Source organism: Camellia sinensis, chromosome 5 (genome assembly GCF_055761805.1).
Source record: "Camellia sinensis isolate YWXY chromosome 5, ASM5576180v1, whole genome shotgun sequence".
In the NCBI taxonomy this organism is placed as follows: domain Eukaryota; kingdom Viridiplantae; phylum Streptophyta; class Magnoliopsida; order Ericales; family Theaceae; genus Camellia; species Camellia sinensis.
Window position 1 is genome coordinate 149,547,046 of NC_138965.1, and position 72,089 is coordinate 149,619,134.

Genomic DNA, 72,089 nt, shown 5'->3' on the forward strand with positions numbered 1-72,089 from the left:
AGATAAAAGCTATAATAGTCTAAACCTCTCATGTGCTTAATATATATAAATAAATATATATAATGATATTTGAATAATTCAAACAGATGGGTCGCAAAATGGATACAGATGTTGGGTTATAATCCGATCCAAGACCAATCTTAAACACATGTACAAGTTAATCTCAATAAAGCACAACTCTGCCCAAGCTTAAAACTATGTCCAAGTCCAAATCCAAGACAAAACTCAACACATACACAAGAACAAGCATAAGCTTAGGCCCAATCCAAACTAAGACTAAGTTTAAATCTAAGTCCAACTTTTTGGATGTCTACTTTATGAAACAATTCTCATTTACAATCTAATAGTTTCTGAGAGGGGAGATTTGCGCCGTTAGTACGGCCGAGCAGAGATTGGACGGGTCTGTTTTGCTCAGTCTAAAGGATCGGCTGACCAGGCGTGAACTAAGCCTAGCCGAGCTGCGACTAGCAAACATTCGGCGGTGCACGCAGCTAAGTAGCGAGACCGGGCTACGGATAGCTCGGGCTAAACTGTGGACAAGGGAGGGATGGCGCGTCTCTGACCGGTGAGCCGAGATAGGAAGATTCAAGATAACCTCGGATGAAGGTAGAACGGACGGGGGTCGGCATGCCTCGCGACCGGTATGCCACGATAAACCGGTCAATACTTGCCCGGCCCATAAGCATCATCCCGCCGCCCCTTTTCCAAGGGGCAGTCCGGTGGGGCATAGTGCGGTTGAGTGCCTGTAGTGATAGTTCTTCGTGGGAGATAGGCCGGTCGTGGTACTGTAGTCAGGTGTGCCACCTGGGCCAATGGCACGAGAGAAGGGACATTTGCTCCACACATGCCTCAATACCGTTAGACAGTTCTGCATGTACTGGTGGGAGGACTAAGCCTTTACACGCGTAAGGTGGTGAGAGGCGAGCACTGCCACCTGTCTTGGGAAGGACAGCAGAGGTAGTGCGCGCATAATCTTGAGGCTGCATGGCCAGCCTTAAAAGAGGAAGGAAGACGAACGTTAGAGGTATGCAACTTCTTCCCCAAAGAGAACACTCTCTCTCTCAGTATTCTTCTTCTCCCTCAAGTGGACTGACTTGATCGTCGGAGGGTCTATCCGGCACACCACCGCCGGGCAGCTTACCGTTTCTGTGTTGCCAGGTAGACGTCGTCAAGAGAAGTTTAGAGTACAAGGACTACGGAAAGCAGAGGATATTTCGCCCCCGTACAGTTTCGGCTCACTATTTCTGTATTGTAATCTTCTCACTTAATGTTGTGTTTGGTTCGGGGATTTGAAAAAAGATTTGAAAAGAAAAATGAAAAAATATTTGAAATGTAAATAAAATATATCTACATTTCATTTAATTTTATACACTTTTTCCTTTTTCCTTTCCAAATCCTTCTCTAAATCTTCCAACCAAACACAGCGTAAGAGAATACAAATCTATTAAGACTCACCTCAACTAGCCATTAAGGGGTTGTTTGAGATGACTTAAATAAGTGCACTTTTTGTCTTTTTACGAAAAAATATGCAAAAAAATAGAGAGGTGATGTGATAAAAAAAAGATAAAAAGATAAAAAGATGAATTATTTTGTGTATGCCAAACTTGACCTAAGTCTCACTTTAATCTCAAATTAAAGTTTCCGAAAAATACAATTCCATCGTCTTTAGTCCCTCAAGGAGGAGCTAGAGCAATTCGGTTAGGATGTTTGTTTGCTTCCTCCTTGGGCATTTCGAATATCTAGATGGAAAGTGATAAGAACTGAGTGTTTCAGAAGGTGTTCCTCCTTGGGATAGTCTTGCAATTCTCCATGACATCCGCTGCCATAGATCCAGGAGCAGGATTGAGCTTAGTTGGATTCCTAGAAATGCTAATCATATTGCTCATTGGCTAGCTTCTTGTAATGTGAAGGGTAAGCTTCCCCTTGATTGGGTGAGGAATCCTGCGTCGGAGTTTTTGGCCCTTTTAGTTTTTGTTTCTCCTCTGTAAGCCTTTCCGGCTTTTCTTAGTTCAAAAAATAAAATAAAATAAAGAAGTATGGTTAAAATTTAATTGCTGTACTGTGGGTCTATATCAGAATGAGTTTGAATGAATTCACAAATTGATATTTTTGGATAAAATTTTAGAGAATATAGTATTAATTAAAATTTCTAATTGTAGCTGTCAAACTGACATTAATTAGCTTTTCTGCTGGAAAATCTTAAATAAATTATATGGGAAAGAATTTTCATAGCAAAATGTTTGAGGGTCACAATTTTTGTAGCCATAATGGCTCAAAACTGTCAAAATGACGTCGTTTTGGCAGTTTTGAGTCATTGTGGCCACAAAAATTGTGACCCTCTAGCATTGTTGATTTTCATATATAGTTGTATTTTGAAATGTATCTATATATACAGCTGTACCTAACTATTTTTGTGGTGTTGTGGTAGTATTACCCTGTTTAGAGAGTTTAAACTTGTGTTTTGGACAAAAATTCTATCAGCAAAATAAAATTTTATTTTCTCCAAATTTGTGTATACATTGAGATAAAGAAGATTGCCAGCTTAAAGATACATGTTGAAGATTGACCTCCACACTATTTTTCTCACCTCCCTTTGTTTAAAAAACCATTATAGTGACTTATGTATTTTTGATTTCTTTCCTAATTTCCTTCCTCTAGACATTTCTTTCTTTCTTGTTCTCCGATAGATATACCAAAAAGATAGTTTCAGTGCGCGGAACTTTAATCATTGGGGGGCTGGTCTGGGGTTGAAGGTTGGCCTCCACAATATTTTCCTCTCCACCTTTTGTTTGAAAAATAATTACGCTGACTACGTATTTGTGACCCTTCTTTCCTTCTTCCTGACCATTCTTTCCTTCTTATTTTCGGTTGCATTGCAGGTTGATATAAAAAAAGCAAATCAGCGCATGAAGCTCTTGCCATTGCAACATCTAGGATTGTAAACAAATATCTCTAGGCATAACTTCTCTCCTTCCTCGCGACCCATCTGTCCTTATTGTTCTCTCATTATAGGCAGATATAAAAAAAGAGCATTCCCAATGCACGAGATTTCTGCCATTAAAGAATATAGGGTTGCAGATAGATATCTCCACAACCTCGTTGAGATGATTTAACTCATTGTGATACTTTTGCACCTCCTTTTTTCTTTATTGATGTAATTCGCTCTGTACTTGGTACTTGTTTATTCCATCAATAAGGTTCTTTTTTTACCAATCAAAAGAAAAAAAAAAAAAATAGATATCTCCAAAACTAAACATATTTTTGTGACTTGTTTCTTCCTACATACCCTTCTTCCCTCCTTGTTCTTTAATAATTTAAAAACAATCTCAGTGCACGATACTCTTGCTATTCTGGGATTTGAGGTTGGAGGTAGATATCTCTAGGGCAAAACAAACGATGGCGAATAGCAAAGGCGAGGTCATTGTGCCTTTTAATTTCTCCAACTTCAATTCACTATATACATGTGAATATTTTGGTTCATCAGTGAGCTCCAAGGGTTTGTTTAGAAGAGATGATCCATTGTTGCACCCTCTTCCAATTCTTACGCTACAACTTGGTGCTGTTATTATAACCTCATCAATCTTTCAAATCCTGTTGAAGCCTTTCAAACAACCTAGATTTGTCTCACACATGTTGGTAAGCTCTTCAATATCAATTTTGCATTTTCTTGTTTTTGGAAGGAGTAATGTTGTAAAAATAGAAAATTATAGTATACAAATGAATACAAAATCATGTGACAAGCAAGTCATGATTTGATTACTTTAAGCACAAAAAATTCATCGAAGTGATTTAAAATTTTAAAAAAATTGCCTCGTCATTTTAATTGAAAGTTTTATGTAAATTTTTTTTTTTCTATAAACTTGATGATACCAACATTCCCCCTAGCACCTCGGTGTAGGTGAGGCTCTGGCTATGATACCATGTGAGATGTGCAGCCTAATCTCTACTGAAAGGATGTCTTTTGTGGCCTAACTTTGCAGTTAGCCTCACGAGCTTGTCCTTTGGGCTCCAACCCAAAGGGTGTCTCTACAATAGAGGTGTATAGCACCGTTTTATGAGTCTGTTAGAAATATCATCGCAACCTATGCGTAATAGCTGCAAAAGGTGATAGAGGTGGCACGAGTGGTGCAACATATTTATCGGCACTTTTTATCGTTTACGTGAATAAACTTAACAAACAACATACACAAATATAGAAAGCAAAAAAAAAAAAAAAAAAAAAAAAAAAACAAAATACACAAATATAAGATTTACTATAACTAGGAAATAATTCAATTCATTATTATGAATATGATAAATCCTATCTATACATGTGTTGTTTATTGTGTTAATCCACGTATGAAATAAAACAAGCCAATCAAATTCGTCAAGTAATACATCAGGTAATACACAATAGTCCCGTTTCTCAATCAACTAACAAAATGAAATGTTTAACAAGCTCTAGAGTTAATTAATTAATTAGAAATACTATGTGCCTAGAATTTTTATCCATATAAAAATGTTCATTGTATATTTAAATTTTACATTGTATGCGCACATTAAAATTTTTTTTTAAAAAAATCTGATTAACATAATTCAAATTTTGATTTTTTTTGTTTTTTTGACTAATTCATTGTCCATGTTGCTAACTAAATGTTGTGTTTGTAACTTCCATGTCCACTAGGCTGGAATTATCTTAGGACCTTCAATCTTCCAATACTTGAACAATGGAATTTTCTACTCCAAGCTGTTCAACGGAAAACAATCCATAATCGCCGACGTCCTCGAGCTTGTTAGCTTCTCCTACTTCGGATTCCTAATCGGGGTCCGTACCGACATCTCCCTCATCACCTCCACCGGAAAACTCAGTTGGATCGTCGGCATTGCCACCTCCATCCTCCCCGTCGCCCTCGCTGTCCCCACCGCCCACGGCCTCTCCAAATCCTACCCCTCCATCGGCCCCAGCCTCAACACTATCTCCGTCCTCGGGGGCACCACCTCCTTCCATGTCACCTCCATCCTCCTCGAGGATCTCCACCTCCTCAATTCTGAAATCGGCCGCCTCGCTCTCTCTTGCTCTCTCATCAGCAACCTTTGTGGTATGCTCATCAAATCCCTAAGCTCCTTGGCAAGCCAAGCTCAGTTCATGCACACCGGAGCTCTATCTCTTTTCCAAGTCGAGATTGGCAGGTAGATACGTACACATAAATAAAACATAAAATAAATAAATAAAAAAAAATATATATATATATATATATATATATATATATATATATATATATTATTGTAAGGGTGGCCCACTCAATACATATTTTTTGTGTTCTATTTATATACACTTAAAATTTATCAAAAAAAGAAAAAAAAAGAAAAAAAAGAAGAGATTCTTTATTATTTAATTCACTAGAATAAAAGTGAAATTGAATGCTGGTTCTATTTAAAAAAATTATTTTCAGATTTGGTTCATTAAAAAAATTATAAAAATTTAAATTGAAAATAGAATTATCATTTACTATCACAAGTGAATAGTCGAATTATAGGAAAATTGAGAAATGATCCATAAACATAACGTAACACCTATGATCTATGACAATATTCAATTTCTTATATAAAAAATTGAATGTTACCATAAATCATATTTATATGAAACGTAACGTGACGCTAATATAAACTAACATTTTCACATTCAATTTAAAAAAATAAAAACTCATAAAGTTTGCGAAATGTAATGTGACACGTTACGTTACGTTACGTTTATGTAAGTGTTACGTTACGTTTATATAGGTGTCACGTTACGTTAGGTTTATATAGGTGTCACGTTACGTTACGTTTATGTAAGTGTCACTTCACGTTACGTTTATGTGGGATCCTGTGGAATACATTCCTATCTAAATAGGACTTGAGACTCTATAAAAAGTTATACAGGACTTATCTTAGTAAAAGTGTCTGAAAAAGGACTTATAAATAAGTCTTCCTAAAAGAATATATATATATATATATATATTATTGTAAGGGTGGCCCACTCAATATCTAGAATGATTTTTAATCACATATTTTTTTGTGTTCTATTTATATACACTTAAAATTTATCAAAAAAAAAAAAAAGAAAAAAAAGAAGAGATTCTTTATTATTTGATTCATTAGAATAAAAGTGAAATTGAATGCTGGTTCTATTTAAAAAAATTATTTTCAGATTTGGTTCATTAAAAAAATTATAAAAATTTAAATTGAAAATAGAATTATCATTTACTATCACAAGTGAATAGTCGAATTATAGGAAAACTGAGAAATGATCCATTCATTTCATTTAACTTTCATTTTAGTGATGAATCAAACATTACTTAAAAATAGCTCCTTTTAGTCTTTTACTTTATTAAAGATCTGAAGACATTGGTTTAAAAAGACAGTTCAAAATCAATTACACTACTTGACTTTAAAAATAAAATAAAAAAATACAACTGCCTAATCACTTTACCAACAAAAATAGCTATATATATATATATATAAAAGCCTATTAAATCATAAAATTGAGTTATCATCATCATATTGCTAAACTTATATTATGCAGATAATTATTTTAATATTATATCTAGTTATTTTTTATTTGAAAATAAATAAATAAAAAATTACAACAATATTAGAAAATTTATAAAATTATCTAGTTTGATGAAAATTATTCTCTGTTAATTTGCTCCCTCAAATCAAAATCTTAATTAAGCTCTTGATGCAGGTTTCTTGTTATATTGATCATCATATTTATTCTTCGTCCCGTCATGTTTTACATGATGAAAAAAATCCCAGAAGGTTCTACCATAAAAGAATCACACCTGGCCGTTATCACTATAATGCTTTTTGGGACCATGCTCACTTCCGAAACCCTAGGGTTGCAAGCCTACTTCGGAGGAATGGTTCTAGGGTTTGCGGTCCCATCAGGGCCGCCCCTGGGGTCGGGTTTGGCGAAAAAGTTGAATCTTATTATGTTCGCATTAATGTTACCGGCATATATTATTGATACAGGTAGGCATGTGAATGTGATGCTTGTCCATAAAATGAACTATGGTCCGGTGGAGTTGGTGGTCCACCTCGGATACATGGGGAAATTCATTGCTGCCGTTGTACCGGCACGACATTTTGGGATGCCTTTTGCGGATGCTTTCTCGTTAGGGTTTATACTGACCTCGCAGGGGTTCTTTGATATTATGCTTTTTAAAAGAGCATTGAGGTTTTCGGTAATCTAATTTTTCACTTTCTTCTTGTTACCATTAATGTTACTACACTGTTACGCTCATTGAAATTTTTATTAACTGAAATTACTAATATGAGAGAATTTTCGCATCATTTTCTTTCATATAGAGTAATTTTCAGTGGGAAAAAATTTCGATGTTCATGTACGTCTACTTTGTCCATAGAAGAATTGAAAAAGTAAAAACGCAGGTCCAGTTGGGCTTTTGACTGCATTAAGGATCCTCTAGAGTGAAATTTCCCTAAAGTTTTCTAGAGTGCTACGTTGTGTGGTTGAGATTTACTGGCAAGTCACATAAAAAAAAATTGATGTGACTTGCCAGTAAATCTCAACCACACAACGTAGCACTCTAGGAAACTTTAAGGAAAAAAGGATCCTTGCTCGTTTGACTGGATCAGTCAAGTCTAGCTTTCTAGGCCCACAACCAAGCCAGCAAATGTGATCCAAACAATTCATATCTTTCGCGCACCAGTTTAGAGCTATTAGTACTCCTTTTTTTAGTGATCTCACTCATTTTTCATATACATATTATTCATAAAAAATTTAGATTGATTGAATAATTATAACTATATAAAAATGTAAAAGTATGATTTTAAAAATTTACTGTCACCTTTACCACTTAATAATGCATTTTGAACCATGATTTTAAATAACAGTATCACAATACATATCGATATTGATTATGATCTAATTATATTAGAGATATCAACTGATATATATAAAAAATTGGATATCACAGTGGCGAATTTTTTAAATAAGTACTATTCACATAACAATATAAAAGTTGTACATAAAATCTATAGAATGATATAAGAAGTTTTGATTTTGACTTATCAAAGTGGCTTATATTTTCAAAAACATCACTGTCACATTATTTTTATAATTTTTTTTTTTTTTTGGGTATAAATGTCATTCTCTTTTTTAAAATCATTATATATATAAAAAAAGGGCTATATAATAGCCGAACAGACAGTACTGACAGCAAACCGGTCACATTGGTTGTAAATCCACTATGTACGGATACATATCGACAACCAGTTACTACACATAATTTTCATTCTAACTTGTATAGAATATATCAGTATCAGAAGAACAAAAATCAAAATTCTAATTGGTAATTTAGATTTCTGATCTTTTAACATTGCAGTTGTTAGATGAAGGACTCTACTCCATCCTCACCATCACAGCGGTCTTCTACGCAGCTGTCATCACTCCCATAATCAGCATCCTCTATAATCCATCAAAGAGATATGCAAACTACAGAAGAAGAACAATCCAGCATTCCCGGGGTGACACCGAGGTTCGAATCCTGGTCTCCATCCATGAAGAAGAAACCATATTCAGCCTCATGAATCTCTTAAAAGCCTCTCATTCAACCCGAGCAAGACCCCTAGGAGTCTACATTCTAGACCTAATGGAGCTCGCTGGCCGCGAACACCCTCTCCTCATCAACCACCAGTTCCACAAGCGCAACCGCAGTTCCAATGCCACTAGAACTGATCGCATCATCAACGCCTTCCGCCACCACGAGCACCTCCGCCAAGGATTGGTCAAATTCCAGTTCTTCACTGCCATAACACCTTACGACACCATGCACGACGATATATGCGTTATGGCACTGGAGAGAAGCACGTCCCTTTTAGTCATCACTTTTCAAAATTCAGATAGCAGTAAAGTTCGGTCAGTCAAAAAAAATGTCCTTGATAAGGCCCCTTGCTCCGTTGGAATCCTTGTCAATAAAAAAATATTTACCTACTTTGTGAACGAGTCCCTCCAGGAGGACACGTTTCTAGTGTGCGTGATCTTCACCGGAGGGCCTGACTCGCGGGAGGCGCTAGCGTATGGGATGCGCATGGCGGAGAACCCGCGAACTAAGGTCAATGTGATCCAATTCGTCGGAGAGGATGAGTTTATTGCTGATCTAATGGATGCCAAACTTGACCTAAAAATGATGAATGAGTTCAGGAGTGTTTACAAAGACAGTAGAAGGGTTGAGTTTAGGAATGTGACTGTGCAAGACGGAGCCGAGACTTCTAGGGTTTTGTTGTCTTTGGATGACAAGTATAACTTCATATTGGTTGGAAGGAGAGTGAACAAAGAATCTTCAGTGGTTTCTGGGCTCACTGAGTGGAATAATTATATTGAGGAGTTGGGGATCATTGGAGATATACTTGCATCTTCTGATATGAAGAGCAATGCTTCTGTGTTGGTGTTGCAACAACAGTCCACTGTTGAGGATATGATGAAGAAATTTGGATGAGTTGTTATATCATGTTTGGGGATAAAGCATTTGGGTGTCACCATCAATGGCTAACTAGGTATGTAGAAAGCCTATCTGCATGAGATTTGTTTAATTTCCATCAAGATTCTCCATCTCTAAATTTTTGTCTTTCTGTTCTAATGAACCCTCAATTATTTGATTTTGTAAAAATTTTGGAACTTGTGAATCTCAAAACATGATCTAATAGTTGGGGTGCATTGGGGCAGAGAAATTTAGAGAAATCTGTGCCATGTAAAATGATTATAACCAAGTATTAGTAGGACAATAAAGTAATCAATTTGAGTTGAGCCAAATATAAATATATATGTAAAATGGCCAAGGATCATCAGTCTCTAAATCTATATGTCCTTCTATTCAAATAAACTCTCAATTATTTAATTATGTGAATCTCGAAACATGATCCAATTATTGAGAGTGTATTAGAACAAAGAGATTTGGAGATTGAAAATTCCATGTTATGTAAAATGGTTGTACCTATGAGCAAGGCATATTATACACAAATTGAGTAGAGTCAGGAATTTAGTTTGGTTTGAAAATCTTAACAATTTTCAATATGTGTTTGAGTTTGGACTTGTCTAACTTTTCAGTTGCTCATGAATCAAACATTGAGTTTCTTTTTTATATATAAATTTAACGAGTCGAGTTCAAGCTTAACTAAAAAATTTGTTAGTTTCAAAATATGTCAAAATTATTTTGTTTACATAATGAGCCAAACACCAGCCAAAAGTCTAACTAGTTTGATTCGTTTCACAGCCCTAATTATTGGTGGAACCATTTTTGGTTTCCTTGAAGGAACAAATTAAATTTGATTTACAAGTTTCGGTGTTTGTTTTCAGGTTGTTCCATTTGGAGCTTTCATAGGCATGGAAATCCACAAGTCTCTGCAACAAAGTTAGCTAACAAGCAGATCCAAACAAGAGAAGCTAGCAATTTCATGTCTGTAATAGTTATGTTACATCAGAGCAACTTTGTTTTGCAACAGTGAAAAAACTTGCAACAATTGCTTGAGAAGGTCTTACATTGCTACCATTCGTCTGTTATCATGTACGATGATGTCACTGTTACACTCAATATTTGTTCCTAACTAGAAGGGCAATTTAGTCTATGAAATTATCATAGAGCAACTTTCCAATGGTCATTGATTGGGCTTCACTATATACATCCCAGTTTTGGTGGCTTGTATGTCTATTTATTTTCATTGTGTGCAGAATAATAGAATGGAAAAATAATTTACGAACAAAATTTTTATACAAAAAAATTCAGTGAAAATAATGAGACAGTGGTGTTTTTAAGATTATGAACCAAAAATCATCCCTACTGTCATTAAATAAGAGCACCCCTGAAAATCTCGAACAATAGTCCATAATCATTTTGTGAAACCTGTTTAAACATGAAGAACCTACTAACCTTGACCTATGGAGTAGAAAAATGATTCACAAATAAAAAAATTGAGTTATGATAAACAAACATATAATTCATTTAAAATTTTTGTTCGGAATAATATGACTTAATATAGGCCTTTCACTTTAAAACAAAATACCCGTTTTGTTTACAAAAATGATTACAAGAAATTGGATATTTTGTAATGGCACTTTTCCATTGCAAAAGGTGACAATGCTGTCGGCAAAAAAAAAAAAAGTCCCAAAAAATAAGTTTGGCCCTAAAAGCACTTGCTCGACCATATCTAGTCCTTGAGCAACATCTGAAAAAATAATATAACGTCAAATATGCTTCAATAAACAGTAGAATTAATTCAATAGAAATACACGTCGCAAACACGCCGTGCAACACATTTCAAAGGGGTGATGATTTCTTATTACACTGCAAATTGGCATGGCAATTATGGGCAGAAGTTCTTAAATGGTTGGATTTGTATTGGGTGTGTTCGCCATCGTTGTCCTTAATGGAATGGTGGTTTGGGAACTCTTTGAAAAAGTTCAATAAGTTGTTTTGGAGAACATCCGTTTGGTGGTGTTATGGAACACTATTCAAGGAATGAATGGATTTTCAAAAACTTCGGTAAAAATCTGGATAAGTTGGTTGATTTGGTTAAAATTAGGATTGCTTGGTGGTTAAAGCTTTCAACTCGATTTCAGCCTATTTAGTTGACAATTTTATGAGATGTTTTGATGGATTGAGAAGACTGAGTTTCAGTTAATGTTGTTCAAGATTGTGTTACTCACGGTGGGTCTTCTTTGATGGATATGGGGGTCCTGCTCTCTGTTTTGTAGTTTGGTGCATCCGGTTTGTTTTGGATTTTGCGGAGGCTTAGGCCTCGTTTGGCAAGAGGCTATTTTAGTTAATTAGTCAAAAAGTTACTAAATTAGTCAAAAAGTCAACAATCCATACTAAAAAGTCAAAGATTCTCTTTTCTATCTACTTTTTACACATCTTTTCGTAATTAACCAAAAAGTCATTCCAAACATACAAGTTTTTTTTACCTACCTTTTTAGCCAAATAGCCAAAAAGTTACTAAATTAGCCTGTTCCCAAACGAGGCCTTAGTCTTGTTCCAAACAATTTAGGGGTTGTTTGGGGTGTCCTAAATAAGTGTACTTTTTTACCTTTTTGGACTAAAAAATTGAGGTTTAAAATATGGATGTTTGGGTTAACTTTTTGACTTTTTTATAGAAAAATGTGTAATAAAAAATTGTAAAAATTGATTTGTAGGGAAAAATTCGAATTAGGAGTTGTGCAGCCGTAATTGTTGACTTTTGGTGAATAGTATAAACTTTTTAACTTTTTGAATAATTTTTTAACTTTTTGACTTTTTTACAAGTTCACAAACTTGACCTTAATAATAAGGGATTATTATGCTTAAGTCAACTAATGGTAAATTTATTATAGTCAACTCCATTAGATGAACAAATTTCTTAGAAAGTCTGTTGAGATAAGATTTATGCATATTCAATATAGCTTTATCCCCATCCATTTGTAACAGCCTTATCATTTCGTTGTATCTATCCACATTATGATCGCTTAATCTGCTGTGTACAAGAAAGCACGGATATGGATACGGATACGAAATATGAATACGATATGATATGGTGATACGATAAAATTTGAAAAACTAAGATATGGGTACGGCGGTGATACATTTGTAAAAAATATTATTTTAACAATTTTTAATAATGCAGTATGCATAAAAATAAAACTTAAAGTAAAAGACAACTTGATAAAGAAGAAAGATTCCTACAAAACTGAAAGTCTTCAAGGTCAATAGTTTCAACTTGTTCCCCTTCATCAGTGAATATCACAAGACCTTAGCTAAAGCTAAAGCTAAAGCCAAAGCCAAAAAACCATTCTTAAATAAAAATTTCAGCAAATATACTTTTTTAAGTCATCAATGATAGCCTAGGAAGCACGGATGGTGATATGGGGATGTGGATATGGCGATATGTCAAAATTTGAAAAAGTATGATACGAGTACAGCGGGGATACATTCATAATTTTTTTTTTATTTTTTTTTATAATTTTAATAATGTAATATGCATGAAAATAAAACTTAAAGTAAATTAATAAATAAAGAGAGGGATTCCTATTAACCTAAAAGTGCTCAAACATTCATAAAACATCCAAAACTAAAAGCAAAACAAATGCAAATGCAAATTAAACATCATCCTTACATGCCAATACCAAAAAAAGAATGAGAGCAGAGAGAAGAAACGTGAGAGAGTGAGAATGTCACGACCCGCTCCCCGTACCCAAGGGTTAAGCATCGTGATGGCCAGTAACCAAGGTTACCTCCGGCCAAATCTTTAAACAAATTAATAAACGCAAGCGGAAAAAATATTTAAATAAGGGTACTAAAATAACATTGGAGCTTCTATTTTTATTACAAAAGGTATTGACCAAAAAGGCCGATATTTACATAAAAAAAATACATCAATAAAAGTGCTTTGTGCCTACTCCACACGCTGGTCCCGACATGCCACCTCAAAGTGGTAAAAAAACTATAAGCTTATGGCAGAGTGAGAAATATTATACTAAGAGTATAAGGCATAAAATTCACCATGGATAATTAGTTAGGCCAAAAGAGCTTGATACATATAATACGAAAATCATTTGATATATATTTCAGATCATTTAATATGAAATCACTATACAACCATAACCACGGTACATCATTAAGTGCCAAGCACTACACTGGTCAATGGATCCACGACAAACACTGGACCACAAAGTGGTCAATCACTAAGCCAATGGTTATTTAAGTCCCCCAAGGCATGAGACTCACTAAGCCAATGGTTATTTAAGTCCCCCAAGGCATGGGACTCCCGTGGTGGTACTTACAAAACATATTTTCATATAAAGTCATAGCCAAATATTCTTTAAGAGTAAAACAAACACATCCATGGGTTTCCTTTTAAGAAAATAGGGTTCAGAAGATAAACCACGTAACTGAAACCTTTATAAAACATAACTTTTATTAATATACTAATAAACATAACTTTATAAAATAGATTTTGGTAAGTCAAAATATAAGTAAAATATATTTTGGTGACTCAAGGCATAATATAACTCACCTTAACTTTAATACCTTACTCTTTTTTTTTTACCATCAAAGACCCTTTACCTTCCACTATTCTTTCCTTCCTTTCCTCTCTTTTCTTTCTTCTTTCTTTTCCTTTTCTTTTTCTTTTCTTTCTGGGCACCTCGCCCCTTATATACAGAGGCAGCCGTGGGCACCAACCACGGCCTGCCACGCGTCTCTCCCCCCAGATTCGCCATTAATATATATAGATTCAATTTTATCTTAAATAAATATTTAAGATAATTACTATTTGACCCAATATTTTAATATAATTATATAAATAATTTAATTTTTAATTAAATTACATTTTATTATATACCAACATAAAATTAATTATTTATTTTACTTCTACACCCATTATTATTATTATTTATATTATCTATATTATTATTATTTATATTTTGACCCTTAAACTTTTAATAATTATATTATTTTACAAAATTACCCATAATAATATATAATAAATTATATATTTTCTGAACTGAGATTAAATAATATTAGTATAAATTCTACAGAATAACGAAAAATCTGGATTGTTACAATAAAGCGAGAGAGAAGTGAGAGAGACAACAAGGATACATCAATTTGACAAATTCTATTACTTTAACTCTCACTATATTCCTCTTATGAAAGAATTAAACAAAATATTATAAGTAATATGTAACTTCGAGTATCTGATACTTCAAAATTAAGTATCCGATACTTCAAAATTAATAAAAAAGTAATTAAGAAGTATCCGATACTTTTAAGAAGTATCCGATACGTATCCGCGAGTATCCAAAGAGTATCAATATCCGATAAATATCCGATACGAATACGTCACTCTTTTTGAAGTATCCGTGCTTCATAGGCTGCGTATATATATCACAAACAAAATTCATCAGTGTGTGAGAAACACTTTGTTTCAGCTCTATTCCTCTGTTAACAGTTTCAAATATTTGCTCCAATGAAGTCTATTATAGAAACTTATTTACTGAAATGTCAAAAAAAGGTATAGTCCAAAAGTGACTTTTATCCATCCCATCCCTTCACGCGCCACTGTCATAGCCCTTAGTTTCCCTACTGTAACATGTTCCCTCTCCCTTCCTCGCACTCACACACCACCACAGACCCCTCTTTCTTCCTCTCTATCACAACCCCTTGCCGCTCTCCCACCTGGTTGCTGCCCCTTCCCTCCCTTACACATCACTCCATCTAAATCCAGTGCAGTGGAGGCACATGACTCGTTTGATTCTCTCAATATCGTCAATCATACATGATCACATTAACCAAAACTCAACAAATAAATTATGTGACTAGCAGCTATTGCGCCCCAAATACATGTCTGGCAACTGAACAAATGAGGGACAAGGTCAGAGTTAACAGCCCTATTGATTGGGACTTGGCAATGGTAATGGCAATGGATACGATTCTCCTAAATTGGTAAATAGTGATTCCATTTGAAATGTATATTTCTTCTCTCTCTCTCTTTCTTTTTTTTTTCTTATTTTATTTATTATTTATTTTTTTTATTTTTATGACCAAACTCAATATGGGAATGAGTATTGTGACCTATGTTACTTGGAACGGAGATCGTTCTGGTATGTGGAATGAGAACGGGAACATAGTACACCATATGCTCTAGAATGTGGTATGATAGGGGTAAATTTGTATATATTATACTTAAGAATTTAAGGTATTTCTAATGTTGTTGTTGTTGTTGTTGTTGTTTTTTTTATTTTATTTTATTTTTTATTTTTTATTTTTACTATTAGACATCCAATAAAATGTAATGTTTTCTATGAGCATTATAATCCTTTTTTTGATGTTTATGTCTTGTCAAAACTTATCTCAGTTTAGATTTTAGTTCATTCTTTAAAATTTTTTTTTTCTTAAGATAACATATATGGTGTGTTTGGTTAGGAGATTTAAGGAGGAATTTGGAAAAGATAGGTGAAATGTGAATGAAGTATACCTATATTTCACCTAGTTTCACACACATTTTCCTTTTCTCTTTCCAAATACCTCCAAAATCTCCCAATCAAACACAGTGTTAAGGACACATATTAGAAAAAACTTTTGGGATCACTTTGGATTACTAAATTTTCTGTTTTGAAATGAAAGTGTACCATATTTCAGAATATGCATTCCAATACCTAATTCGCTAAGGTATCAGCGTTTTCTGGTAACACAGATTGTGACAGAATAACCATTCTCTTCCAACCTTCATTCAAGTGAAACAAATATTTCCTAAATTCTCTTTTCTGCCTCCGTCTCCCTCACCATACTGTTCTACCTTCAGGTTCAAAATTGTTTTTATCTAGTTTAGGTTCACATTAAACTTTACCCTAAACTCAGATATGGTGGTTCAAAATTTCACCTAACCTCAAATATATATTCTTTTGCTCCTCATCAATAAAGTTTATTTTCTTTGCTGATTAAAAAAAAAAAAAAAATATATATATATATATATATATTCTTTTGCCTCGGATCTAGCCAACCATAAAGGCCACCACATAGCATCAGTCCAGGGCCGGCCCTGGCTTAAGGTCAGTAAGGCCTGTGCCTTAGGCCCCACAATTTTGGTCCAAAAATAGGGTCACTAAATTTAAAAAAATGTTATAGGCCTAATTTTTTTTGTTTTTGTTTTAGGATTAATTTAAAAGGCCCAAAATATTTTATTGGGCCCATGTTTAGCCCATATTTATTTATATGTGTTAATCCATATTTATAAAAATGAAAATATATAAAAATAAATAAATAAATAAAATGTTTGGGCCAACCCAGAGGAACAAAACAATACATACAAATTGCATAGCTCAGTCAGTACCTTCATTCAACTCTGTGCTTTCAATCTCTCTCTTTCTCTCTCTCACGAACATGAAGTGGTGATGAAGAAGGAAACAAGGCAAGCATAAAGTAGGAGACGCAGAGTAAGCGACTCTCTCTCTCTCTCCCTCATAGTAAGTCCTCTCTCTCACTATCAAATTTTATTAAATAAAGTTGTCCTAATTTTTTTTTTCTACATTCTTTTTTTATCAGTTAGTGGAATAATAAATTTGTTCTAATTTTTTTTTTACCTTCTTTATCTATTGGATTTTAGTGAAATAAATAATTTTGCCCTAATTTTTTTACCTAGGTCTTTATCAGTTTTAACTGAATAATTTTTTTCCTAATTTTGTTTCATTAAATTGTTTTTTTATAATTTCTTTGCTATATGAGATAATTCGTGGATTGTGATTTGTGGATTGAAATATTTGTGATTTGTGGATTGAAGTGTTTGTTAAACTATAAAGTAACAAAACCAATTTTTTATGTTTTTGAGTCATTGTACTGATTTCTTCATATCTTAATATATGAAAGTAAATTTTAATTTATAATTTTAATGATTATATGTGCATGTAAACTTAAATAAAAAATTTATCGATACTTATTATTTTATGCATAAATTTTTTATTAAAAAATCTATATAATAAGTCATAAAGGTTTTTGAATTTATGTCAAAAATGTATGTGAGATACATTTTGATCCAATGGCTGAGATTAATCCCAAGTTTATTTCAATGGTTTAGATTTGCTTTGGATGGCTAACATTTCCCGCCTAACACATTTCTGTGTCTCCCCCATACCCTCTGTCCACCATCTGTCTTCCCATACCCTCTTTACCTTCCCATTCCTACGCTCTGATGAGAAGCTTGGCTTGGCTATACCATTTTGTAGAAAATATAATGTGAATGAAGGACAGACAAATACTGCTGCAGAGTTGAGAGAAGCAGATAGTGAGGTGTGTATTGTATATATTGTTATAGCATTTGATGATAACATGCGAAATTGATTTGAGAAGGTTGGAAAAGAATATGCAACTTCCTATTGCTACTTGGATTATATGTCGATCAGGAATGAGATAATCCCTTTGTGAAATCAACTACTATGTCATATATCCGATTCATAATTTGATTTCATTTGCCTTCAGGGGAAAAAAATGAAAATAATAGAAGTTTGTGTTGTGATACAAATGCTTTGATAACCCAGTCTGTGAGCTAAAATGTTCTTTCAATTGCATTTGTTTTTTCAAAAAAAGTATGGATAAGAAATACTTTTGAGCATCAAAAGGATCAAAAGTTGGGGAAATAGCAATTTAAGTGGTTCCATTTCCCTCTCTGTCTACCGTCTGGCTCACATTTTCCTTGCTCTGTTTTTCTGTTTTTGGGTTTGGATTTTGAGTTATTTGAATGATATATATATTGGGTTCAAAAGAAATTCTGGATGATATTGAGTTATTTGAATGATATATATATATATATATATTGAGATGTTCAGTTCTTAACTGCTAGGTTCTTAACTATAGTTTTTAATTGCTGGGTTCAATAGAGTTATTGAAAACATGACTTTAGTATTCTTCTTGAATTTTTGGTAGACTATCTGAGATCATGGATATCTGAGATCATCCCACAAGTAAAATTGGTAGACTATCTCTTCAAATCAAACTTATAGCATAAAACCTGTTTGAGCTGCTTCCAGAAGCATCTCTTCTTGGGTCATCCTCTTCTCCTCCTTCCTTTTTCCTTTTAATTTGCTGCCAAAAGAAAATTTATTCAGTTCAAGCTACTTAACTGCACATCCTAAAACTTACAATAACTATCCAGTTGAATAGTCATCAGAAATTTTCATGATTAGCATTTCATTCACATGGAAGAATACCAAGAGTTATTACAAATTAGCATTTTCATGAATAGGAATCAACCAATTCACAACATTACAAATTATCATTACAAATTTTCTTCATTCACATGGAGGAATACCAAGAGTTTCTTCTTGAATTTTTCTTCTTCGAGTAATTGTTCTTCCTCTTGAATTTTTTTTTCCTCTCTCAGCTTTTGCCTTCATCACTTTGGCTGCTCGGCTATTCACTTCGGCTGCTCGACATCCTGCTCGGCTGCTTGGTTAGTTTATTACTTTGGTTCTTATTGTTTTTCTTTTGTTGTTACTTTGTCAACGTTTGGCTTTTGCTTCGATATTGAGCCAACTGATATATTGCTTTGCTATTGAGTAAAACTGAAGAAGAATTCTGCATATGATTTCGGCAAGAATTTTGCATATGAATTCTGTAGAATTTTGGCTGATCAATCCCTTGGTCTCAAGTAGAACGGCTATTTGTCCCCAAGGTATAAACGTTGTTGTAAACTATGTCAAGTTGTAATTCAAATATTGTTTTGCTATGTTTTTTTGTCTTCACTAATAGAATTCAATTGTTTTCAGCAACAATTTCAGTCAAAACACATCTATTGCATTAAGCTCTGTATTCGTTACATAATCTGCGATCAAGTTGGTTGTTGACTTTGAATTTTGTATTCATTACATATAATATGCATCTAAGTTGGTTGGTCTGAAGCTGACTTTGAATGTCTATATTATTCTTCTACACAAGTCAAAATATACAATGACAAACAGCAATTATAGCCTTTTTTTTTAGGAGGCAATTGTAATGGGGACAGAGGCGGCTTAACTACTAGACCACTTAATTCATTGTCTAATTAATTCATATGATTTCTACAGAATTCTGCATATGATTTCGACATGGTTTCAGTTTTAATTTTGATTTTGAAATGGGTTTGAATGATTTCGGTTTTGATTTTGAAATGGGTTTGTATGATTTCAGTTTTGATTTTGAAATAAGTTTTCGAATCTCTGTATTTTGGTATTTATGTATTTCTATTTATGTATTTTGATTTCGGATTTGTATGATTTTGGTTTGTATGTTTGCGGCTCTATATTTTGGTTTTGAAATAGGTTTCTAGATAAATACCAATCACCAGGAAGCAAGGCTAATCTTTTGGTCAGTTTACCAAGGCTAATCTTTTTTAATATACTCCAGGAAGCAACCGAATTAGCTATATACATACCAATCACCTTTCCAGATTATTTCTAAATAAATTATAATTCCAATATTCAAAAATCATCCCATAAGAATGTCTACTCCTACAGTATTAACTCAATTACTCATCCCTAGCAAACTCTAAGATCCTGAAAATAATAATAATAATAATTTGAATCATCAACTAAGAAAATATTAGGTGTATTATATAAAAAGATTTTGTATATACAAATTGTGCATAAATTCAATTTTAAAAAATTTGGTTTGTTTGTTTACTTAATTTGTGTGCGTGTGTGTGTTTAAAAAAAAAATGGTGTTCCTATTTTCGTGTTTATGTGTTTATAATTTATTATGTTTTCGTATAATTTATTATGTGTTCATATTTTGGTTTGTTTGTTTGTTTGCACTATTACAAATGTTCGCAATTTTTTAGACTTAACCAACAAGAAAGAGGTCGGTAATTTTGTGTTCGTAATTTATTGCACTGTAGATCGATAGATCGGTCGACGCAACCAACAAGAAAGAGGTCGGTATCCTCTTCAAAATTTTCCTCCATTTTCTACGCATATCTAAGGTTTCTCTCTTTGTTTTATGTGTGTCTCTTTGTGCCTTTAGAGATCGGTATCTAAGGTTTCTTTGTTTTATGTTCTGTAAAATGCCTCAAAATTTTTATTTGGGTTTTCGTTGGGTGTCTAAGTTTTTATGTGATTTGTTTCTCATTCGGGTTTGATTGTGTGATTTATATGATTTATGTGATTTATGTGATTTATATTATGTGAACCTATTGTGTAATTTATGGTAAAATTTGTGGTAAAATTTTATGTGAACCTATAATATGTGAACCTATTATGTGATTTCTAATTTACAAAATGGGTTCAGATTATCAAGTAAATTAAATAAGGAATGTTGAAAAAAATTTGATTGTGGAGTGAATTATTTTGTTGTTCCAAATTTTATACCGTTGGGTTTAGTGATTGTGGAGTGGATTTGATTTTATCTATAATTAAATTTTATTGTTCTTTAATTCTATATTTGTGAAAGGAGATTATCTGAAGTACGGACCGAGCATGGCAGAACTGAGCCTGGGTGTTCTTATAGATATTGTTGATGAGGAATGGATGCGAGTCACTCTTTCTGATGATGGTAAATGGGTTATAGATATTCTTATTAACTTTATTCTTCATTTTTTCGTTTCCCTGTTTTCAAATTTACAAGCATACAGTCTTTCAGTTTGTCTGCATGATTTTTTGAATGAAAATTTTGTTGAAATTGCATTTACTTCACTGTTATAGATCTTGCATTACCACCAGTGATGATTTCGCGATCTGACGACACTGAAGAGTCAAGTATGTCTTCTAACTACATAGTAACTTTCATTTGTCTGATTGCATTTGGAAATTTGTGGGTTTCCATTATTTTTCTGTTTAGGGTAGTATGCTTTAGTGCTTGATCATCAAATGTATACTGTTATTGATCAATGGAAGGTTTTGATTGCACAATATGATTCTAACCCGAAGATGGGTTGGAAGATTCTATGGGTTATTGAGAAATGCTAGAGTCCCACAATTTATCCACAATGACATGTGGCATTGTGTTGTTTTGGTTTTCTGGTATGGGCTGGCTGGTTGATGGAGTCCTTATCTTTAAGAGTTGTAAATGCTAACAAGATAGTAAAAAAGGAAAGGTAGGTGGAATGGTTAATTTGGTTACATTGAGGGAACCAAAATCTGTAATGAAAATACACCAAGGTACTAGGGAATTACTCCACGCACTATCTCATTATTTACTTGCGTATACAACAGGCCTCAATACAATGGTAAGTCCTAACAAAATAGGAAAATTCCTTACATGTAGTTGACAAACTTAAATGAGTTACAAATCAGGAGATAAGATAACCTACCTGAACAATTAAAAATTAGGAAGAATAACTAAAAATCTAAACAGAAATTGTGTAGAACTCCTAATAAAAAGAGAATGTATCAACTCCTCCCCTTTAAAATTTGTTTGTTATTTCTCGGCTGATTTGATTTCCGTCATGTGAATGGTCATGAGTTGATTTAGAAATCAAATGGGCTTTGCTTTTTTTTTTTTTTTTCACAATTAATCTATATAATAATCATGGCAAATGATACCAAATGGGTTCAGAATCCCAAGTAATTTTGAAAAAAATATGTGATTTTGTGGACAGAATATATTGTTTCTGTCCATACCTCATCATTTTTTTCTTTATGTATTTTGATTTCAGTTTCACAATTTGAAACTACAACATCTGTTTGAGTCTCATCTTTATGTTCATTTCATCTCATCTCAACTGTCTCTCTCAATTACAATTTGTTATTTTGATTTTAAAATTTTCAATACTTATGTTTCTTATGCCTGTAGATTTCAATACAATTTGTTTCTCATTTATATTGCCTCAATTAAAATATGTCTCTTCATCCCTCTATATTTTGTGTGTGTCTTCATACATACACCATGTTCGGTAAAATGGCTCAATTAAAATAGTTTATATAATCCTAAACTTATGAACACCATGCTAGCTGCTTATATTAAAATAGTTTATATAGTTTATTAAAATAGTTTATACACCATGCTAGCTGCTTATATAATTCTACTTCAGAACATATAATCTTATGAAAATCCATCAAAGCATTTTTTATTTTTTTTTTATGAAAATCCATCAAAACATTTTTTTTTTAATTTTTCTTTTTCGGCTTTTTTTGTTTTATGTCTCTTTGTATGCATTCACTATGTTCAGTAAAATGCCTCACATAGGCCTCTGAAATATTTTTCTAAAATGGGTCTCTTAAATGCCTCAAAATTTTTATTTGGGTTTTCGTTAGGTGTCTAATTTTTTATGTGATTTGTTTCTCATTCGGGTTTGATTGTATTTCTCATTTATATTATGTGATTTGTTTCTCATTTGTATTGCCTCAATTAAAATATGGCTCTTCACCCCTCTATATTTTGTGTGTGTCTTCATGCATACACCATGTTCGGTAAAATGGCTCAATTAAAATAGTTTATATAATTCTAAGCTTATGAACACCATGCTAGCTGCTTATATAATTCTACTTGCGAACATATAATCTTATGAAAATCCATCAAAATATATATTTTTTTTTTCGGCTTTTTTTGTTTTATGTGTGTCTCTTTGTATGCATTCACTATGTTCTGTAAAATGCCTCACATAGGTCTTTGAAATATTTTTCTAAAATGGGTCTCCAAAATGCCTCAAAATTTTTATTTGGGTTTTCGTTGGGTGTCTAATTTTTTATGTGATTTGTTTCTCATTCGGGTTTGATTGTGTTTCTCATTTATATTATGTGATTTGTTTATCATTTATATTGCCTCAATTAAAATATGTCTCTTCACCCCTCTATATTTTGTGTGTCTTCATGCATACACCATGTTTGGTAAAATGGCTCAATTAAAATAGTTTATATAATTCTAAACTTATGAACACCATGCTAGCTGCTTATATTAAAATAGTTTATATAGTTTATTAAAATTGTTTTGGAAAATTTACAAACCAAACAATTTTTTTAGAAAATTTTTCCCAAAATTACTCTACAAATCCAAACCAAACATACCCATAATCTTATGAAAATCCATCGAAACTTCTTTTTTTTTTTTTTTTGGCTTTTTTTGTTTTATGTGTGTCTCTTTGTATGCATTCACTATGTTCTGTAAAATGCCTCACATAGGTCTCTCAAAATTTTTTCTAAAATGGGTCTCCAAAATGCCTCAAAATTTTTATTTGGGTTCACTATGTGATTTTTTGTTTTCGTCAAGTTGTATGAATCGCAAATAGCCATGAATCGTAGGTGAATCGGTGAACCAAATCGGTAAATCGTGAAGTGAATCAATTCGATTCCTTAAAATCGATGTTTGACTTTACTTTTTAGTTTTTTATTGTTGGAAAAGGGTTCACACAACCCTTTTAAGGTCTTTAAGATTACTATATGCCATCTTTTGACTTTCTCCCTTCCTCTTTTGTTAGTTTTTCATATCTCTTTATCCCCTTAACATTATATCCATAAGTCAGTGGAGCTTTGTTAGTTTTATTTATAGATTTATTTATTTATTTTTGTTGTTGTTGTTGTTGATGAAATATATATAAAATTAAGATGAATCTTCCTTTCGAATTCTGCAAACCCTTCAGCTCCTTCATCTGTGTTGGGCACACCCACCTTTTATTGTTGTAGTTTTCTGTCTTTTTTTTATTTTTTATTTATTTATTTTTATCAGGGAATTAGTTTTAGTATGAAAGATCTTTTCTCCTAACATCAATGCACAATTTTTTGTTAAGTTGGAGTGTTGTAGAGAAATTATCAATTCATGTAAGGCTGATGTTTTTATTCTTAATGCTTTGTACATGTGACGGAGGCATCAGAATCTGGTGAGGAGAATAGTTCTAAAGGCTCCATCAATAGAGGTAATCAAGATTCCATCCCTTTTTTTGCTTCTATTTTTTATTTTTTGTACATTCATGATGTTGTAAGTTGATGATTTAATCTTTTACTCGATTTCCATAGTTCAAAGACCAACTTCCTCAAGTCACTTGGAATAAATTACAACCTATTTCCAGTTATTTTAATTAAATTTATTGTTATTCATTCCATTCTAAGTATTTCAGTATGGTTTGCAATAATTGAAGTTCAAAATAATTAGTTTTACCACTATATAATTTCTGCTACTACAATGTTCACCAAATGCTTGATAAATTGTTTCTCTATTTGATGCGTTTATTAATTCACAGGGAATGGAAGGTGAGGGAGAGATTAATCGAATGATCAAACTTTTGGTTGAGGAAAAAGTTTCCCTTTGCTAAACTTTTGAACTGGGGTAAGGAAAAAGTTTTCCTTTGCTTGGCTAGGTTGAGTTTATGAATTTATCTATTTTTTGGATAATGTTCTCTTTGCTAATTATTTTTATTATTATTTATTGTTTTTGGGAAACACCAAAAAAATTAGCATTTTTTTTATTTTTTGTTTGCACTACTTCTAAATAGGTTGAATGCTCTCAATTGGATCTCAGTTGTGAGTTTATGAAATCTTTCTTTTGAGATTGTGGTTTAAAGATTTTTGAAATGATGCTCCTTGCATTGCGGTGCCAAAGATATCCATGAAGGTTATCAAAGAAAGAACATTTTTCTTGGTCAGTAAATCTCTCTTTTTCCCTCTATATGGATGTGTCTCTGAAACATTTTTTTATATATAGTAGTTTCTCGTGTGAACCCCACGTGTTTGGGTGCATAAAATATTTGCTATATAGATTAAAAAACAGAGAGGGTGTGTGAGTGTGGGATGTGGGAGAGTAGAGATAGAGGGAGGCAAAAAGTGCAGATAAATGAATAAAATGGTGTGAGGCAAATTGCATCTTGAAAAGTTATCTACCTATGTGCTGAATTGCTGATAAAAAAAAAAAACCTATGTGCTGAATTCCATGTCTCTAAAAGATTGACATTCTCAATTTTAGAAATTAAATATATTTGCTGAATCGTTAGTGCTTGATGATGGAGGGAGGCATTTATAAATATTAGTACTTGATAATGTGTTTAAGAGCTAAAATCTAATAATGTGTTTGGAACTTTCAATTAGTGCTTGATGATTTTTGCTTTTGCAACTATTATAGATAGTGCTTGATGTTTTCAGATTGGTGTAATCCATAGACATATATGCTTGATTGGAGGGTTAGCTGATTGCCCAAAGAGGTGGTTTTGTTGATTAAGGTGTAGTTTCTTCTTTTTTTTTTTTTTTTGGTTTTTACTTTCTATTTTTCTCTTCCTTAGTAATTAGCAAGAGAGAAGTGTAATATGAAGAGTCTGAGACTTAAGCTTAGTAAAGTGAAATGAGTGTTGTAACTAACTAATACTACTGAAACTTGAGTGTAATATGTTCATGAGTTTGCTAATCATACATTTTATTTAACTAATTTATACATTTTTCATGCTACATTTTGGGCTTTGATACACTTTAATTTTGCAGAATGGGAGTGAGTAGCAATGCACGATTTTCCTTTCCATGCCTTTTCTTTTTAAACATTACCTATTAATAGTTGACATGAGAGATGGTTTGTTAATATTGCAATCACTGAAATTATATTCTTTTTAAATTTTAGCCGTAGTTCAAATGAGACCAACTCTCCTCAATTAGAACAAGAAAGATTGATAGCTTAGGTAAGTATAACAGTGATGGTACAAGAAAGGAACAATTTTTCTTTGAAATTATTTTGTGAATAAATTTTTCACGTACTACATAAAAGATTGGACAGAAGAAGATTAATCCAACATTATTTTCATCGTGCCTTTAGGCACGGGCATACACTAGTATATATATATTAGAGAGGCCCTATTTTGATAATTCACCTTAGACCTCACAAATCTCAGGGCCGGCGCGGCATCCTTATGGGAGGGAGGAGGTGCAAAGAGGCTGTCTTTCCAATAACATTTTCAGCAACATTGACCCTTAAGCCTAAGTATCATCTTATATGATGTGAGTTTGAAGGAGTTGATTCTAACAAAATCAATAATCATAACGCATTGGTCAGGTCAATAATGCTACAATAAATAAAATAATATATTTGGGTTTTCAATAGGTTTAGCCACAACCTCTACCAACAACCCATATAACGAATATAACATATCCGGTTTTCAGTTGGCTCAACTTCAACTTCAACCTCAACCTCAACCTCAACCCCCTAACACTAATATGGGTTTTCAGTAAGCTCACCCTTAACTTGATCCACGTGTGTGATTGTGTACATGTTTATATATATCAATGTGTAGGAGATGTACCAATTGCTTCACATAACGAGATTAAGGTTCACATAACGAGATTAAGGTACTCCAATTGCTTCATTAGTTAATATCAACTTGTTTCCCTCTTGACTCCCTGGAAACCCATAAACACACGAGGCTAGTTAAAAATACTTTCTATTTTAAATAAAAGCAAATGAGACAGAAAAGAGTGAGGAAGCTAAGAACATCTAAAATCTTATTAGTTTTTCTTGATACCTGATGAGATAGTTCAATTGAAGTCGAAGTGTACATCAACCTGGGGACAAAAAAAAAATCCATTTAAAATTTAAGCACCCAAAAAACTAATAGAGAAAAAAGAAACAATTAATTTGATCAGCCACCTCTACATTTCCTTGCAGATCTGGATTCTACTATATACTCACAGAGTATCATACTACATTTTTGGGATATAGAACAAAATTTGGAGCAATAAACCAAATATTGGCATACTTTTAAATAACATGCTTTGACCCATTACTCTAGTTCTACTATTGTTCAAAATAATAAAATCGGTTGATCAGCAATTATATACATTATTTCCACAAGTTTAGCCAAGAAAGCTCTCAAAATATTTTTAGTACATGAATCGAATCAGTTGTTAAGATGCTACCATAACAATAATGTTGCACACATGCACTTGCTTTGAAGTTTTGAATTCGTGTTATTCTAGTTGCCTTTAGAGTGCTCCATCAAACACGTACACCCTACAGAAAAGATTAAAAAGTACTCACTAGATTGTCATCTAACTTATTTCAAGGGTACCAACCAAACCAAACCAAGCCTTAAGTCCCATCAAATGGGGTCGGCTACATGAATCCTTCTTCTCCACGCGGCCCTATCAAAGGCCATTTCATTAGTCAAATTAAGTAGATTCATATCTCTATTTAAAACGCTAGTCAACGTTAATCTAGGCCTACCTTGTCCCCTAACACTTCCATCTACCGTTACAGTATCGCATCTCTTCACTACTGCCTCTGTTGGTCTCCGTTGAATATGACCAAACCATCTCAAACGATTCTCTCTCAACCTATCTCCTATCGGTGCTACTCTTACCCATTCCCGAATACACTCATTCCTAATCCTGTCTTGTCTAGTCTTACCACACATCCACCTTAGCATCCTCATCTCAGCCACACTCATCTTATCTACATGTTGTTTATTGGTTGCCCAACACTCTATCCCATACAACATAGCTGGTCTAATAGCCATTCTATAAAACTTATCTTTTAGTCTAGTGGGTATTCGTTTATCGCACAATACCCCAGACGCACTTCTCCACTTACACCATCCCGCCTTAATCCTATGGGGCACATCTGCATCAATCTCTCCCGCTGTTGTGATAATCGACCCTAGATAACGAAAATGTTCACTCTTAGGCAATTCTTGGTTCTCAATCTTCACTTCTCCTCTGCTTTCATTGTTACTGTTACTAAATTTACACTCCATGTATTCTGTCTTAGTTCTGCTTATCCAAAATCCTTTAGATTCAAGAGCTTTTCTCCAAATCTCTAACTTTGTGTTAACTCATTCTTTAGTCTCATCCACTAGCACAATATCGTCTGCAAAAAGCATGCACCATGGCACGTCATCTTGAATATTTATCGTCAACTCGTCCATAACTAAAGCAAAAAGATAAGGACTTAAGGTAGATCTTTGGTGTAACCCTACAGTGATAGGACATTCATTTGTCTCTCCAGCTGGCGATCTAATGGTGGTCACCACCCCTTCATATATGTCCCTAATCACGTCAATGTAACATTTTGTCACCTCTTTCTTCTCTAACACCCACCATATTATATCCCGGGGCACTCTGTCATATGCTTTCTCAAGGTCGATAAACACCATATGAATGTCTCTTTTTTTTTTTTTTTTTTATACTTTTCTATTACTCTCCTCAAAAGATAGATCGCTTCCATTGTTGACCTACTAGGCATAAACCCAAATTGATTCTCTGACACTTCTGTTATATCTCGCAATCGGCGTTCCATCACCCTCTCCCACACTATCATTATATGACACATTAGCTTGATTCCTCTATAGTTGTTACAATTCTGGACATCACCTTTATTCTTATAGATTGGCACTAAAATACTCTTCCTCCACTCATCTGGCATGTTCCTAGTCAACAAAATTTTGCTAAACAACCTAGTCAACTAACCAACTCCCTTTTTACCCAAACACTTCCAAGTTTCAATAGGGATATCATCGGGTCCTAAAGCCTTATTTGATTTTATCTTCTTAAGTGCAATTTCCACTTCAAAGTTCCTAATCCTGCGATAGAACCTATAGTCTTGGTTTATCGTATTACTGGCTATTTCTTCCCTTGTTGTCGTACCTCCATGTTCCTCATTTAATAGTTTCTCAAAATAATTCTTCCATCTTTCCTTAATCTCATCATCCTTCACCAATACCTTAGAATCCTCACTCTTGATGTACTTTACTTGATTAAAATCTCTTGTTTTTCTCTCTCGTATCTTAGCAAGTTTGTATACCTTCTTCTCTCCCTTCTTACTATCTAGTCTAGTGTATAGGTCATCATATACTTTTAACTTGGTTTCTCTCACTACTTTCTTGACCTCCTCATTAGCTAATCTATAGCTCTTAAGGTTTTCCTCAGTTCTATCCTTTTGCCACTTTTTAAAGCACTCTTTTTTTTGCCTTAACTACCGCTTGAACCTCTTCCCTCCACCACCAAGTTTCCTTAGAACTGGTTCCCGTTCCTTTCGACTCTCCAAGCACTTCCCTTGAGATTCTCCTCATACAATTGGCCATTGGGTTCCACATAGTGTTAGCATCACCTTCTAAGTCCCAAGTACCTTCCTTATCCATTCGATTCTTAAATATTTCTAGTTTATCCCCTTTTAGGTCCCACCATCTCGTCCTACGACGCCCACCAGCCTTCTTAGCTTGGTATTGCCCTTTAAAACATAAATCTAGTACCAAAATCCTTTGTTGAGAGACCAGACTCTCTTCAGGAATCACCTTACAATTATTGCATTTTAGGCGGTCCACTTTTCTCACTAAGAAGTAATCTATTTGACTCTTAACTAATCCACTCTTAAAGGTTATCAAATGCTCCTCCCTCTTCTTATACATAGTATTGGCCACGGCCAGGTCAGAAGCCAACGCAAAATCTAAGATACTCTCTCCAGCCTCATTTCTGTCACCAAAATCGTATCCACCATGCACCCTTGCATAACCTAGTTTATCTATGCCCACATGGCCATTAAAATCTCCACCTACAACCAGGTTCTCTCCTACGGGTATCTCCTGTAAGATCTCATCCATTTGCTCCCAAAAATCCCTCTTAGTCTGATCATCTAACCCTATTTGAGGGGCGTATGCGCTAATAATGTTCACTATATTCCCTCCAATAACTAGTTTAACTAGCATAATCCTATCTCCTTTCCTAGTGACCGCCACTACACTTTCCACAAGACCCTTGACAATTATGATTCCTACCCCATTCCTGCGTCTATCCTTACCACTATAATATAGTTTAAAACCGGTATCCTTAATTTCTCTAGCTTTTTCTCCCGTCCATTTAGTTTCTTGTATGCAAGCTATACTAACTCTCCTCCTAATCAAATCATCTACCAATTCCATAGTCTTACCAGTTAAGGTTCCTATGTTCCAAGTGGCTACCCTAAACCTATAGTCTTGGACTAGCTTCCTTACCCGCGCTCGTCCAGAAAAGCGCGGAAATCTTTGCCCATTTTTCACCGCACCCGGCCGTCGATGCGGCGCCCCTTGCTCACTTTTCGAAACACCCGGAGGCAGGCGCAACGCGTCACTTGAGGGGAACGACCTAGCATTTAAACGATTCAAAGTAGGATTCATTTTCATAAGGGATCCGAGCGGCTTTTTTACGTGTTGGCTGTCGGCTACCTAACACACAACCCTCCTCCTTAACTCGGGCTTGGGACCGGCGGAGTTGTTAACAACCCCGGCGGAGTTAACTTATTTCAAGCCTAAGTTTCAGAAATTAATGGCAGCAGAACTAGCACCCGAATTACATATTTATAATTGTACAGACTGCTATAGTTTGATTGCACCAACTTTCCAGTCTAAAAAGAGTAAGGCTGGAAGTTTTGTGGTTTTACCAGCAAATTTTACATTTCTCTTCTAGACACCAAGAAGAGTTCCACACAGGAATGAAAGTGTATATCTCCATTTTAAAGCGTAAAACAAACTATTTTGAAACACAAATAATTCTAATTAGGCCTTTATTACTCAAATTAACAGGAGGTTGCTTTTATCATCAAGGAGCAACTTACATGCCCAAAAGTAAATGAAGATAAACCAAGTAGAAAGAATATCCCAACAATTTTTTTAGTTGTTTAATTTTTTGTGTTTAGTTTTCATAATTTTTTGTCAATTTTTATTTATTTAGATCATTCTAATTCTAAACTAGAAGATTTTAATAAGAAAAAAAGAATAAATTTAAAATATATAAAAAAAAAATTCAAATTCCCTCAAGCAACTTCCTTTATTCTATTCCCATCTATCTAACAAATAAAAACCCACAATAGAGAGAACAATGGGTCATTATAGTCCACTCAGCAAATTTATTTATTTATTTATTTATTTATTTATTTTCAGTCTACACATTTTTTTGCACTTTTTAAGAGAGCAAGCAAGAAATAAGTCACAGCACAATTCTCATCCTCGCTGACCAAGGCATCTAAGGAGTCTCAGGACCAAATCAAGCTTGTAAAGACAAACTTTGGTTGGTGATACCATTTCTGTCAGCAGTATTGATGAGAGAGCATGCCTGAGCCTCTAGTTTGTTGGGAATGGTCTCAAAGGCAATCAAATCTAGACACGCTTCCACAAGAACTTGCAATTTGCAGCGACGAAAATCCTTCAGCTTATCCAAATCCACATGAGGTCCATAACACCCGCTGCAAAACACACAACCATCTGTTACAACTTAATTGAGTATTCAAAGCAAAACCTTTATAACCAAACTACAAAGCTTATAGATTATTGATGACGTAAGGGAACCCTACATATATTTTGGAGACGCATCAAATTCTAGCGTACACTTGTACTATGAACCATTAGTAAGATAAGCACCGTAGCTTCCAATGGAGGCTGCAACCAAAGCCCCGTTACAGCTATGTTCAGAAATTCTCTTCTTGGCATCCCAGGACTTATCACACACTTCAACAGCCAATTTGATACTCTTTTTCAGTACTGATTCTCCTTCTTCAATGGACAGTTCTTTGGATAGGAATCGTGGAAGAGTGGCCTATAGACACAGAAATAAAAAAATGAGTTCAAATTTAGTAGCAATATCAAAGCTAAAATTATATAGACATGAACATGAATTCCAAGTAATACAAATAGCAAAAGCATAAGTCAACAAAAGCAAAATAAAAATACTTACATACTCCACAGATTGGATCTGGCTATGGCCTACACCATCTCTCTATCCAAATTATCACTAATAACTTAAAGAAAGCCTGAGTGAGGTCTAAGAAAAAGATGAGTCGTAACAACAACAACAAAATGGAACCATAACGAATGTTAGCTGCAAAACAAGTTGCGAAATACTCATGTGAAAAGATGCCAAATAATAGAGAAAAAGAAGGAAAAAAGATAGCAACAAAACAAAGAAACATAGAACCATTACCGTTGTCAATCGCTTGCTCGCCGTCATCGCAGGCTGCTCGATGTCGTCGTTTGCCGCTCCCCGTCGTTGGCCACTGTTCACAGTTGAGAGAGAGAGAGAGGGGGGGAGGGGAAGAGATTGGGGATTTTTGGTTGAAGGGGATTTTTGGTTTTTGAGGTTATGGATTTTGGTTCAAAAGATTATGGATTTTTAAGATTGGGGATTTTTGGTTGAATGGGGAAAAAAATGAGCGCGAAGGGAAAAAAGAGCTTAGCCTAAGATTTGTTTTTGTTTTGTTTTGTTTTGTTTTTTTTTTTTTGTGACGTCAAGTTTCACCGTCACAAATGAAAATTTAAACAACAAAACGGCACCATTTACCTTTTTGTTTTTTTTTTTTTTGTGAAGGGGGGTTGCCATCGCTACGAAACTTTATTTGTGACGGGGGGAGGATGCTGTCGCCAAAAAACTTTATTTGCGACGGGGGAGGTTGTCGTCCCAAAAAAACTCATTTTTTGCCAAAAAAATCTGTCTCCATTTTGTTGCGCAATGAGAACTAGGAAGAGAGAGAAACAAGAGATGATCCGCGAGAGAGAAAGAGAGAGAACGAAAAGAGATGAACGAGAGAGATATAGAGAGAGTGAGACATAGAAAGAGAGAGATGAGCATGAGAGACAGAGAGAGAGATGAGCATGAGAGACAGAGAGAGAGATTAGAGAGATAGAGAAGAGAGATGAGTAAGAGAGATGAGCGAGAGACACACACAGAGATAGAGAGAAATAGAGAGAGAGAGAGACCCATTCTATTTTTTGACTTTTTCCTCTTTCAATAACAATGGACTAAGAGAAAGAGATGAGTGTGATTTATAGAAATGAACGATTGAGAGAGAAGATAGATGAGTGAGAAAGAGAGAGAAACAAGGAGAGAGAGAGAGAGAGAGAGAGAGAAAAAAGAAGAGAGAAACAAGAGATGAACGAGAGATAGACAAAGAGAGCAAAAATAGATAAATGAGAGATATAGAGAGAGACATAGAAAGAGAGAGAGAGAGAGAGAGAGAGAGAGAGATAGAGAGTGAAGAGAGATGAGAGAGCTAGAGAGAAGAGTGATGAGTGAGAGAAAAAGAGAGAGAGAGGGAGCCCATTTCATTTTTTGACTTTTTCCTCTTTCAACAAGTGATTAAGAGAAATGAGAGATGAGTGATTGAGAGAGAGAGAGAGAGAGAGAGAGAGAGACATAGAGACATGAAGATGAAAAAATAGATGAAAAGAGAAATGTTATATCAAAACAGTATTTTTTTTTTTTTACGACGACACCTATTACCATTGCAAAAACTTTCTTATTTGCGACTGCAATTCATACCGTCGCAAAAAATAGCTTTATTTGTGACAACAAGAATTACAGTCGCAAAAAACATGCATTATTTGCTATTGCAGTTGTTGCCGTCGCACAAACTTGTTTTTTTGTGATAGAAAGTGGTGCCGTTGTTGAAACTCGATTTATTGGCGACAACAAGTGGTACCGTCTCAAAAAATCACTTTTTGCGAAGGGAAGTGATATACCATCGCAAATGCTTCCATGTTATATAGCTCTTTTTCTTGTAGTGAAGAGGTATATGAAAATTTTTAACAAACCAATAACCAATTAATTAAACATGTGAATGTTTCTAGCAATTGACATGTAAATCATTTTAGAAATAATATTATGCAATTATTCTAGAAACTTTAGATCATACAAATTATCCTACAAATCTAGAATCTAATATGTGAAATAAACTAGAATGGGGAACGGGGAAAAAAAAATATTGAACATGTTGATCATACTAGAAACTAGATATCAATTAGCATGTCAATATTAACTAAACCTTAAAGACTCATGAGTATGCAAATATGGTAAGAAATTATGAATCATGCTCATATAGTAAAATTATATTAGAACCAAATAAGTATACAAATTATGCAAGAGAGACTAAACATTCTGATTAAATTAAAACCATAGAACTCACATATACCATTACATATATAAACTTTCTAATCTAACCAGGGATTTGAATCATGACTTCATATATGTAATTAGTGGCATAGTATACAATGGGCTTAAGAATGTAAGAATATCATTCTATCATACATAATCATGAGTTCATGTCTTACACAGTGGACTCTTGATCAAATTCAAAAAATCGTGGGTGATTACACCCCCAAGGGAATTAACATAGCAATACAATACTATATTTATTTATGTACATGAAGATCAACACAACACCATTCACAACATATTGACTATAATCATGCACTATAATAATAGTGGCCTAGACAGTAAAAGAATAAGCAAGTAGCATGCTATTTTTATGCAATAAACCTCCTAGACATACTAACCTTCACACCTGTAACAATATAATGCAACAGTGGAGTAATTGATAAAAATGACATATGAATCTATTTAATATTTTCATGAGACATAGTATAATCTGTTTTAAGATTGTTATTTAAATTGTATAATTAAATAAGATAAATAGATTCATGATTTATTAAATTAAATAATAGAACATCAAATAAATTCATATTTGATAAATTTACATTCTAGAGCATGAAACATGAAACATGATTAATAGAAATACATATTTAATCGAAATATTGAAAATAAGGAATCAAACTAAATTCTGTGTGATACCACAGTATCCTTAAAACAGATTAGGTACTTCACCGTGAGTGCTAGAGGAACGTCGACTTTTGTCTCCCATGATAAGATGATTTAAACCAGCTAATGCAGAAGCACATTCTGTTAGCTTTGGCGAACCGACAATGGCAGCACTCTTTAAATACAGGAAGAAAATTATAAGAGGAAGCAAACTAACTGTATATCTGGAAGGCAAAAATTCTCTATCAAACCAAGAAAGATGGGCCTCTTTTTATACACAATAGGGGAGAGGTGAGGAGCCTTCAGTCATGAAGGCTAGCAACTAATGCCCGTGAAGGCTTGCAACTAATGGCCATTACTCCTGCAAAACTGTTGAAGTAATGGTCCAAAACTGATGGGAAAAAATATCTGCAATATATTTTTTGTATACATAAGTGTGTATATCTGCAGCAGATTTGACCAAAAAAGATTAAGTTGGTGGACCACCAATTTGGCCCAGCCCAAACCCATTCCAACAATCCTCAAGCCTCAAGGCCCAAGATCCACGGACTTGGACCTGGCTCGGTTTGGACAGGCTGCGCGTGTGGCAATTTTTCCATAACCAACTTGGATCATAGTTTTGGCCCAAGCTCATCCTTAAAGCATCCACAACTCCCTTCCTTCAAAAAATTTAGATGCCCTAAAGTGCTCATACACTTATCAAAATCTTGAGGTTTAAAAACCTATCAAAACTTTCCTCTACAATCAATGTGGGATTAGTAGTTATACACAATTTCCAAAACCTCATTCATGAAGCCATCTTTATGAGACAATTTCTCATTTAATTCTCAATGATTTTTTATCATTCTTTTTTGTGGTGTAAAGACATTGTTACAAAGAATTTAAACCCATTTAATCCCATCTCAACCAATCGTTAGAACCTACTTTAATTTCACATTAAAGTCACCATAAAACTATTTTTTTTTCCAACATAAATTTCATCTACACATCAAACTAGCTATCAAGTTAGTTATTTTAGTTTTGGCTCATCAAATGTAATTAGTGACTTTACCTAGTAAAACATTTAAAAAGTATTACTTTTCATATTTTGAAATTAATTGTGCTGAATTTATAAAAAATAATTATAAATTAAAATGAATAAAAAAATAGAAATTTTGTTGGACAATATATTAAAAATGTGTACAGCCAAAACAGAAAAAGCAACTTTCAAACCAAAATATAATAAAATTTTAACTAGTTTTATGGAAATACTCTAATAAGCTCTTATTTTTAGAATGACATATAGAACTATATATTGCCACATATTTCTGGCTATATATAATCTTTCTATTTGGTTTTTTTAGTTTATTTTGTCTTTTTTGTGAGTAAAAAATATGAGAGGTGCAGCTTTTATTGTTAAAAAAAGACCAGGAACCACCCTTAAAAGTGAATTTTTGAAGCAACGAGAAGGTGTGTCTCTTTTGAGATTTAGAACTCTTACAGCCTACAGCAATGGAGGGAGGGTGGATACCAGTTCTGAGGGATAAGGGAAGATCAGGACCTTGGAGGTCGAGGGAGGGTGCAGGTATATTCACTGTGTTTGTGGACAACCTACCAGTATCATTGAATCCAAAAGGTTTGTTCAATCTTTTTACGAAGTTTGGGGTGGTAAATGACATCTTTATACCGTAAAAGAGAAGAAGGGCTACCAACACCAAGTTTGGCTTTGTGAGATTTGATTGCTTCGTGGCAGCCAAGGTAGCTGTTCAAAAGGCCAATGGCCTATGGGTGGATGATCGTTCATTGCATGTCAAACATGCAGATTTTGCGAAGGCTAAGGTAGGTGTTGAAGCTGCAAGAACAGTATCAAATGCTCAAGGGAGGAGACAAGTAGCCCAAGTCAATGATGGTGAAGGGGGTAGAGTTGGAGCAAAGGGATTTAGAGATCCAAGATCTTATGTAGAGGCTGTGGCTGGAGAAAGGGCAAATGGATAGGGGGCTTCTTCTTAAAGGCAGACGAAGTAGGAAATGAGTGGTTGTTTGAGAGCATCATTGCAAGATTGAAACCCCAATATGCTGATGTTAACCTGAAAAAGGAGTTGACAGGTATAGGAATGGAGGATATTTTGGTGAGAGGAAGTGGGGGAAGAGATGTGGTTATTACTTTCAAATCAAAGGAGGAGAGGGCATTGAAAATACCATCCATCAAGGAGCTGATACTGGATTGGTGTTAAGAACTTGTTGAAGGAAAACCAGGGCAGGTTCTGGAGCAGAAAAGATGTGTTTGGCTTAGTTGTTATGGAATCCCTCTACATCTATGGAATAGTTCCAATGTAAGACGGATAGGTGAGGTCTGGGGGCAAGTGTTATGCTTTGAAGGAGATATGAGCCAACCATTCTCCTTTGTGTGTGCTAAGGTGAAGGTTTCCACTAAAAGTATGGATCCTATTAACTCAGTTGTGAGCATGGAATGCAAAGGTAGGGTGTTTCCAGTGAGAGTTTGCGAAGAACAGGTGGTCACCGTGAGATCAGTACAACTCGCTTGCAAATGTAATAAGATTCAAGATGCAGCTGAGTTTGGTAGTTCAAATACACTGGGGGATCATAGTGCAGGTTGGAACTGCAGAAAGGATGTTGACGATGATGCTGATGAGTTGGAGGGTGGTTGTAGTGTACCTCCAAGAAGAAGGCTAGTTGGTTGTAGTTGGAGTGTGGAGGTGGGCAATGTGGCATGTCAGAGGAGTGTAGGGGAAGCCGTAGTTGTTCGAGGTGATGGGGGGAAGATAATGACTGCTGAGACCTGCAGCCAAATGATGGAAGTGCGAAACCAGAGGATCGGCTCCAGAGAAGAGACGGTTGTCAGCCAAAGCGTGGAGCATCAAGTGTGTAAGCTAGGTTTGGTTAGGAGTCTAATTGGGTTAAGCCTAGAAAGGCCAGGTGTGAATATCGAAGTGGTTTTGGGCTAGAACATTATAGCAGAGAAGGTGGGGGGGCTTCATACATCACAAATTGGGCTGACCCAACAAGAATTAATTGCTAGAGATAAGGCTGTTGAAGGTGGGCCAGGTGGGAGAGTGTCAAGCCTCTCTGAAGCCCATGACAAGGAGCACAACAGTAGTCTTTCAAGGCCTAGAAAGGGGAAGGAAAAGTTAAGAAGCAAGAAAAAATCGAACCAGACTTTTTTGGGTAAAAAATCCTTCGATCTGTTGAGGAAGTATGGGAGCAAAGGGGCTTCAACCAGTAGAGCACTGCCCAGGGCTGCAGTATGGCGGGCAGCTGTGGTGACAATGTCCTTATCTGCATCAATGGAGGATGGAACTAATAAGGGGAGGGCCGTCCTCAATGAAGCCGACGCAACTCTCAAAATGGGGGAAGTTCTCGGAGTGCAGTTCAATGATAAGCAAGTTGATGTTTTGGAGAAAATAGTGAACCTTGAATTGAAGGACAATGAACGAATTGAAGGGGGGGTAAGAGATGGGGTCTGATGGACACCCGCTGGGGGGATGTATTAGAGTACTCACGGTTATTTATGAAGATTCTTTCATGGAATGTTAGAGGGTTGAGGAAGAAGGAGAAAAGAGGCAAAGTCAAGAAGCTGCTAAAGGAGAGGAATATAGACATTGTGCTGTTCCAAGAAACTAAAAAGGAAGAATTAACAGAGGATGAAGTTAGATCTGTGTGGGTCAGAGACAAAATGGAGTTTATGGTGGTGGATGTTGTAGGCTCTGCTGGGGGATTACTATGTATATGGGACTCAGAGGTCTTCCAACTAACAAAATGCTGTAGCAATAGAAGATTTATCTTATTACTAGGTACCCTCTTTAACCAATTTAATCGTGCTATTCTAAATATTTTTGCTCTTAATCATGTTGGCTTAAGAGGGAATCTGTGGGACTGTCTATTGAAATTGAAGGAGGAATTCCATAATCCTTGGCGCTTAGGAGGGGATTTCAATGAGATTAGGCAGATTGGGGATATGAGAGGATGCTCTAGGAGAGATAGGGGAATGAAAGAATTCAATGAGTTCATTGACAAGTGTGAGGTATCTGATTTACCACTACTTGGGAGCAGATTCACTTGGTGCAATTCATTTGGTGGGGAAAAGTGGAGCAAAATTGATCGAATTTTTGTAGATCCTAAATGGCTTGAGATATTCAACCTGAAGCTATGGGGTTTACGAAGACTGATCTCTGATCACTGCCCTCTTATTATGATGGAGGATGAGAGGGACTGGGGTCCAAAGCCCTTTAGGGTCCTGAATGCTTGGTTTTTGCATAAAAATTTTCAGAATTTCTGGGAGTGAAAGTGGAAGGAGTCCAGGGTTGAAGGTTGGGCTGGATTTATTCTTATTCAGAAGTTGAAGATCTTGAAAAGTGGCCTGAAAAGTTGGAATATGGAGGTTTTTTGTAATGTTGTAAACACATTGAAGAATATAGAGGGCGAACTTCACAAAATTAATCTACTGGCTGAGGTTAGAGACCTTAACGGTGATGAAAATGGCAGGAGAAGTGAAGTTAGAGTTGAAATGTGGAGATTGAGTAGGATGGTGGAGTGGCTATGGCTGCAAAAGTCTAGGCTTAACTGGGCGATGAAAGGGGACAAGAATACAAGATTTTTTCATGTAGTAACAAAGTGCAGAATAATAAGAAATGAATTAAATTCTATTATAGAAGGGGACGTGGTGTATGAAGAGCCGAGGCAAGTGAAGAACAAGGTGTTAGAATGCTTTAAAAACCAGTATACAGAACTCTGGCCAATAAGACCTGAATTGAGAGGTCATTTTCCATTAGCAGCTGGTAGAGTGAGGTTTGATCTGTTAGAAACAGAATTTTCAGAAGCAGAGATTAAATTAGTAGTGATGGAGTGTGATGGGAATAAAGCGCCCGGACCTGATGGTTTTAATATGTTGTGCTTTCAGAAGTTTTGGAAGGTCATGAAGGGTGAGGTCGTTAATTTTGTGAACGAATTTCATAGGAATGGCAGATTGGTAAAAGGCATTAACAGTTCTTTCATAACCCTCATCCCCCAAGAGGGACAATCCTTCTGGGCTATTTGACTATAGACCTATAAGTTAGGTGGGCTCAATCTACAAAATCATAGCAAAACTTTTGGCAAATAGACTAAAATCTGTTTTGCTACATATTATTAGCGAGCCTCAGTCTTTGTTTCTTGATGGAAGAAATATTTTAGATGGAGTGCTTATTGCAAATGAGGTTGTTGAAGGCTGGAAGAAAGCCAAGAGGAAGGGAGTCCTTATTAAGTTGGATTTTGAAAAGGCGCATGACTCCATTAATTGGGGCTTTCTCTTCTCTATGCTGCCTAAGTTCGAGTTTGGTGCTAAGTGGATCAATTGGATGAAGGAGTGTGTTACTACAGCAAGAGTCTCAGTGCTCGTAATGGATCTCCTATTGAAGAGTTTAGCCTTCAAAGGGGTCTAAGACAAGGTGATTCATTATCTCCTTTTCTGTTTAATCTAGTTGCAGAAGGCTTACATCTTTTGTTGAGCAGAGCTTGTGGGCTAAACCTAATTAAAGGGGTGAAGGTAGGCCGTGAGGGAGTGTTGTTGACTCATTTACAGTTTGCAGATGATTCACTCTTGTTTTGTGAAGCTGAGGTGGAGGAGGTGAGAACATTAAAGGGGGTGCTAAGATGTTTTGAAATCTTGTTTGGCCTAAAAATAAACTTTCACAAGAGTGTTGTATGTGGTGTGGGTGTATCTGTGGAAATGATGAATGTTATGGCTACAATTTTGAATTGCAAAACTAAAGCATTGCCAATTAGTTATTTAGGGTTGCCATTAGGTGCTAATCCAAGAAAGAAGGCTACTTGGAAACCAGTTGTGGACAAAGTCAAAAGCAAGCTGGCTGGATGGAAGCGGAAGATGTTGTCCTTTGCGAGGAGACTCATATTGATTAAAACAGTAACTTCAGCCTTGCCAATATATTACTTATCTTTATTCAAGATGCCTGATGGGGTTGCTTCAGAATTGGATAAGATTCAAGCTATTTTCTTATGGGGTGGTTCTGAACAGGGAAGGAAAATCCATATGATCAAATGAGAGGATTTGTCTAAAAGAGTGGATCAAGGTGGTTTGGGTATTAGAAAGTTGAGGGTTGTAAATAAGTGTCTGCTTATTAAATGGTGGTGGAGGTTTGGTAGTGAAAATGATGCTTTATGGAAAAAAGTTATATGCAGCAAATATTAGATGGAGGTAGGTGGTTAGATTCCGTCACTCACCCCATCCAATAACTACTTAGCAATGTGGAAGGGGATCATCTTTGTTGCTGAACAGTGTAATAGCTTAAAGGAGTTTTATTTGACTAATTTTCATTTGAAGGTAGAGAATGGGGTGAGGATCAGTTATTGGACTGATATATGGTGCCACCCTGTTTGTTTGAAGGATGAATTCCCAACATTGTTTAGGTTGTCTTTGGAAAAACATGAGTCTTTGAGTGTTCTGGTTGACAAGAAAATCATAGCAGGTGGCTGGTTCCTGGTCTTTAAAAGAGAGCTGTATGAATGGGAGCAGTTGGAACTGGATAGATTAGTTAATTTATTGTTGGCAGCCCCAGATCTGTGTCCAGAGTGCCCTGACCAGCTTGTCTGGTCAGCCTCTTCTTCTGGCATTCTAATGACATCAAATTTGTATAAGTTTGCTGTGGCCACTGCTGGAGTCTCTTTGAGCATAACTAGGCTGATATGGCTCAAGTATCTCCCCCCTAAGGTGCAGGTCTTTTGTTGGTTTGCATGGAAAAAGAGATTGAAGTCTAAGGAGTTCTTATAGAAGCTGGGTGTGATTAATCAAGGTGCCTCTACAGCTTGTGTGTTCTGTGGTATTGAGGGTGAATTAGTGAATCATGTACTACTTCGGTGTCCCTTTGTGTGGAAGATATGGATTGAAATGCTAAATTGGTGGGATGTCCAAGCAGTGCTACCAGGTTCTATGGAGAGCCTTCTCCTGTGGTGGGCTGGAGGGAAGTGGAAGAAGCTAGAAAAGAAGATATGGAGAGTAATTCCATTGGTAGTGATGTGGTCAATTTGGAAGTGCAGAAACGAGTGTGTGTTTAGAGCAACCATCCCAAATTTGGAGGACGTCTGTGACCTAATCAAGCATAGGATTGCTTTTTGGGTAAAATCACACCTTTCAGATGTACATTATTCAGAGCATGATTTTATCTTCAATTTGAGGCAAGTTAGGAAGTGTCTGGGAGGAAAGTAGCTGTGCTGCTGGTCTGTGAAGCTCTGCAGATCTGGTTGTTGTTGTATGAAGGCTGTGTTTTGGCTCAATTTTATGCTATAGGTCTGTAACAGTAGTACTTCAAAGCAACAGGTGTTTGTATTGGAGTCTTGGGGTCCTGCTCAGTTTTGGGTCATTTGATGCAGTTTCATTTGTTATCATTCCTGTGGTATCATTCCTATGGGGTCCTGCTTAGTCTTGGGTTCTGCACTTTCATTTGCTGATCTGTATACTGCTCATGCTCCTAGTTGCTCTGTATGTTGCTTGGGAAGGCTGATTTATTTGCTCTGGGCTGCTTTTGCTATTGATTTGTGGCTGTTCACTCATGGTTAACTCGGCTGAAATGCTGTTGGGTGTATGGTTTGAAGCTGGTTTTGAATTTTAACCCTTGTGTTCATGCTGGTTGTGAGGAGTTCAGGATTTTGTTTTCAATCTGTGGCAAATCAGGAGGTGCTTGGGAGGGTCTATTACATTTACATAGTGCTAATAGGGTCTGCTAAATCAGGAAGTGCTTGGTGTGTTGGACTCTGGTGTAGTTTGCTATTCTGTTATTGTATGCTGTTCTGCTATGTTGGTGTATGCTGTTCTGCTATGGTTGCCTAGTTGGTGAGTGATGTTCTGATCTGTTGAGCAGTGTGGGTTTTTTCCTATTTGTGTTTGATGCTGATCCTATCTGTGGTTGCCTAGTGTGGGAGACTTCCCTCTGGTTAGGTGTTGCACAGCATCTCAGTCTGGGTAAAGTTTGGTCTGCTTTGGAGGTTCTGGATTAGGTCTGTTAGTTTTTGTTTTGCTCAGTTTTTTATTTTCCTGTTGTTTGTTGGCTTCTCACCAACCGGAGTTTGGAGCTTATTTTAGCTCCAAGCTCCTCTTTATTGATGTTTTGTATCACCTTGTGCTTGTGTTCATCAATAAAGATTTTCTTTGCCGATCAAAAAAATAAAAATAAAAAAATATGAGAGGTGATATGACCCAAAATGAGTAAAAAGCTAAAAACTAACTTTTTTTTTTTTTTCTCTTTCCAAAATACCCCTAATTTGCAACCAACCAAGAGTTTGCTGCAAATGATCAAAATTTATAGCGACCAAATAATATCTGGTCATGAATTGTGATATTTTGGCAACGAAATGTGAAATGTGGTAATAGATTTTAAGGTAAATTATACTAACACCGCTTGAGGTTTCGGTTTAGTACAAATCATTCCTTCAAGTTTGAAAAATTACACTTACTCCCTTGTCAGTTTAAAATAATATATTTGTTCTTAACCTTTATACATATAAAATAATACTGATATTTTATTTATGTTATTTTAAGAGAAATAACAGTCATCTTCTTTGATTTAACTCACACAAAAAATTAATTTTTTTTTATTTTTCTTTTTTTTTGTTTTATTGAATTTTTTTAAATATTGTATGCACTTTTTTTATTTTTATTTTTTAGATACACCTAATCTAGATATACTTAAGAAATATAATATTTTGTGATTTTTTTTTAAATTCACCAAATGTAAAAAAATATATATAAAAATATAAAAATTCAGTAATACTGTAATAAATGTGAATGACTGTGTTTGATAATACTGTAATAAATGTGAGTAAATAGATGAGAAAGAAAAATGATGGTGGAAATAAAAAATAAAAATAAAAATCTATTCATATATAAAAATTTATACAAAAAATATCATAAAAATATTGTGATAATGATATTGTTATAAATATATATCATGTTTATGGGTATTTTGTTTTAAAGTGAAAGATCACTATTAAACTATATTATTATATTTGAGAATTTATATAAAATTTATATTTGTATATCATCACTCAATAAGAATATGTTCAAATAGAAGTTAATGATGGAAAGCTGTAAAATGTACATGATAGGAAGAAGAAATGATAAAAAAAGAGAGGACAAAATAGTCATTTAAAAAATTTTAGAGCATGGCATCAGCAATTTAAGGACAATTTGTAATGAGATTACAAATCTCAAGGAGGAGAATGTAATTTTTCAAACATGAAATGAGGATCTATATTAAACAAAAATTTCAAGAGATGTTAGTGTTATTTACCCTAGATTTTAATGGTAGGGGAGCGAATAATTTTAAGCAGGATGTCTAGAATTTGGAAGGCTATGAAGAATATTAAGGAATTTAAAGCCCTTGGTAATGATGAATTTCAAGATAAATTTTATCACAAATTATGGGGCATTATTAGTCCTTATTAGAAAACTGTTTCCAAGTTAAGAAAATTCTTGAAGAAATAAATGGAACTCTTATAGCTCTTATCCCTAAAATAGAAAATTTTGAAAATTTGAAACAAATGCCAATTAGCCTTTCTAATGTTATTTATATAAATTATCACCAAGTTCATGCTTAACAAAAGAAGGCCTCTCCTTGGTAAAATTATTAGTCCTAATCGAATTAGCTTTCTTCTTGAAATGTCAACTAATGGCAACATAATCATAACTTAGGAAATCATTCGTAAACTTAGAAACAAAAGGGCAATTATGAAGACAAGATTTTGAAAATTGATTTCGAAAAAAGCATATGATAGTCTCTTGGAACTTTACTGGACAAACTCTTCGAAATCTTAATCTAAACAAGAAGTAATTATGAATTGTATAACCACTATTAAATCTTCTGTCTTATGGAATGATGAACCTCTTGCTAAATTTAACCCTAGTAGTAGCTTGAGGCCGGGAGATCCTTTATCCTGTTATAAAATTGTTCCTCTATCTCTCAACATTTTTTTTGGGGGCGAGAGTTGATGAAACTCTAAAAGAATTTTGTGACATGCTTGGGAAAAAAAGTAATTTACAAAAATTCAAACTTTATGTTTTTCCCAAACTGGCCTGACAAAAAACCATGGCTTTAAGCTTTCAAATTGCCATTCCCCTTGCACAACATTTAGGGAAAGATATAGGGGTTCCTCTTTTGCATATGCAAATCAAAGTGAGTAAGTGATAATTTTAATTACATTATTGAGAATTTATAGCAAAGGATTTTCAATGGAAAGGCTATACCCTTTCTCTTGTAAGGAAAGCTCCCCTAATACATTGTGTCACTTTTGCTTTGCAATTCCATGCAAACTATACCACTCCCTTCTTAGTTTATGTGCTAAAATTGATAATCAATAGAAATTTCCTCTTGGGGGTAATATTAAAGAAAGTTTGTCTTATTAATTGGATTAGAAAGGCTAGAGTCATAATCTTCTCTTCCATGATGGTGTGACGAGTCCCGAGGAGAGTAATTGTGTGGATCCTACTCCCAGTCATACAATTCACCGTATTAAGAATATTTTTTTAAAAAAATTCCTACCTCTTTCATTTCTTCTTAGACTAGTTTGGACGAGACGAACTTTGAGATGGGTGATTCCATCATTTGGAGCTGATTAGAATATTGAAAATATACTTTGTGCATACCTATACAAATTTGAATAATTTTTTTTTTCCAAATTAAGCAAGTATTTGATCCCAAAACACCCCTTTGTAATCTCACATTTTTGAAAGAATGCGAATCATTTAAAAGTTGACAAAAATAAAAAATAAAAATAGATGCACTCACAATATTTAAAATTTTATTATTATGTTCATGGAAAAATCCTAATTTAACCAAACACTTGAATAAACTTAAGAGTAGTTTTTTTTTTTTTTAATGAAATTTTAGATAATGACATTCCCATTCTTTTTATTTGATTTTAGTCATCTAAACATATAGGGTAGGAGGGTCATTGTCTTCTTGAAGGTTTTTTATGGTCTTAATTTCCTTTATGTTTGATTAAAGGAAATCATTATCTTCTCTTACATCATTTTTTAAAATTAAGTAAAACCTACATTTACATCTTTATAGTTTGGTCATACTATTTAGATATGGTTTCAAAGCCTCCTTTTGTATTATTCTTTCTTGTTTTGAGAAACAGCATGCCCATGCACCTCCTTATCTTGTTTTGCACATGCTACTTAAACTTAAGCTCTTGATCCAACTTACTCTTACGAAAATTAATGCCAATAATATGTGTGTGAGAGAGAGAGAGAGAGAGAGAGAGAGGAATCCTTGAAACTCATGTTTGGCCCACTAGAAAACAAGAAGGTAAAACAGAAAGGAGACAGTATAGGGTTGGAATCTTCTACATTAATCCCTAGGGTTGCTTTACGTGTTGATAAACAAAATCTGGCTCATTTCCAACTTGCAGAGGTTTGGACCAATGTTGTCAGTACCTTATTAGTCATTGTATTGTTTTTGTCAAAAAAAAAAAAAAAAAGAAATTGCTACAGATGACGAAAATAGTTGCGTTGTAGCTTGGACGTCGATCGGCTGATTAGAAAAGCTTAGAAGTAATTTTGTTTTCAAAAGTCAAAATTTTGTCGTGAAAATATAATTGGAGACTAGTGCACGTTAGCAGTGTTTTGTGGGGCTTTTTTGAGTTAGCTTGTCTTTTGATTTTTAAAAAATTATTTTAGACTATTTGGTTAAACTTATTTCAAACAGCTTCTGATTCTAACAACTTATTTTAAGTCAAAAAAGTTAATTCTGAGAAGCTGCTCATCCCTTATTTCTGATTATAGTTTCTGCTGTTGACATGCTAATTCACAGTTATACTTTTAGATTTTTTTATTTTTTATTTTTTTAAAAATAAAAAAAGACCCAAATGGATTATGAAATATTATTATTATTTTTTATGAAAAATGTAGACAAATAGTGAATAATAAAAAATAAAAATTAATTAAAAAAACTATTTCACATGTTATTTAACAAACAGTACTCAGCAACTTAAATTTATAATCCAACAGTTATACCAAGCAGATTAATAGCTTCTGATTAAAGTCATAATTTACAATCTGTTAAGTTATAATTTATAATCTGTTTTAACAGTTACACCAAACAGCAACGTTGTAACCAGCATAATCGCTAATAGATCGTTTCAAAAAAAAAAAATAGTAAAAAAAATTTAAAAATATCACTAATAAATATATTTTTAGAATAAAAGAAAAATTAGTCCAAAAAAGATTTTTTTTTTGGACAAATTTTGGTCCTTAAGGATAATAATTTAGAGCCGTGCTACGTAGCTCGAAAGAGCATCCCCCCTAATCCCCCGAAAATAAAAACGACGTCGTTTCGACGTTTTTTGAATTTTTTTTTTTTTTTTTTAGAGAAGAAGAAGCAGACGCGGAGGAAGAGAAGAAGAAGAGAAGAAGAAAGAAAGAAGAAGAGAAGAAGAAGGGAAGAAGGGAAGAAGGCAGAGGCGGAGGCGACGGCGATGGCGACGGCGACGGCGGCCGGGCGGAGCTGCGACGATCGCAGAGCTGCGACGAAATCGGCAGAGCTGCGACGATCGGCGGAGCTCGATGATCGGACGATCGGCCGGAATGCAGGGGCCTCTGTGTGTGTGTGTGTGTCTCCATTCCCTCTTCTCTCTTCTCTCCCTCCCTCTCCTTCTCTCTCTCTCCCTCTTCCCTTTGCGTTTGAGCTCGGAAATGGTCAAAAATGGCAGAAAAAAAAAGCCTAATGCCCAAAACGACGTCGTTTTGGGCATTAGAGGGATTTGGGGGGGCAAGTTTCGAGCTCTCAAACATTTTCCAATAATTTATTACCAAATGTCCAATTTGGTCGCTATAAATATAATATTAATGACATTTTTGTCAACAAAAATAGTTTATTCCTAAAAAGTAATTTTATCTCTAAAATTTTAATTTATTATACTGAATTTTGAGACGATTTTCACAATTTTTTTTTTATAATATGTAACATTGCTCTTTTGTCAATAGTTTTTGTGTGTACTGTTTTCTGACCATACTGCCAAACAGGTACTCAGCTGGAGAACATCGGCATAATAGATTGCGCTCGAACGACTTGTCACAGAAAGATAAGACTCCGGCGGTGGTTCGTCCACTCGAGAGCACTCCGACGATCAAGTCAGTATAATTATCTCTCAAAGATAGCCAATAGTGCTTAACTCACTAGACAGAGCATAAAAAGCATACCTTAGACCTATTAGGTTGCCTTACTTTTATAGTCAGCACTAACCTGATCGCTGTAGAAGCCTAGCTTCCCTTGGACTCTAGCCCAATGCTCATCTTAGACTCTCCAATAGATAAAGATAAAATCTCTAAGAGCTTTATCCTTATCTAGACTGAAGTCCTCTCCCATTCTAGGACTCTTATAGCTTATCCGTTTATCCCGAATTTTGGCATCTTCGCAGATAACCTTGGCTTAGCTGAGATCATCTCGGCATCATGACCAAAACACGTGGCACCTCGGTTGGCACTTCGGTGCCACCTTGGTCACGTGTTGTCATTCAAAAAATATGTCCCCACAACTGCCCCCTAGGTTCTACTACGTTGGCATCTTGAGGTGATGGAACCTATATCACCTGATCATATAGCACGTCGGCTAAGCTTGCTCTATCCTCCATTACCGAGGTCATCATTCGACGGCTCCATATGATCCAGATTTGTAATTTGTTTTCTCAATACCTTAGAACCAAAAACCAAGTTTTTTCAAGTTCCTTAACCGAGATTGTTCCCCTAGCTGAGGTTGTTGCTTCATTAAATCAAGAACTCCAAGAGTTTCTACACGCGTATGAACTGTTACGCAAAATAACTCAACCGTTTTCGCCACGCGTCTCTTCCCTATTGAACCGTACCTGACATGCGCCATCAAGTTGCGTCACTTTTGCATGCGCCGCCTGACAGACACGTCGTCCTAGGCACACTAATTACGATTTTTCCGCCTTTTCGTGTTTTGATAAAAAAAACACTTCTCTTTCTTCGTCTTTTCACCTTTGAATCGTCGTTTTTTGCTCAAGCTCTCTCTCTCTCTCTCTCTAACTTTCTCTCCCAAATCCTCCATTTTTGTCTTCTTGAAGCTTTCTGCAACTACTTCGTTCACCTCCTCCGTTCACCTCCTCCGGTGAAGTTTTTTCTGCTCTTTTCCGCCCACTGCCACCGTCTAACTCCGGCGTACTTTATACCGGCCTCATTTTCCTCGGTAAGTCACTATTCCTCCATTTTTTTAGTTTTTGACTTACTTCGAAATTTGTTATGCTTTATACATTGTTACTGTAATTCTATTCGTCGTCTCGAATCTTCATCTATGTTGTAAATTTTGCCTTGCTTGCAATTTGTTTCTGGGTATACACACACTCACATACTGTTCATATACTTAATGTTCTTTGTAAATTGCCACTGTCTTCAATTTGTGCACGTTTACATTTTATACAATGTTCTTGAACCCCTTCCGGTTTTCTTGAGTCTGAATGTTCTTCTTTGTTTTCTTGTTGTGTTTTCCAAATTTCTGCCTTCAATTCTTGTTTTCATAGTCTTAGGTTTTGGGATTTGTTTTAGAACTCCTATCCTTTAGGAAAAATTGAAACGAATTCCTCCTAGATCTTGAAAACCGTTTCCCCAGTTTCTATTTTTGAGTTAAGCCGAGGTCCACTCAAACCCAGACAAAACACTTCCTTCTGAAATCCAACAACTCGTCCCTTTAGCCGATATCATGGGAATGTTTAGGTGGAGGGTAGACACCCTAGAGAAGCTTGAATACTTTAGGCAAGAGTTCTCTATCCCTGCCGACGTTCATCTTAGGTTGGCTGGAGAGGAAGACTCTATCATGCCCAAAGACAACTCCATGCCTTTCCCAGTAGTACCCTTCATTGAGTGCAGGCTTAGGTTTCCCCTTGACATCCTCTTCCGCCAAGTCCTTCATTACTATAAGCTTAACCCTATGTAACTAGCCATTAACTCTTACTGAGTCATAAACGGTATAATTGCCTTAGCAAAAAAAAGAGAATGCTAAGAGTACTCTAGCCGACATCTAGTATTGTTACACCATGTGCAGCCTGAACTCAGAAAAGGGCCATATCTATTACCTTAAGCTGAGATCCACAGAATACAAACTTGTTGCCGACCTACCAGACTCCAACAAGGGTGCTGGAGACGATTATTTCATCGTTTCGGGCAACTGGGAGTTCTCACCAAATGATGACCTTCACATCTACCCCTTAAGCCGAACAGTGTTCAGAGAGGGGAATGGTAAGAGCCAAGTGTCACTTTACTTGCTTTCAAGTCTTTTATTATTTCTAATACTTTTGTATGTTCTAACGTCTGTTTGTTATACTCTACGGTCCTTCCCTAGCCTCCCAAGGACTTTCGTAAGACATTCTTCCCCAATAAGGACTTCAAGAAGCTGTTGAACTTGCCTGTTAATCAGCGCAAGGCTCCCCTGTTGCTGGACTACATCCCAACTTATAAATCCATTTTGCCCGATGTCTCGAAGAAGAGCAAGTCCCCTCCTTCTGCTACAACTCCTCCTACAACTTCGTTACCTCGGCCAGATCAAGCCTCCACATCTGACCTAGCAGAGTAGCCATCAACCTCTGCCCCACAACTGATTCCATCCTCTTTGCACCAACGCCAACGTCAAGCTTCCCTGTTTGCCCCCGCAGACAAAACTCATAGCCGAAAATGCCGAAGTTCTGAGGCATTGGCTTACGACCCAGCAAATCCACCCACAGCTCTACTAGCAATCCACTTTGGTATAAAGGTCAGAGTTGCCGTCACAGCCGACGAGATGGGGCAAAAACCTGCCGTAGTTGAAGATTTTCCTGCCAACCTTCTTGGTATTGTCACCGTCTAGTCTTCATCTTCTCCTCCTCAACCTACCCCTAAGCCAAAACGAATGAAGAAGGCCAAGGCAAAGGCCACAGTGACCCAGATTGATTCTGAGGACACTGTGCCTATTTCAAAACTAGCCGAAGCCGAGAAAAGTGCCCCATCCATCGAGAAGCGTCCTGCCGAGGACCCATCGTCTGAGGCCCCACTGGTCAAGAAGCCGAGGTCCAACCACTAAGAGGGCAACAACTATCCCCGAGGCATGGTCTCGGCGCCCGAGATCATGCTTGGTGACAGGCCCCTTACCGCTGGTAATAGTGCTGCAAACCTTGAGGTCGGGGCAGCCCTGTCCACAGCAGTTCTTCTGCCGGAGGACATGAACCGTATGGCCAAGCTTCATGAATATGAAGACTTTGCCTTCATGATACAGCATTGGTCATGGTAAGCATTCTCCCTTCCCCTTTGATAATCTTTCCACACTCAGTGAAATTTTGCTAACTTATGCTACTTCTTTGCAGGCCATCCAGCATGCCCATTCTTATGCCACCAAGACCGAGATGATGAGAAAGGATTTGGAAAAGAAGACAAAAGAAGCAGCCAAACTCCTGTCTTCGCTTAGTCAGGCCGAGGCCAACAACCGTTTTCTTATGGACCAGGCCAAGGACGCTAAAACAACTCAGAGTCTGGCCGAGGAAAAGGCCAAGGCGGCAAACGACGAAGCCAAGGTAGCAACAGCCGACCTCGAAGCTGCTAAAGCCAAAGTAGCTGATTTGGAGGCCAAGCTGTAAGAGGCCATTGCCAATAAAGAGGCCGAAGTGAAGGTGGCCAACAAAAAGGCCTTTGAAGAGGGATAGGTCACCGTTCGCGACCAATACAAGCAACAAGTCAACTTGGCTTGTAACCGAGGTTACTACCTCGATTAGATGGTGGCCCTCAACAAACTGACTGTTTCTATGGACTCCAACCTTCGAGACATCAACCAGTTTGAGGTGCCTTTCCCTCCAAAGCCCGAGGAGGATGCCGAAGATGATGAAGCCGACGAAGTGGTGGAGGAGGAGGCTGCCGCTGATGCCAAGTCTTCCACCCTTAATGAGCAAATTGATTTAACTCATGATGAGGAGGATGACTTGGCCTCCAAGGACGTCTCCCCCAAGCCAACTATTTCTGAAACCAAGGTCCAGTACACTGAGAAGAGTCTGGATAAGACTTTACAAGAAATAGATGCTGAGATTGAAGCCGACAAAAGTGTAACACCACTAGCTGATGAAGCCAATCCCAACACTTAAGATATTTCTGATTTTCCTTGTATTCTTTCTCTGTTTCCTTCTTAGCTGTAATACTTTGTTTCTGAACAATGTTAGCTTTGTATTTGGCCAATGTGCCATTTTGTAATCTGAACAAGTAATCCCTCTTGTAGGCCAAAGTGCCCTTTTACTTCTTTTGAATGCAAGTATAACTCTTTCTTTCAAGTGTTTGTATGCTTGTATGCTTTACTTGTTTCTATACTTGAAATATTTTGCATGTTTTCAGAGTATTATTCTTTTAGCTGTACAGTCTCCTCGGATTAAAATACCTCAGACATAACTTCCCACTTGTTTATCTCGACCTTGCCTTAACACTTAAAAACATTTTAAAAATATTTTCACAAGTGTTTAACTAAAACTTGCCACTATACTTATTGGCTTCTACCATGACTTCAATCTTCCATATTTTCCCAGTTTTGGTAACCTGGTAATCTCGACAAATATGTAGATGCCTCATTCAACATAACCCCGGTTTACCTTCAACTTGTAAATTTTCCTGAAAATTTCAACAAGTGTTGAGCCAACTTTAACTTGTGAATTCCGACTCCCAAGCATAATTCTTTAGCTCTTTGCCCCCTAATGTGAACTTAAGTTCCACTTAGGTTCTCATTAAGCATGAGGCTATGACCATGTTGTCGAAGTTACATTTAAACAGACACTAGCCGAGGTTCTCAGCCTTGGTTCCTTTGTTAATCTTATTGAAACGTACTTAGTCTGTGTTTGAATTTGCCGATATGGTAAGTCCAGGTTAGTTCAACTTAGTTTAACTCCATTATATGCAAGTGTAATTCAACTCTGCCATATAATAAGTCTAAGTTACTCGTCATGTTTCACTTAGAAACATCGCCAACTTAGTTCAACTCTATTATATGCAAATATAATTCAACTCTACCATATAATAAGTCTAAGTTACTCGTTATGTTTCACTTAGAAACATCGCCAACTTAGTTCAACTCTATTATATGCAAGTATAATTCAACTCTGTCATATAATAAGTCTAAGTTACTCGTCATGTTTCACTTAGAAACATCGCCAACTTAGTTCAACTCTATTATATACAAGTATAATTCAACTCTGCCATATAATAAGGCTAAGTTACTCGTCATGTTTCATTTAGAAACAACTCCAACTTAGTTCAACTCTATTATATGCAAGTATAATTCAACTCTGCCATATAATAAGTCTAAGTTATTCGTCATGTTTCACTTAGAAACATCGTAAAGTGACTAGTCAATCGTACTACACAAGTTGAAAAAAGAATCGAGCTAAAATTTTATTATTACTTCGGCTAATAACAAAAATTTTAAAAAATAAAAATCTAATGATAGAAAAACTTTAGGTTGCAAATATTCCAGGGTCTTGGCAACTCTTTGTCTTCACTGTCTTCAAGCTGATATGCCCCATTGCCTAAGATCGAGATGATTCTATAAGGTCCATCTTAATTTGGGCCAAGCTTGCCCTCTCTGGGATCCTTCTTGTTGCCGACGACCTTTCTCAGGACAAGGTCACCAACTTGAAACTCTCGTGGGTTGACCTTTTTATTGTAAGCCCTGGCAAGCTGCTGCTGGTATGCCCCCAATTGAATCGCTGCTTTCTCCATTCTTTCTTCCAATAGATCCAGATGTCAGGCTAAAAATGCATCATTAGTCCCATTCTCCACTCCTTGGGTTCTGACCCTTGGGATGCCAACCTCTAGTGGAATAATTGCCTCTGTGCCATAAGCCATGGCGAATGGGGACTCCCCAGTTGATCTTCTCGGCGTAGTCCTGCCTAGAGTACACTGGGCAACTCATCTACCCACTTTCCCTTTGCTACTTCTAGCCTCTTTTTAATCCCATCTAAGATAATTTTGTTGGATGCTTCTGCTTGTCCATTTCTTTGGGGAAAGCTTGGAGTAGAGTAATTATTCTTGATTTTGTACTTTGCACAGAAGTTTTTGATCAGCTTGCTGTCAAACTGTGTTTCATTGTCTGCTATTATTGCCCTTGGCTTCCCAAACCTGGTGATGATGTTCTTCTATATGAAGCTCTTCGCATCAACATCTCGAATCTTTGCAAGGGGTTCAGCTTCCACGCACTTGGTAAAGTAATCTGCTGTCACTAGCAGGAACTTCCTTTGTCCAGTCGCTTGAGGCAGTTGTCCAACAAGATCCATACCCCATTGGGAAAATGGCCAACGGCTGGACGCTGGGTTCAAATTCGCTGCTAGTTAGTGTATCAAAGGTTCTGACACTTCTCACACCTTTTGACATAAGTTTCTGCATCTTTCTGCATGTAGGGCCACCTGTACCCCTGAGTAATGGCCCTATGAGCAAGTGACCTGCCCCTAGTGTGGCTTCCACATACTCTTTCATGTATTTCATACAGGAAGTCTTCAACTTGTGAATGATGCACACACCTTAAAAGGGGACCAGTAAAAGATGTTTTGTAAAGATGCCCTTCTGTTGTCAGACTGAATCTTGCCGACTTCAGTCTGATCTTGTGTGCTTTTTTATGATCATCTGGCAGTTTTCCATCTCTAAGGAATACTATTATCGCATCCATCCAACTTGGTCCCATCTCCACACACATTGTCTCATGCTCTATGTTCTGTGGTTCTACACTTAGACCTGATAAGTAGTCAACCATTATCGTCATTGCTTCTCCTGATTTAATTGCACTAGCCAGGTCGGCCAAGGCATTGGCATGGCTGTTGTCATCTCGGCTAACTTGCTGTAGTCGGCAATTTTGGAATAATGCTATCAGTCTGTCCACCTCCTTTACATAGGCCATCATCCTTTCATCTCGAGCTGCGTAGTCGCCTGTTGCTTGGTTGACGATAAGTTGGGAGTCACAAAAGACCATTACCTCGTCGACTTCCATTGCTGCTGCCAACTTTAATCCTGCAATCAGTGCTTCATACTCTACTTCGTTATTTGAGGCCTTAAACCCCAAATGAATGGATTGTTCCAGCATCTGCCCATCTGGTGATACTAGCACTACTCCTGTCCCCGTTCTTTGTCGGTTTGAACTTCCATCAACAAACAGGAGGAATGAGTCGTCGACGTAAATACTGCAAGGCCTGAGTTTCTCTTCTTTTCTCTGTTCTGTTATCCCCAGCTGGGTTTCTCCTTGTTTACCTGGACATCGTATACCTCGACTCAACGGAGCCCGATGTATGATGGCGCCTGGTGTGAACTCGGCCACAAAGTCGGCCAAAACTTGGCCTTTGATTGCTGTTCTGGGTCTAAATTCTAGGTCATATTGGCCCAACACCACTGCCCATTTGGCTATCCTGCTTGTCAGATCTCCTTACTGTAACAGGGATTTCAAAGGATGCTCAGTTAATACCACAATCTTGTAGGCTTGAAAGTAATAATTCAGCTTCTTGGAGGCCATTACTAAAGCCGGTGTCAGCTTCTCCAAGGATAGGTATCTGGTTTCTACATCTGCTAGGATTTTACTCACGTAGTAAACTGCCCTTTGTTCTCCCTTTTCTTCTCTGATTACTACTACACACACTGCATGCTTTGAAATCGCCAAGTATAAGAGCAGCTCCTCTCAAAGTACTGGAGAGAGAACTGGAGCGGTGGTCAAGTATTTCTTCAAGTCGGTCAGGGCGACTTTGCACTCTCCTGTCCATAAGAAGTCTGTGGCTTTCTTCACTAAACTGAAGAAAAGTTTACATTTGTCAAAGCTTGTGCTTATGAATCTATTTAGGGCTACAGCCTTTCCAGTCAACATCTGCACTTGTTTTGCCGACGTTGGTCTCTTTAACTCCAAGATGGCTTTGATTTGATCTGGGCTTGCCTCAATGCCCTTTCTAGGAACTTCTCTGACCCAACTTCAAATGCGCACTTCAATGCATTGAGTCAGAGCCAAAATGTCCTTAGGATATCAAAGACTGTCTTCAGGTCGGCCAGATGATCCTCAGGTTTCTTGGTCTTCACGACCATGTCATCAATGTACACCTTTACCGTTTTGCCTATTAGATGTATGAACATCCTAGTCACCTATCTTTGGTAAGTTGCTCCTGTATTTTTTAACCCAAAATACATCACTCTGTAGCAATACAGCCCTTTTGGGGTGATAAATGCAGTCTTCTCCTTATCTGGGGGGTACATGGCTATCTGATGGTACCCCCTGTAAGCATCCAGAAAGCTCATCCTTCCATGTTCTGAGGTGGCATCCACCAATTGGTCAATTTTGGGAAGTGGGAAACTGTCTTTGGGACAAGCCTTGTTCAGGCTGGTAAAGTCCACGCAGACCCTTCACTTTCCATTCTTTTTCTTCATAACAACCGTGTTTGATAACCATGTTGGGTAGTTTACCTCTCGAATGACTCTAGCCTCCAGAAGTTTATCCAGTTCCTCTTCTACTGCCTCGCCATATATTAACGTAGGCCTCTTTGCTCGCTAAATGACAGGTTTGGTATCGACATTCAGTCTATGGCAAATGACCTTGGGGTCAATGCCAGGAATCTCGTATGGTGTCCAGGAAAACACCTCAATGTTTGCTCTCAAGAATGCCTCTAATTCCTTTTCCTCTTCCTCGGTCAAGCCTGAGCCGAGAAGAAAGAAGCGCTCTTCATCTCCTTGTGGGACTAAGATCTTCTTTAAGGCTTCCTCACTTTTCTCGGCTGGTTCTTTGCCGACGTCCTCAAGGACCTTCATGTCCTCATCCTCAATCTCTGCTATTTCTGCCTCTCGTCTGTTACAGGTGGATTGCATTACTGCCATGGAGCAGTTCTTTGCCTATACCTGATTCCCTCTAACCTCCTCAATTCCATGTTCTGTTGGGAACTGCAACAGCTGGTGCAATGTTAAGGGAACAACCCCCATTATATGCAGCCATGGCCTTTCCAGGATAGCATTGTAAGGGGAGGCGATGTCAATTATTGTGAACTCCGTTTTTACCTTCTTGGTGCCAGCCTGCACCTCCAAACTTACTACTCCTAAGGGCCACGTCGGTACTCCATTGAACCCAACCATTGGACCATTGGATTGTTCCAGATCATTTTAGTGAAGGCTAAGCTCCTTGTAACACCTGACATACATGATGTCACAAGAGCTGCCCTGGTTGACTAGAATTCGCTTTACCGAGCACTCTCCAACCTGGAGGGATATTACCGAGGCATCGTTGTGTAGATGCTACACTATCTCTAGGTCGTCTTCAGTGAAGGACACCATTGGTCCCTGGCACTCGCCTGCCCTAGGTCTTTTCTGTGGGACCTGATGCACATGTTGCAAGTGTTTTACCTTCTGAGTTTCCCCACATATCTCGTTATCATTGACTTTCAAGTGAATCACATTGATCACTCAAGGTCTGCCTGCCTGCGGTTGTGGTGTTGGCGGGGATGGTACTGTTGGAGCCTGAGGTAGTCTCGCTTGTTCCTCCCTTGTCCTGGCCTCATCTACTAGGTCCCTTAAATGACCTTGTCTTACCAGGTCTTCCAAATGTATTTTTAGGGCTCTGCACCCCTGAGTTAGATGCCCATCCTCATTATGGTAGGCGCAGTGCTTCCCCAGACTTCTTTTCATAAATTCGCCAGGAATTTTCTCTAGTGTTCTATAATAGGGTTGATTCTAGATTCTTTCCAAGACTTTGTAGACCAGAATTCGGAATACGGTTGTGACTGCCTGTGCAGCCCTCAGTCCCGTCACTTGCTTGTTGTATCCAGTGTTACCTCGGCCTCGCTTCGACGATCCGTTTCTCTTCTCTTGTTTTGACGCCTTTGTCCCCGGTGTGTCTTCCTCGGCTCTCGCATACTTCTCTATTCTGGACATTAGTTCCTCCATGTTTTTTGGCAGTGTTTTTGCCAGTGATTTTCAAATCAAACAATCATTGTTCAGGCCATTCTTAAAAGACACAACCGCCACCTCGTAGTTGCATCTTGATATTCGGTTGAATACCTCAAAATACCTCTTGGCATAAGCTCTGAGGCTTTCATCCTCGCCTATTCTCAAAGCCATCAGGGAGTCCACCCTCAACGGCTGTAGTTTGTTTGTCACAAATCTGGCCACGAACATCTCGGCCAGGCCTTCCCAACTTTTCACAACTTCTTTCGGCAATTTGTGAAACCAGTATGATGTGATTTCCCCAAAGGATGAGGGAAACACCTTGCACAACAATGACTCGTTCCCGGTGTATAGTGCCATTGAGTTTAGGTACAAGTCGACGTGAAAGTTAGGGTCAGACTTATCGTCATACATCTGGAATCTAGACATGCGGAACCTCTTTGGGGCCTCAAATTTGTCCAATTCTATTGAGAACGGAATTCTCGGCTTGACCGGAGAGGTTACCTCGGCATCTTGTCACTTCCCCTGGAGGTAATCTCTTAGATCCTCTTTGGTCTGTCTAGGAGCTCGGCTATCTACGGATTTTAGCCTCTTTGGCGCGCTACTCCCGATGTCGTTATGGGTCTTCTTGGACCTCCCTCCATTGGTCGTGTCGAAACAAAGTTCCTTCCCTTGAACATGCCGATGTTCTTTGGGATCAGCTTCTTTGGTACGATGTGTCCTCCGAGAATCTCCCTTCATTCACTCTCCTCGCCCGACTTCCCTTGAAGGCCGGTGAGAGTGTTCCTTGGTCCTGGTGTGCTGCGAGACTGCAGGGATTGTTTTCTACCTCCCTTTCTGGGCATTGTTCTTGGCCGCTGGAATCGGCATGTCTTGTAATGGAAACGGTGGCTGTATGACGTTGTTCAGCACTATAAAATTGATGACTGATTGCAGGTCCGCCAATTTATTCACCATTCCCTTCATCTCTCCGTCCCTCCGCATGCATCTATCCTTCCATACTTGGAGATCGTTCTCGTTATAATACCCGCTTCGGTCTGACTTCTTTGGTACGTCTCCCTCTTGGCCAACATCTTTCTCTCCGGGGTTCTGATCTCGAGTTTCTTCATTACAGTTATCCTCCTCTACATTAGGGTCAATGTGTTTACCACTCCCAGTAGGGATGTCGTCCCCAATTTTCTCTTTCTGTTCGTTGTTGGCCATCTATTCTCCTTTCTTTCCACAGATGGCGCCAACTTGTGTGTGTTATTTTCTAACCACACTGCTAAGCAGGTACTCAGTTGGAGAACACGGGCAGAATAGATTGCGCCCGAACGACCTATCATAGAAAAATAAGACTCCGGCGGTGGTTCGTTCACCCGGGGGCACTCCGACGATTAAGTCAGTAATTATCTCTCAAAGATAGCCAATAGTGCTTAACTCACTAGACAAAGCATAAAATGTATACCTTAGACCCATAAGGGTACCTTACTTTTATAGTCAGCACTAACCTGATCCCTGTACAAGCCTAGCTTCCCTTGGACTCTAGCCCATTGCTTATCCTGGACTCTCTAGTAGACAAAGATAAACTCTCTAAGAGTTTTATCCTTATCTAGGCTGAAGTCCTTCCCCATTCTAGGACTCGTATAGCTTATCCGTTTATTCCAGATTTCGGTATCTCCGTAAATAACCTCGGCCTAGTCGAGATCATTTCGGCGTCATGACCAGGACACGTGGCACCTCGGCTGGTACTTCGGTGCCATCTTGGTCACGTGTTGTCATTCAAAAAATATATCCCCATAGTTTTCGAATATCATTGTATAATATATATTTATTTATCAACTGTTTTGAATATGGGAAAGTCTAGAAATACAAATGAAAATTAGCATTCTTATATATATATACGAACAGTTGGCACATGCAATGTATGTGTAATTTAAATAAATAAAAATAAAATAAAAATTTATTGTATATTGTGTTACTTAACTAGTAAAAGTCTTCTTTAATAAATAAAATATTTGATGTTTGATTCCCATGCTTCGTCTTTATCTTCTTTTTTTTTTTTTAATGAAAAAATAAACATTTGATGGAAGGAGAAAAAAGTTTTAAGATATCATTAAAAATATTTACTTTATAATAATATAGATAAATAGGAGAGAGAGAGAGATTTTGATTGATTGTGGAACATATGTGGAGAGCTGTGGTGTCATCTTGAACACATGACCAATATTGATAATGAATTATTGATCCTCACGTAAAGTCACCAAATCAAGAATATAATCCTCTTTACCCCATTTCTTTCAATTACAGTGACTTTGTCTCAATTATCTATGGGTGGCAACACTCAGACTTGGCCGGCCTACATTAATAGTCGACTTGTGCTGCATATTTATTTATGTGTAGATACATCTATACTATTATAACAAGGGGCATCTCAATTGGGAAAAATTATATAATCTTGAAGTATTAGGTAGTGATACTCTTTTACTAATCATAATTTATTATATTTTTTTGTATTTCTTAATCGTCCAATATAAATAATTAATACTTTACATTCTTTACCAATTATATTACTGTTGAGCACCCCATCATCGTATTCTGAAATTATGGCATTGAAACCTTCCTGACAAGTGTATTTTTGTGTTCTTAAGGCCAAGTTTGGGAAGACTAATAAAAGTGCACTTTTTGACTTTTCTTGTATTATGTGTAGAAAAAGTAGAGAGAAGATGTTAATTGATATGACCCAAAAAAAATAAAAAGATGAAATAAGTGTACTTTTTTAGTTTAGCTAAACTTGGCCTAAATTTCTATTGAGCCGTGCTACAGACCCCAATTGGGGCGACCTCCACTGACAACCCCCAGTGAGGTGTCGCCTCCCCATTGGCTGAAAAAAAATAAAATAAAAAATAACAATTTTTGTTTTTTTGCACCAATCACACGGGACTCCCAATACCCCCACTGGGGATCGGAGGCTTTTTCCATTTCTATTATAGCTACTAGAGTAAAAATAAAAGAAAACAATAATAAAATGAAAATTATAACAAAAATATTAGAGATCTTAAAAAATATTACCAAAATTTCTACTAAATATCTCACATTGTGTGGGATCCATATGAGACCCACATTGTGTGGGATCCATTTGAGACCCACATAAGACATTTGATAAAATTTTTGGAATCTCTAGTGTTATTCAAATTATAATGTGTACTTAGTTTAAGTGGTATGAGTTCTTCTAAACATATAGTCATGGCTTCAAGCATTGTCCAACACTGCCACGTGGCATGAGGAGAACAAAGGTTTCACTACATCAATTGAGGCATTCACTTAATAATAATATAAATAGATAGATTATGCGATAATAGTCTGTTTGATGATATAATATTTCTCACATTTGTAATTGCTCTCATATCGATTAATAAAAAATAAAGGATAAATTACAAATACGTCCCCTGTAGTTTGCTTAAAATGCGCATTGCCCCATATGATTTAGAAAATTGCAAATATCCCCTTGTCAAATTTTTTTATTTAACAGAATTAATTGAAAAAATAAAATTCCTAATTGTTTTAGTATATAATAATAAAATCACCTGAATTATTAATTAGAATAAATTTCTTACATTATTAAAAATTATTAATTAACTAGATGATTTATAGATAAATTACAAATATATCCCTAACGTTTACTTAAAATACAGATTTCTTCTTGTGGTTTGGAAATTACAAATACCCATTTATCATAATTTTTTATTTAACAAAATTAACTGAAAAAATAAAATTTCTAACTATTCTCCTATATAATAATAAAATTACCTGAATTATTCATTGAAATATATTTTTAATATTATTAAAACGGAAAATGATATACAAATCCAATTTCTAAATATATTTTCTAGACCCAATGATGTGTAAGTAATATCATCAGTTGATAATTGAGAAAATATGAGAGAGAGTGTTACCTTAGATATCTTAATTGATTGTCACATCATTGGATTTGAAAATTGCCTCTAATTTTTGGATTTGTATAGCAATGCCCTATTAAAAATTGTTAATTGACTTATTAATAAAAAGGCTATTTGTTTTGAAATAAGAAACGTCAAGGTACGAAATGTAATTTTTAGAACCACATGGGGTGAATCGTATTTTAAGCAAACCTCAAGGGGTGTATTTGTAATTTATCCATATTGTTTATTAATAAAAGGAGTTATTTGCTATAAAATTAAAAATTTCAAAAGGCGAGATATAATTTCTAGAACCACATGAGATAACTTTTATTATAAATAAATCTTAAGGGATATATTTATAATTTATAGAAAAAATAAAAATAAAGTTCCCCTAAATCATTTCTTAAAACCTATTCATTATCCCATAGCTATTTGGCAGTGAATCACGAAATAATAACTGTTAATAACTATTGTCAACTACCAAAAAAAAAAATTAAATAACTATTGTAAATTTAATTTAATTTTTTTTTTACCTATAGGGAGTTACTTTTAAAATTTTATTTTGTGCATCTTTTGCTTATAACTTATGAGGTAAAAAAATAACTTAAATATATAAATTTTTAAAAAAAAAGAGATGATTATCAAAAGGTTGAGAGAGTGAAACTTTTAACTTATACTTTTTGATTATCAAGTGTCCCAAATTTTATTTTATTTTATTCATTTTTGAATTTTTATTGATAAATTTCATTTAAAAGTGTTCTAACTCAATAAGTTCTCCAAGGAAAATTATAATTTTGTTAGTCCCACATATTTATATTTTTATTTCATGAGGTTCTTCTTTCCTGATTTATATTGTTTGTTGGACTATTATATCCTTACGTCTATTGTTGATATGTATTACATAGAAAAAAGATATACATATTTCCTTTTTATTGCTACCTCTATTTTGGTAGTTACCATTATTCACGTTTTTTTTTTAATCAGTTTCATTCACATTTGTGGTATTGTTTCATTGCGTTTAAGTTTCAAAACTCTCTATTTCGTAGGATTTAGAAACTCTAGTTTACATATGATGGTGAAATAATATTGGGAGCTGTTAAGATGTACACATCATTGAATAGCGTACATCATATACACATTTATTTTAAACCATTAGATATTTACAAATTAATCTTAACCATAAAATAATTTGATTAAAAATATTGAGTACTTGCCCAACCGGTTACAATTTTCTTCACCGATTGTTCTATGTTCCACAAACCCTCTTCACGTTGTTTGCCCAAAATGCTTTTGTTCTTCAGACACGACTCCGAAGCTCTTCTTCGCTGTCGAAGACTATCCCGCGAACACAACCTGTCCTCGACTTCACCTCCAGGTATCTCTCTTTCTCTCTCTCCCTCTCTCGCGCGCGCGCGCGCTCTGCAACTTGGTTCTGTCCCTTTCTCCATTTCCATTCTATGAAACCCTAGACCGAAATCCCCTTCTTCGAAACTGCCCTTTTCACCTTTGTGAACTCACTGGATTGGTTTATAAAATTAGGAAAATATGATTTGAATAGGTTTAGGTTTTTTTAATCTTTGTTTGCTTTGGTAGTTATTTTGATTCCATATATATATATATATACACTTGAAATTTGGCTTGAGTGTGTGAAATCTGATGTGTGGATAATTGAATTTTTTACGCATGTAACTGATATGAGACTGTAATTTTTTATTTGTTTGTTGAAATCTGTTTATGTTTCTAACAATTACTCTTGTGGTGGCTTGATTTTCCTATGAGAAAGAAAATTAAAATGGGTTTAGCAATTTTATGGGAATTGTGGAAAGTGAGAAGCGAATGGATATTTTGATGTTGTTGTGACTTAGTTGAATACCATTTAGTTATTTTTGTTTTTTTCTTCGAAAGTGTTAAAAAATTATCTCCAATTCTTTCATCAAATCTCATTAAGGGAGAGTTATTTTTTTCATCAAATTGAGAACCCATCAAATAAATTTGAATTTGAAAAAAAAAAAAATGAAGCATTGGAGATGGGTTTTCTTGATCAAATTTGATGAAAAGATAAATTTTGGACAAGAGGAAGATTTTTAAAAAGATTTTAATGAAAGGATTTGAGTAGTTCATATAAATCAAGTTTTTTACTAACTTGAAATCAAATTTGTTGAAAAAATTGGTAAAAGGTTGGAGATGTTCTAAAATGGTTTATGAGTTACCTTGGAGACGATGAAATGCCAAAATTGATAGGACTAAGGCCTAAATTAGAACATCTACAAGGTATTAACAATAGATTAAAAGTTATGAAATGATGAGATTTTTAAAACTATATGAGGACACCAATGTCTTACAACTATTTTTGGGATTCTATGTTTGAGGAGCAAATTATTTGTGCAAAGTTCATAGAAATTTATTTTAGCTACCAAGTTGTTATGATTTGAACTTCTAACTAACCGTTCAAAGAAGTAAAAAATAGTGATATCTGTAACTAGTAGTGTGATTTGTAGAACTTGCGTATCTTAATGTGTTGAAATAAACTAGTAAGGCTAATAGGTAAAAAGTTTGTTTGTGATGATCGATATAGGTTGCTTGCATTGGGTTTGGTTGAGAAGCATACATTGCAGCCATAAGATCGTTATGAGTGCCTTGCTTCTTGGGCTTGAGCCTTTGGTTTTTTAAGCCTCAAGGTTTTGTTGTAAGCTTCTTTCCTTGATCTTCAAAGTGAGAAGTCTTAATCCATAAGCCTCAATAACCTTTTAAATTGATTGTGACATTGTCTCAAAATACAAAAATATGTATTAACAATGAACATGGAGGTAATGCATCTTTTGCTGACGTGGCTAGCAAGACTGGCAATAGAAAGCGCCCATGCCTAGCAACATCATAATCATATGAACATTTTTTTTATGGGATCATGCACTTCCTTGTTCCACCATTTAGTGTTGTCAAAAATGGCATGAATCAAGATAAATAATTATGAATGATTGTAATTGTGTGTAATGTAAATTTGTGTTTGGATTAGCAAATATGAATCCAACATTGACACGATCGGCTCCACCTGTTTAGGAGCAGGTTGCCTAATATGCTTCTCATTCTGCAATTCACGGATGAGATTCCCAATCTTGTGCTTGTGATCCCATATACATTGGGAGGGAAGGGAATCGAAATCTATTTTAGTTTTAGGCACAATATCGCCCTCATCTCCAGGTGTTGTCACCAATAACCTTCTCCAATTGACAGAACATCCCGTTACTAACACTTGAAAGAGCAACTTTCAAGGTCTCGCCCCCTTGGTGAATCACTTGAGCCCTGATGCATTTTTGGTGCCATGAAGCTAGACTAGTGAGCTATTACACTTTCTTCAAAGGATGGTTGTTTCCAAGCCCACCTCATGGTCAAACCTGGTGCACAAGGCTCCTGATTATAGCCTGGGTCTGGGAAAGATAGTAGGCAGGCAACCAGACCCCCACTTATTTGTGAAGAGGTTGATTCTCGTGACTTCATCCCACACCACAAAACTAGGGACAGACAAAACTCATCATCATACTAGGTTGAAGGCTTAATTAGGGTGTTAAATGACACCACGATGAAGCAATGTTCTTATCTTTGGCGTCTGGTCTCATTTAAATGTGTTTGGTGCTGTCAGAGTATTGGTGAAACAGTTTCTTTTGAACTGTTACTAAATCACTCAACTCTTACTCCACCTCTCCATGGTTTGATGAAATCACATTGCATCTGAATTTATATGAAACCTAGATTCATATTTGGAAACTTTGCACAGTTTGCGCTGCAAAGCAACATTAAGTTTATTCCTTCTAAACTGCCAATTGGGCTTGAGTAAGTGTTTTGTTGGTCTAGCGGATGGTTTCCCAAGCATTAGCTTGTGTACCTAGTTGATCAATTTTCTCTGTTTGGGTATGAAGCGTCCTTAACTGTTGCCACTACCAATTTTATTTATTCAATTTTGCATATTATCTACAGATGGACTGAAAGTAACTTGAGTATGCCAAACAAAAATCAACTTTGGAAACCTTAATGTACTACATTGCAATTAGGTGATGATTTAGTAACGTTGAGCTGTCATTAGCACAAGTCCATTTAAGGTTAATCTAGTTGTTCAGTTGTGATTCAATGTTTTGCTTTTGCAACATTGCTTGTTGAAAATGGAAAATTTATTCTTTCTACAAAACAGAATCGGCGAACTACTTGCACAGAGTATGTGATCTCCATGGATGCAGATAACATATCAAGATCAAGCAGCACTTACATAGGAAAACTGAGGTGAGAGTATAATTTTTGAACTTTCACTGTTCATTCTTGAGGTGCTAAAGTCTTCATAACTTTGGAGCATCCCTTTATGGATGATAACTTAAGAAGTTAAATATATTTTTCAGCTCCAATACATTTTGGGCAATGGAATGAGAGAACATGCTGAAATTGATTCATGTCGAAAAATATTGTGAACTCATTTGATGTGGCCTTAGCTATACATGTCTGCCTCCTCCATCCCCCTTGCTTTTCTTGATGTCTTTTCTTGGATTGAAATTCAACATTTGATTCCCATCTCCCTTTTCTAGCAACCTACTTAATTCTGTTATGCTTAAATAATATTATCTAGTTAATAATGTTTTTAGATTTTATAATATTTAATATAATATATGGAAACTTAATTGAACACACAAAAACACAGTTGTACTTAATAGTGGATTGTGTTCCTAAAATTTAAGCCAATACTGGAGATAATTAAACTGTGTTGGCATCCATATAGCGCACGTGTGGGGGTTATTCCTATGTGAAGATATTCATACAAAGTTATTCAAAAGCTAAACTTGATCATCCGCATTTTATTTTCCCGAAGAGTTGGCTTCAGATTTTTTAGCTTAAGAAAAACAGTTCTTTTAAGTTTGAGAGATGGTACTTTCACGAGGCATTGGAAGTATGAATCTTGATATTATTATATATGCCATATGGCAATTTTCTATTTTATGTTTAAGGTTTTGAAGATGAGATTTGGTATATTCCTTTATTTTGTTGAGTGCTAGATTTTCAAATGTGTAAATTAAACAGCTGCTTTATTGTCTTCTTCAATATAAATATGTGTAGACAATTTATTAATACTTGTATCGTATCGTTTTAGTTGTTACAATTCTATTTTTTGTTTACAACAATATCTAAGAGATGCGCTAGCGGATGACAAGACAACCTAGTTCAACTAAGACTGATTCCCAAAGTTCTATATGTAAATCTTAAGTTGGATTTTTTTTTTTTAAAGTTGCACATGTTTGGTACATGTATGGCTTTCAGATTGATATCTTTCCCTTGCAAGAGGTCAAATTTCCTTAGCACAAAATTCATTATTTATGACACACAACCGCCATACAATAGTGCTCATATTTCCCCACCTGGTCGTACAAGCCGACGGTTATACTCAAAAAAAGTTTCTCCAACTGATCACTGTAACACAACCCGCCACCGATGCACCAATTCCATCTCAGTGTGTCCAATCTGATCATGACAAGATTATCTTGCAGTTTGGTAAGGTTGGCAAAGATATGTTTGCCATGGATTATCGCTACCCTCTATCTGCATTTTAGGCTTTTGCCATCTGTTTGAGCAGCTTTGACACCAAACTGGCATGTGAATAGAAGAAAGAAATAGGACATTTAGTTGATCATGAATTTCCTTTTTCTAGATTTACATAGGGTGGGGAGTTCGTATGTAATCAGTGTATAACTCAGTGTTTAGACTGGGATGTGCTGGAAAAAAAATCTTTGCACATTGGAGAGGGAGGGTTTTTTTTTTTTTCTATGTTATTTTTTGTTTTCTCTTTTGTTCCTTGAGTTAGTTTGCCTGAAGGGTTCAGTTGTAATGTCTTATATTGTATCTTTAAATGTTCATGTGTTTAATTGAATACTGAAACTTCAAGAAAGTGCAATTGTTTGTTTGTTAGTGTTGTCTGCGCCTTTGATTTGAGCAGTTGTAGTTTTCTGATGGTACTTTATCATTGTTGCTTCGCTACAATCTGTAATTTGAATGGTGATGGTGCATTTTGATACTAGTTGTTGCATTGCTACAGATGTAACTGGAGTAGTGCTCAGACATACTGAATTGTTATCTACGAGCTTAAGTGGAATGAATTAAATTGTAGTCTCTATCAGAATATTCGGTTTTTTTAGCACTTTTAGCCATCCTTGTTACTCAATAGCATGAATAGAGATCTACATGGTTTAGTCCTCAAGGATTAGTCATTGAAAAACTATATTCGAGCCAAAAGTCGGCTTGAAACAGTCACTCACCAATCAGTGCAAGCCATTTCAGTTTGGTTGAAACCAACTTTTGGTCTGAAAGTCTTTGCTCTTATGCATTTCATGGTTTAAAGCTTAACAAGATATCTCTTTTAACAACGAAGAAGCTTTCAAACGTTTTCTTAGTCAAGTCAGTCAGCTGTGGATTCAGACACATGCTCAAGGATAGTCAAGTACAACATATGCTCAAGTATAGTCAAGTCAGGCTACCATGGATTCAGAGACAAGCCATATGACATATGCTTAAGCACTCCTTAGTACACAAGTATCAGAAGAGCAAATTACTGACAATACCCTTGCTTTCTTCTTAATATGACAAGCAGGCTACAACATGAAAAGGGAACATAGCAGAACATTGAAAAGGCTAAAACCTCAGCCATCTATGTCCAGCTTTATATGACAAAGGACTTTGTACAACATCTTGGTGGATATCTGTTAGTGTTCATCTTGCTGGTACATGTTTAGGGATGTTGTGGGTTGAGTGGATGTGAGATATATATGTATTGTTTTATTTATATACATGGTACAGGTTGCACGGAATACATACAAGTTGTGGACAAAATAATTATAAAAAAATAAAATCATGTTTTTGGCGATTAAACAATTGGTAGCCAAAAATGAAGTAAATATTTTTAGAGACTAAATAGTCAGTAGTAAAAAATAAAAATAAAATGAAAAAAATTTTTGGCTACAAAATATTTAGCAGCCATAAAAAAAAACAAACTTTAGTAACAAAATTAGACGTTAGGCAACTAAAATATTTAATAGCTAAATATTTTAAGATGAATAACAAAAAAAATTTGACGACTAAAACTTTAGTCATCTAAAATAATTTTAGTTTTTGGCGACAAAATTTTTTAGTCGTTGAAAATGTGATATTGACTTTTTTTGGATGGTTTTGGCGACTAAAAAATTAGTCAGCAATTGATGATTTTTGGAGACTAAATTCTTTTTAGTCTAATCGCCAAAACCTTTCCCAACAATTGTTTAACGCCTAATCTAGCGACCAAAAATTTTAGTCGCTAAAAAGTTTTGGTGACTAAAAATTGGCTTTTGGCAACTAAAAATTTGGTTGCCATAAGTGACATTTGTTGTATTGTTTGTAAAACGGTAAATTATACCTTCACCCTGCTTACATATAAATACTTTCTCACTTTGGTATCGAAACTATTATATTCTTTTTACTTTGGTCCAAATTGTAACAAATGTTATACTTTTGTGACGGAAAATGCGGTATGGGTCAAGTTCACCTTCATTTATATGAAAACCTCCGTTATAGACCACCTCAACATGCAAAATCGTAGAACACTTCCATTTACCGCTTGCAATGACCTATCTATTTTGAAGTGGGAAAACAAAGTTTTCTAAGTGATCAAAGTAGGAAAGTTAATTTTTAAAATTCTAAAGTTATCCTTAGAAGTTAGCAAATTGGACCAAAAATAAGAAAAGACAAATAATATAGGGGACTAAGGTGGGTACAATGACAAACAATATATATCTAAGAATTAAATATAATTTATTATTTTTAAAAAGGAGTGACAGTAAAAAGGTAGTGACCGACTACGAAATAATAGGTAAGGACTAATACTGGTATGTGCTATAGTTATAAATGTGTCTAAGTGATATAGCCGACGTTATCATTTGGACATAACGACAACATGACACTAGTAGCAGCAACAATGCTGTTATAGTGGTCTAAATTGATGATGATGATTGTGTTTCAGTGCATCAAAGGGCATGATTAATTGAAGTTGGTGACAACACATTGTTGTCTAATTCACTAATAATGACAAGGAAAGAAAGAGTGAGAGTTAATGAGATGGTCACAGTAACAAAATTTTGGGCAACATTAACATTGAAGATAATATGAGAGAGAGAGAGAGAGAGAGAGAGAGACGTAGTTGGAGTGTCATGTGTTTTCGTTGGTGATACTGTTTGAGGTAATGGCAACACAACAACATAATTACATTAAAATGGCGACCGATTAACCAATCAATTACTATTCGAATCTTGACTAAATTGATAGTAATGATTAGGCTTTTACTAATTGATTGGGAACTATGAATAAGTTGGTAATTAATTAGTTTAGTGTGACTTATGAAAACTAATTGATTATTGAATCAATTATGTTTATTATATCAATGATCCCTACAATCAAATGTACAATTAATTGTGATATTTGAATCTTCCTTATATTCTAATGGATTGCACAATCAATTGTGATTGTTCAAAATCCTGGCTACTAATCGATTGTATAATCAATTGTAGTCTTTGAATCCAATCAATTTTGCAATCAATTATTGTGTGAGTAATTTTCTGATCACACTGCCCGCCTAATAACCAGCTGGAAAAGCACTGGCAGAATAGATGGCCTCTAGCTAACCTACAACAGAAAGAGAAGTCTCCGGCGGTGGTTCAACCACCCGGGGGCACTCCGACGATCAAGTCAATATATCTCTCAAAGATAATCAAGTGCTAAACTCACAAGCTTAAGCATAAAAAGCATACCTTAGACTCATGGGGGTGCCTCTCTTTTATAGCCAACATAAACCTAGTCCCAATAGAAGCCTAACTTCTATGGACTCAAGATTACTGCTAATCTTGGACTCCCAATAAGATTAGGATAAACTCTCTAAGAGTCTTATCTTAATACAAACTGAAGTCTTATCTCATTCTAGGACTCTTGTCCCTTATCTGCTTATCTCGGATTCCGATATCTTCGGAGATAACCTCGACCTTGCCGAGATCACCTCGGCGTCACGACCAGGACACGTGGCACCTCGGCTGACACGTCGGCGTCATCTTGCCACGTGTTGGTGCTCAGAAAATATATCTCCAAAACTGCCCCCTAGGTTCTATTACCTCGGCATTCTGAGGTGATGGAACCTATATCGATATTTCTTTCTGCATATTAGCTCAAAAACTGTTTAGCCGAGATCATTCATTTCAGGCCGACGTGTTCTCTTCGGAGAACAAGAACTCAAACAAATTCCCTCACGCGCATGAGCTGTCATTCATTTCTTCTCAACCGTTCCCCTTACGTGTTCTATTGTCATTGGCCCGTGTCTGTGATGCGCTTGTAAGCCGTCTTTCACCTGTCTACGCCGTCTGACGCATACGTTCCTCCAGGCGCAATAAATGCCCTGTTTTGCCGCCGTTTCAAGTTTTTTTACAAAACTTTACTTTCTTTCTTCGTTTCGTTACTTTTGCATTTGATTCTCTGGCTTTCGCTCTCTCTCCCAAATCCGCCATTGCTCTAGCTTCAAGCTCTGCAACCGTCTTCATTCTTCCATTTCAGCGAGGTTTTCGCCGTTTCGTCGTGTCTACAGCCGTTGCCTTACTTCGGCGACTTTCATCCCGGCTTCATTTGTTCTGGTAAGCCTCTGTTCCTCTCATTCCCAATTTCTTCTATGTGCTTTCGTTTACTTACTGCCATTATTGCTCTGTTCAAACCTTTGATTTGCTGAACTATTTATCTAGATGCGTATATTCCATGATTTCACTCATATTTTGAACATTTGCATTGTTTCAACACTTTTCTTGCCACTGTTCTTGACCTTTTACTTCTATATTCTTCATGTTCTTGATAGTCCATCCTTGTTCTTGTTTCTGAAATTTCGCCTTTGTTTTCTGTTTTTTTTGTGTCTTTGCCAGATCTCTGCTTTCTTTCAATCTTTGCCTTCATAGATTTAGGTTTGGGCTGTGTCTATAGAACCTTCAATTTTTAGGGAAAAACTGAAACAATCCTTACCAGCATATACCTAGGGTTTCGCCGAGGTCCCGATAACCCCTTAAGAACACCTTTCTTTCTGAAACCTAGCCCTCTGTCTTTAGGCCGACGTTATGGGTATGTGGAGACATAGGGTAGATACCCTGACCAAACTTGAGTACTTTAGGCGGGAGTTCTCTATTCCTGCCGATGTCCATCTGAGGCTAGCTGAAGATAATGACTCTATCATGCCCACAGATGATTCAATGCACTTTCCTATAGTAGCTTTTACTGAGTGCGGACTCCGGCTCCCACTTAACATTCTCTT

At 36.0% G+C, this 72,089-nt stretch overlaps 3 protein-coding genes and 1 long non-coding RNA gene across 9 annotated transcripts; 3 read left to right on the plus strand and 1 right to left on the minus strand.

Annotated features, from left to right (window-relative positions):
- Positions 1-3,396: 3,396 nt before the first annotated feature.
- Positions 3,397-9,537, plus strand: LOC114311541 (cation/H(+) antiporter 15). Its single transcript, XM_028257683.2, has 4 exons — positions 3,397-3,636; positions 4,664-5,169; positions 6,707-7,205; positions 8,367-9,537. Exons 1-4 carry the CDS (start codon positions 3,397-3,399, stop codon positions 9,477-9,479), a joined length of 2,358 nt encoding a protein of 785 aa, XP_028113484.2. The 3' UTR covers positions 9,480-9,537.
- Positions 9,538-13,303: 3,766 nt separating this feature from the next.
- Positions 13,304-14,082, minus strand: LOC145790236 (uncharacterized). Its single transcript, XR_014328910.1, has 2 exons — positions 14,026-14,082; positions 13,304-13,434 (listed from the first exon to the last, which is right to left on the minus strand). It is a non-coding gene; the product is annotated as an uncharacterized LOC145790236 (long non-coding RNA).
- Positions 14,083-18,881: 4,799 nt separating this feature from the next.
- BNS (bonsai) lies at positions 18,882-26,173 on the plus strand. 6 transcript variants are annotated; one of them, XR_014330313.1, is made up of 7 exons: positions 18,882-18,954; positions 19,123-19,176; positions 20,928-21,029; positions 21,179-24,324; positions 24,649-24,734; positions 24,970-25,046; positions 25,544-26,173. XR_014330313.1 is itself a non-coding variant. In XM_082870122.1 (5 exons), exons 1-4 carry the CDS (start codon positions 19,086-19,088, stop codon positions 24,290-24,292), a joined length of 264 nt encoding a protein of 87 aa, XP_082726248.1. In that variant the 5' UTR covers positions 18,989-19,085; the 3' UTR covers positions 24,293-24,324; positions 24,649-26,173. The 6 variants fall into 6 exon arrangements, 1 of the variants encoding a protein (XP_082726248.1); XR_014330312.1 differs by having other exon boundaries at positions 24,649-25,046; XR_014330309.1 differs by lacking the exon at positions 18,882-18,954 and having other exon boundaries at positions 18,988-19,176; positions 21,179-21,232; positions 24,276-24,324; positions 24,970-26,173.
- A 12,271-nt stretch (positions 26,174-38,444) lies between these two features.
- LOC145791774 (uncharacterized) lies at positions 38,445-39,218 on the plus strand. The gene has a single exon (XM_082872215.1). The coding sequence runs from the start codon at positions 38,445-38,447 to the stop codon at positions 39,216-39,218; it is 774 nt and encodes a 257-aa protein (XP_082728341.1).
- Positions 39,219-72,089: the final 32,871 nt, after the last annotated feature.

Coding starts and splice junctions, on each gene's coding strand:
- BNS (XM_082870122.1), top strand. CDS start 19,086: ATGATTTCGGCAAGAATTTTGCATATGAATTCTGTAGAATTTTGGCTG. Junction 19,177..20,927: donor AACGGCTATTTGTCCCCAAG/GTATAAACGTTG, acceptor TATTTGTGAAAG/GAGATTATCTGAAGTACGGA. Junction 21,030..21,178: donor AGTCACTCTTTCTGATGATG/GTAAATGGGTTA, acceptor TCACTGTTATAG/ATCTTGCATTACCACCAGTG.
- LOC114311541 (XM_028257683.2), top strand. CDS start 3,397: ATGGCGAATAGCAAAGGCGAGGTCATTGTGCCTTTTAATTTCTCCAAC. Junction 5,170..6,706: donor TTCCAAGTCGAGATTGGCAG/GTAGATACGTAC, acceptor CTCTTGATGCAG/GTTTCTTGTTATATTGATCA. Junction 7,206..8,366: donor AAAGAGCATTGAGGTTTTCG/GTAATCTAATTT, acceptor TTAACATTGCAG/TTGTTAGATGAAGGACTCTA.
- LOC145791774 (XM_082872215.1), top strand. CDS start 38,445: ATGAAGATTCTTTCATGGAATGTTAGAGGGTTGAGGAAGAAGGAGAAA.